Source organism: Loxodonta africana, chromosome 2 (assembly GCF_030014295.1).
Source record: "Loxodonta africana isolate mLoxAfr1 chromosome 2, mLoxAfr1.hap2, whole genome shotgun sequence".
Taxonomy (NCBI): domain Eukaryota; kingdom Metazoa; phylum Chordata; class Mammalia; order Proboscidea; family Elephantidae; genus Loxodonta; species Loxodonta africana.
Genome location: NC_087343.1, coordinates 56,358,062 through 56,430,150, shown reverse-complemented (window position 1 = coordinate 56,430,150; position 72,089 = coordinate 56,358,062).

Sequence of the window (72,089 nt, the reverse complement as noted above, 5' to 3'; positions counted from 1 at the left end):
TTTCCGTTATAGCAGAACTAGGTAAATAAGACAAGCACCATGAGAGGTGCTATGGTGGTGGTGGTGGAAGTTAGGGAAATTCCAAGGAGAAGAGCCAATCTTATGGGTAAATGAGTAGCCATCTGCTTTTGGGTTTGATTTGAGCCCTATATGTGTCTGAGATGAATTTGTTTATGAAATGCATAATGTTGAATGAGACAGCACCAGAGATGATCTTCTGCCTTTCAAATATCTCTTCTGTAGCCAGCATTCTGCTGTTGGAGATGGATATCTTCAACTCTACAAACTTCCAGTCAAGAGTTCTCTGTTAAGTCATTATCAATGGATATTTTAATTACCAACCCCAATGCATGGTTCCTCTATTTGTGGATCATCTCCATCAGGGCCACTTGGAGGTTTTCTTAAAAAGGTTGACTTATGGCCCTGCCCCAGGCTTGTTTGTTCAGAATCTACAGTTGGGGTGATGGGTGAGCTGGGGCGATTCTTACACTCAGTAGGGTTTTAGAATAACTGAAATGATAAACTGAGAGTCATCTGAGAATAAAACTCTTGAGAATATAAACAGGCATCTGGGGATGGAGGGCAGAGGGTGCCCAGGTAAAGGAGAGAGGCAGTGATGAGGTGAGTGGCAGCTGCCAAAACAGAGTTTGCCTCCTTCACAACCGTGTCCAGGGCCAATCCCTAGAAGAGTTAGAGTTGCTCTAGTCAGTATCTCTATGACTACTCTCCCCCTTCAGGAAAAGAGGAGACATGAAAACCTTTTGGAGACAGCAGTGCTAGAGCACAAGAATGCACGACAAACCAAGAATTCTCAGAGATATTCTCCATAACTTAACTAAGCCTCTAGTGGAAGAGGTTTTTCATTTGTGCTGGCCCCAGTGACATGTGGTATAGATCCATATATGTTCTGGGTCTTCAGATCACAGTCTTTCTTTTGCAAACAGTTGCTGACAATCTGTCAGTCCTTTGTGTTAGAGCTGAGCTCTTTTGAAAATGCGGTGTATCAGCTGCTGTTGCTATAGGTCCGTTTCTGTTTTCTAGCAGGTGGGTGTGTCTGTTTCTTTCCTTTCATCTCCATCCAGGCTTTCTTCTTTCAGGCACTTTCCGGTTTGTCAAGCCAAGTATGTCTGTCATGTTGGATCCCAGCCCTGGGACACTCACCAACTTCTCTTTGTGTTAGTATCTCCCTTGACTATGTTCCCACTCTTCCTTATCTTCCTAAAGCCTACCAGCCCATTCATGTGGTGACCTACATGTCCTATTCCCTTTATTGTGAATGTTCAAAGACTGCCAATTAACCTTGTAGCCTCACCTCTCTTGTGTTTTTGCTTCATCTAGACTCCATTATGTTGCATTTGTTGTTCCTTCTTTTCTCTTCCCATTATTTTCTTTATTAAGTCATACTAAGTGCTTCAACAGGTGCCCTGGTGGTGCAGTGGTTAAGTGCTTGGCTGCTAACCAAAAGGTCAGTGGTTCCAACCCACCAGCCACGTGGTGGGAGAAAGATGTGACAGTTTGCTTCCTATAGGGTTGCTTCGAGTCAGAGTCAACTTGATGGCAATGGGTAAGTGTTTCAACAGTTCCCCTGTAGAGTCCAATGGAAAGAGGGTGGGCTTCAGATTCACATAGGCTAGGATTGGAAGCCTCTCTTGGCTACTTATTGATAAAAACCAAAAACCAAACCCGTAAAGGACAGAGTAGAACTGTCCCATAGAGTTTCCAAGGAGTACCTGGTGGATTTGAACTGTCAACATTTTGCTAGCAACCATAGCTCTTAACCACTATGCCACCAGGGTTTCCACTTATTGATAGCTCTGAAAATAATAATTCTGTCATGGCCTTATTGTAAAAATTTAATTAGATAACAGAGAAATATGGCTAGGGTAGATGTTCTATACACGGTACCAAAACCAAGTGCTTTGCTGCCAAGTTGAGTCTGACTCATAGTGACCCTAGAGGACAGAGTAGAACTGCACTATACAGTTTTTAAGAAGCAGATTGCCATGGTTTTCTCCCACAGAACAGCTGGTGCGTTCAAATGGCTAAAATTTCAGTTAGCAGCCGAGCCCTTAACCACTCTGCCACCAGGGGTTCTCTCAGTACATGGTGGCTATTATTATTCATATTATTTTTATATAAAAACTTGCCAGATGACTGTTGCCCACCATGCCTTTTTTTTTTCCTTTGTACTTTGTACAGATTTTCTTGGGTTTGGGGTTCTAAGAGAAGTGAGAGACTAGGGTGTGCAGCCTTTAACTATATTATCTCGGCTCAAGAAGAGGGGACTTGTACGATGCCATTCACATCTACTAATAGGCAAAGATTTCTCACAGGACAAGCCTCTGGTGCTCCCCACCTGAAAGCCGAAGCAGTTCCCTTGATAAGTGCAAGCCATTCCCAGGACAATTTACTTGCTGGAAGGCTCATAGTTTCCTCAGTACCACTTTGCTGAGTTTAAGCCTTGGAGTTCCAACTGCACTAGCTTGTTGTTGTTGTTAGGTGCCATAGAGTCGGTTCTGACTCACAGTGGCCCTATGTACCACAGAATGAAACACTGCCGGGTTCTATGCCATGATCACAATCATTGTTGTGCTTGAGCCCATTGTTGCAGCTGCTGTGTCATTCCATCTCATCGAGGGTCTTCTTCTTTTCCACTGACCCTGTACTTTACCAAGCATGATGTCCTTCTTTAGGGACTGATCCCTCCTGCCAACATGTCCAAACTATGTCAGACGCACTCTCACCATCGTTGCTTCTAAGGAGCATCCTGGTTGTACTTCTTCCAAGACACGTTTATTCATTCTTTTGGCAGTCCATGATCTATTCAGTATTCTTTACCAACACCACAATTCAAAGGTGAAATTCTTCTTTGGTTTTCCTTATTCATTGTCCAGCTTTCACATGCATATGATGCAACTGAAAATACCATGGCTTGGGCCAGGTGTATCTTGGTCTTCAAGGTAACATCTTTGCTTTTCAACACTTTAAAGAGGTCTTTAAAGTCCCCACATGTCTGTCAGTTTGTCATATTGTGGGGGCTTGTGTGTTGCTGTGATGCTGGAAGCTATGCCACTGGTATTCAGATACCAGCAGGGTCACCCCCGGAGGTCAGGTTTCATCTGAGCTTCCAGACTAAGACAGACTAGGAACAAGGACCTGGCAGTGTACTTCTGAAAAGAATTTACCACTGAAAACCTTATGAATAGCAGTGGAACATTGTCTGATATAGTGCTGGCAGATGAGCCCCCCAGGTTGGAAGGCACTCAAAAGACGACTGGGGAAGAGCTGCCTCCTTCAAGTAGAGTCAACCTTAATGACATGGATGGAGTCAAGTTTTTGAGACCTTCATTTGCTGATGTGGCATGATTCAAAATGAGAAGAAACAGCTGCAAACATCCATTAATAATTGGAACATGGAATGTACGAAGTATGAATCTAGGAAAATTGGAAATCGTCAAAAATGAAATGGAACCCATAAACATCAATATCTAGGCATTAGTGAGCTGAAATGGACTGGTGTTGGGTGTTTTGAATTGGACAATCATATGGTCTACTATGCTGGGAATGACAACTTGAAGAGGAATGGTGTTGCATTCATCGTCCAAAAGAACATTTCAAGATCTATTCTGAAGTAAAATGCTGCCAGTGATAGGATAATATCCATACACCTACAAACCAAAAAACCTATTGCTGTCAATCAAGTTGATTCCGACTCATAGCGACCCTATAGGACAGAGTAGAACTGCCTCGTAGAGTTTCTAAGAAGTGCCTGGCAGATTCGAACTGCTGACCTTTTGGTTAGCAACTGTAGCACTTAACCACTACGCCAGCAGGGTTTTGTACACCTACAAGGAAGACCAATTAATACGACTATTGTTCAAATTTGTGACCAATCACTAAGGCCAAGATGAAAAAATTGAAGATTTTTATCAGCTTCTGCAGTCTGAAATTGATCGAACATGCAATCAGGATGCATTGATAATTACTGATTGGACCATCTTAGAATGCGCTATTTAAATCTTACCCAGTGGCACCATGGACACTCCATCATGTTATGGACTTATGCTATGTTGTGGCTCAGGTCCCATCAGAATTCGTCAGTTTTCTGATATGCTTTCCATTGCTAGCAATCTCTGCTATTTGGTGCCATGCAAGAATTCTCTAGATTGCAGAGCCTACAGACAATGATGCCCCTTGCTCGTTAATCTCTGGGACTCTCAGGGATGAGCTACTGATATAGTCTACACTTCTTCTCCCCTTTTATTTTCAGCTCAATCACTGATTTGTTTATTCTGGCATTTACAATTCATCATGTAACAGTCAGAGCTGTGTAGAGATGGAAGGGGTGGCCTCCCCTGGGGTGTAGTGAGGTTCCTGTCCCTGTGGGTGTCAAGCTCCATGCAGCCAGGTGACCATCCTGTAGGGATATTATAAGGAGATTCATGCACTGAATGGAGGTTGGTCTAGAGGACTTCCCCTTCACACTCATAGATGCTCTGATCAGTTGATTTGATTCAGTCCTTTCGGGACTTAACAGTGTTTGGAGAGCTTGATCATTAAATGAACACTTTAGAGTCATGTTCACATCTTGTCCATTGTGTGCCAGTGAACCTGTTAATGATTACATGTGTACACCTAACCCTGTTATGTAGAATCAGCATTCTGTAGAAGGAACATTTGAAATCATGTATTGTTTTGACATTGACATTTTCTTTGAAATTTAAATTTTCTCCCAACTATCCCTCATTAGGAATGCTGGGCATCTGGTTAAAAAAAACCCTGAACAACCTATGTTAGCTGGTACTTTTAAACTAACATATATGTAAGACTGTAATAACAGAACTAATTATTATGTTAGTGATGCTACTACTACTGTCAGCAGTGATTTAGTGTGTCTGGTCAAGAACGATATCATTTTCTAACAAGCCAGTAAAATATTTCTATTGCTATCACCGTGGAACAACTCATCATTGTGGCATTATAGCAAAATTTCACTTATTAAATCCCTGTTGTTTTTTAAATTTTTCTCAGCCTGCTTTGTATTCCTTGCCTTTCTGCAGACTTTGCATAGAATTTACATATAAGTATAAACCTAAAAGGGTAAAATAGAAGGTACTAGAGGCAGTGTGGAAACTCTGGTGGCGCGTAGTGGCTAAGTGCTACGGCTGCTAACCAAGAGGTCGGCAGTTCAAATTCGCCAGGCGCTCCTTGGAAACTCTATGGGGCAGTTCTGCTCTGTCCTACAGGGTTGCTATGAGTTGGAATCGACTCGATGGCAGTGGGTTCGGGTTCAAGAGGCAGTGTGCTTAAGTGGAAAGAGTACGTGGCTATTGATTCAGATTGTCCTGAGTTTGAAGGTATTTTCTTACCTTTTCAACTTCCAGACTATGTCATGCACAGAAACATCCTGCACCTTAGGAATCTCTGATTGATTTCACCCTATGAGCCAGAGCCTCTCATCCATGTTCTAATTCAGTTGTTCTTAAAGTGGTGTCACACAGAGGAAATTTTTTGTGAAATTCTGCTGTTCTACTTTATCTCCACTCTCTCTATGAAAGATTGAGAACTTCTAGTAGCCTTTAGAAATTCAGGGAAGAAGCAAATATTGGTTACAGCTCTTAAGATGGAATTAAATTATTTTTTATTGCGATTTAGGTGAATATTTACAGAGCAAGTTAGTTTCTCATTAAACAACTAATACACAAATTGTTTTGTGACATTGGTTGCCAACTCCGTAATGTCTCAATGCTCTCCTCTTCTTGACCTTGGATCATTTTCATTTGAAATTAAATTTTTCTTTTTTCTTAAAACTCTAAAATATCTGCCAGAGTAGAACATATAGGCCTTTCTGTTGTACTTCTCATCCCTCCCCAAAACTTTTCGTTCAGTTAAGCAAATAAAAATATATCTGAGCATTAAATCAAATCAAAGCAACAACAACAAAATAATTCCAAAGATTAGACAGGCCCATAAAACAAAATGAGACTAAAGAGGCATACCAGCCCAGAAGCAAGGACTAGAAGGCAAGAAGGGACAGGAAAGCTGGTAATAGGTGGAGAAGGGAGAGTGTTGATATGTTGCGGGGTTGTTAACCAATCTCACAAAACAATATGTGTACTAATTGTTTGAGGAGAACCTAGTTTGGTCTGTAAACCTTCATCTAAAGTACAATAATAAAAATAAAAATAACAGGATAAAAAAAAACCCAAAACTCAACTTCCTCTCCAAGTACCCCTAAAAACCAAAAAACCCAAATTCGTTGCTGTCGAGTTGATTCTGACTCATAGTGACCGTATAGGACACAGTAGAACCGCCCCACAGGGTTTTCAAGAATTGGCTGGTGGATTCAAACTGCTGACTTTTTGTTAGCAACCAGAGCTCTTAGCCACTGTGCCACCGGCCTCCTAGTATCCCTAAAGTTCTCTTAAAACCAAAAAAAAAGCTCTACCCCCTTGTTCCTGTTGTTCCATCCTGTGTTCATCCATTCCTGGACTGTCTCCTTGGATCTTCCCTTTCACGTCACCATCTTACTCATCACTGGCAGCTCCATCACTGTTTCTGGCCACCTCCCAAATTCTCCCTCTCATCAGAACCCCAAAAGACATATTGCTTGTACTTCATCTGATGCAGATCATACACAGCCTAGAAACTATGCCTTTTTTATTGGCAAGATTGTATGCTTCTTGAGGGTTCAGCAGCTTCTACCCTCTGTAAAACATAACACAATGATTTCCAAAAAGTAGCTGCTCAATAAAAATACGTTGACTGGCTATTGATTTTTGCCTTAGTTATACTTCACAATCTTCTGCGTGCCAAGTCCTGCTTCTAGCCAATATGGGATTATGCGTGGCACCTGGGGACAAAGATGGCATGGAGAACTAAAACCTAGAGATAATCCTATAAGCTCATTTAGAACAAAGCTTTAGTTATCCCCCTATCAAATGAGCATTTCATCTGAGCTAATAAGCAACAAACTGATGACTTTAATTTGCTCTGCTTGTTTTGGCTACTGTGAATAGCATAAGGAACAAAAGTCAGGATGAAGGAAAAGCAAAGGATCTGGATAGGAAAGTCAGCTTTTGTCTAGTCATGTTGGCCACAGAGCACTATGTGTTAAGTACATCATTGAACAAGTCTTTGTCCTTTTTTATGTGGGGAAACAAGCATCTGACAATTTGCTTTATGATAGATTGGAACAAGTCTGGGAACATTATTTACTTTCTAATGCCCAGTTATCCTCATTTACAAGCCCAAAGGCTAAGTGGGGCAGTCCCTGGAGATGGAGGTGGACAGGTGGGAGTAGTGGGAATAGAAATAAGGAAGGACGTGGGGACTTCCCAGTGTGGCCTTTTCTGCTGCCAAATGGGTTTGCCCTTTCTCTCGCCTCCTGTGTCCTCATCCCACCAGGTCAGCAGCCATAGGAAACCAATGGCCAGTAGTAAAGCCCCATGCTGAAAAGGTATCAGTTCCACCTCCTAGAAATTTCTGGAATTCATCCACCTCTTTAGAGGGAGAGTTACGTTCAAAATATTTAATAAATAGTACGGCACAAGGCACTGAACTATCAGGAAGCAGCTGGCTACAAACAACCAACATGACCACACAGGTCAGCCCCGCCCTTTGGAATCTAAGATCAAATTGCATTTAGTCTGGACCCTGTAAGGGCCTTCTAAGTGATCTGCTGCCTTCCCAGTTTCAGTTGCCTTCAAGTCAAATTCAACTCATGATGATGACATGCGTTGCAGAGTAGAACTGCTCCATAGAGTTTTCCAGGCTGTGACCTTTTCGGAAGAGATCAAGATGCCTTTCTTTGAGGTGCCTCTGAGTGGGTTCTAACCGCCAACCTTTTGGCTGGCAGTCAAGTGCTTAACCATTTGCACCACCCAGGGTCGTCTCTGTTGCCTCCAATGAACCTCATCCACTGCACAGTATCCAGAGTGATTTTTTTCAAGTGCAAATCTTACTTGTTCAACTCCTTCTCCTCACTTCTTAAAACACTTCTATGTTTCTCCATACCTCTTAAGATAGAGATAAAGACCTCCTTAACAGGGCCTTTAAAGCCTCCCATAATTAGTCCCCTGTCTGCATCTGTAATATGACTGGTAGCCTATCTCCCACAAAAAGTTGTAAGCTCCCTGAGGGCAGGGGCCATATTTGCTTTCTCCCCCACAATTGTATCCTCAATGCCAATCTAGTATAGTGTCTGACACAGAGTGGGAGCTCATTAAATCTTCATATCTGGTCTATGATTTTGGTTGTATATACACATGAATGTGTTTTTAATAAACAGTTTCATAGGAGATACTTGTCCATATTTCTTACATTGGTGAATAGCAGCAGTACTCTGCTGGTTGTGGACGTCGGACATCCGAGAACAATTTTAGGCTGCTATCTTTTTTTAACACCCCCCAACCCTGGCATATCTAAATAGTCGTGTGGCACTATCAATTCTACTTTACAATTCAATCTCCAGTTGTTTCCTCCTTTCCAACCTCCTGATATGCCTTGGTCCAGGCCTCATCGATTCATGCTGTTACTTCTAACCTGGTCTTCCTGCTTTCTCTCTTACTTTCCTCCAGTTCACCTTCTACTGAACTGCTAGGAGAAACTTTCTAGAACCCAAACCCAACCACGTCATTCTCTTGCCTTAATAATTCTTCAGGGTGCCCCACAGAGAATAGGATCTTAGCATGACATATACAATCCTACATAATTTGAGGCCTGTCTACTTTTTGAGACTGTATTAATTTAATAAATATATATTGAACATCTATGTACCAGGGGATCTGCTGGAAACACACTGGTGAATAAGATTGTACTTTCATTGGTCTTAGTGAAAATACTAATGTTAGATGCTCCCCTTGATCAACCATATTCCTAGAAACTGCCACCCCCTCATATTTCTTTGCTATGACTGAGGTGCTTCTTCTGTTTCTCATCTTTGTCCACATCTGAACTTCTATTCATGACAAACCCTTCTTTATTTTTCAGTACTTAATTTAAGAACGCATTCTCTTGGGAAACTGTCTGATCACTTCCCCTTTCCCAGGAAGATTTTCCATTCTTTCATTGTTCACTCCGCTATCAGAATGCTGGTCACACTGCTTCTATTTCTTCATCTTTCTCCACACCAGCCTATAAGCTTCACATGACATAATACTTCATCTTAGTCATCACTGTCTTTCCAGAGAGTAGAGGGATATCTGGTAAGTGGTAAGTAGGTAATCAATAAATGTTTATTGACTGAGAAAATGTTTTCTTGGAATGTGAGACCCAAGAAGTCATGGTGTGTATTATGGGTCTTCTATGCCAAACAGATTTTAAGAGCTTAAGAAATCATAAGTTATTATAATAATTTGTTGGTATAGATTACGATTTGATATATTTAAAAATTTTATTCACTATCCTTTGTTTAAATGCAATTCAGTTGTAAACTGACCCCTCATAAAGCTTTTTATTAAGATGGCAGAAGGGTAACTTGTATGACTTGAATGACATATGTAATTATGACAGATCTCAGCAGCGAAAATTTACATTTGATCCTTTCCCACTTTGATTTATGATGGGCTTTTTTTTTTTTTTTTTTTGGCATAGTCTAGTATAGAAAATGTTGATATTGTCCATCCTGGAATTTGTCAGATTTTCTTCTCGTCAATGGATGTTGATATTTTAGCAATTCATTTTCAAACTAGATCTCTTTTGCTTCTGGACACCTATTTTTACTTCCATCTCTTGGGTGTCCTTAAGCATAAAGAGTCAACATTTACTCTTAACTACTTTCTTGGACAGCAAATCCTGGTTAGAGCTCTCTGGGGTATGAGAATTCCAATAGAGTGTTGTCTAAGATGGGACTACTAGGGATTGGCCTTGTCAACACATAAATATTTATTAAGCATCTGCTCTGTGCCCAACTCCCAGGTAGGAGGTGTAATTATTTCTGTCCTATTCATCACTATACTTCCAATGCCTAGTAAATGCCTGACAAATGTTTTTTCAGTGAATAAATCTTTGGAAAATATGGATCCTGTTCTTGAGGAACTGGGAAGAAGAGTAGGAAGAGAACTATCAATTGTTTTGCTTCTGCTATGTGCTTGGCTCTACGGTAGGCATCTTAGTTGTCTAGTGCTCCTATAACAGAAACAGCACAAATGGATGGCTTTAACAAACAGACATTTATTTTCTCATAGTTTAGGAGGCTAAAAGTCCAAATTCAGAGTGCTGGCTCTCTTATTGTTGTTGTTAGGTGCCATCAAGTCCATTCCAACTCATAGTGATTCTATATACAACAGAACTTAACACCGCCCGGTCCTGTGTCATCCTCACAATCGCTGTTATGCTTGAGCCCATTGTGGCAGCTGCCGTATCAATCCATCTCGTTGAGGTCTGTCTCTTTTATGCTGGTCCTCTACTTTACCAAGCAAGCATGGTATCCTTCTCTAGGGACTGATCCCTCCTGATAACATGCCCAAAGTATGTGAGACATAGTCTCGCCATCCTTGTTTCCAAGGAACAGAGATTGACTCAAGATACATCCTGCTTCATTAACATAACATTCCCAAATGGGATTATAGCCATAGGCATAGAGGTTAGGATTTACAACACATATTTTGGGAGGACATAATTCAATCCATAACAGTTGGTCACAGTTTCCACATGTTATGATGTAATTTTTCTGACCCCCTTTGAGGTAAATATTGTTATTCCATTTTGCATTTTGTATTTCTTCCAAAACAGATTTGTTCTTTCTTTTGGTGTGGTGGATGATCCAGGACATGGTATATTCAATATTCTTTGCAAACACAACAATTCAAAGCGGTCATTTCTTCTTCAGTCTTCCTTATTCATTGTCCAGCTTTCACATGCATATGATGCGACTGAAAATACCATGGCTTGGGTCAAGGTGACATCTTTGCTTTTCAACACCTTAAAGAGGTCTTTTGCAACAGATTTGCCCAATGCAATGCATCTTTTGATTTCTTGACTGCTGCTTCTATGGGTGTTGATTGTGGATCCAGGTAAAATGAAATCCTTGACAACTTCAATCTTTTCTCCATTTATCATGATGTTGCTCATTGGTCCAGTTGTGAGGATTTTTGTTTTCTTTTTGTTGAGGTGTAATCCATACTGAAGGCTGTTCTCTTTGATCTTCATCAATAAGTACTTCAAGTTCTTTTCACTTTCGGCAAGCAAGGTTGTGTCATCTGCATAATGTAGATTGTTAATGAGTCTTCCTCCAAACGTGATGCCCTGTTCTTCTTCATGTAGTCCAACTTCTTGGATTATTTGCTCATTATACAGATTGAATAGGTATGGTGAAAGGATACAACCCTGATGCACACCTTTCCTGACTTTAAACACCTTGTTGAGTTCAAATGACTGCCTCTCGATCTATATACAGGTTCCTCATGAGCACAATTAAGTGTTCTGGAATTCCGATTCTTTGCATGTTATGCATAATTTGTTATGATCTACACAGTCGAATGCCTTTGCACAGTCAATAAAACGCAGGTGAACATCCTCCTGGTATTCTCTGCTTTCAGCCAGGATCCATCTGACATCAACAATGATATCCCTGCTTCCATGTCCTCTTCTGAATCTGGCTTGAATTTCTGGCAATTCCCTGTTGGTATACTGTGCAGCTGCTTTTGAATGATCTTCAGCAAAATTTTACTTGTGTGTAATATTAATGATATTGTTCCATAATTTCCAAATTTGGTTGGATCACCTGTCTTGAGAATAACCATAAATATGGATCTGTTCCAGTTGGTTGGCCAGGTAGCTGTCTTCCAAATTTCTTGGCATAGATGAGTGAGCACTTCCAGTGGTGCATCCATTTATTTAAACATCTCAATTGGTATTCCATCAATTCCTGGAGCCTTGTCTTTTGCCAATGCCTTCAGCGCAGCTTGGATTTCTTCCTTCAATACCGTGGGTTCCTGATCATATGCTACCTCCAGAAATGGTTGAATGTCAACTAATTATCTTTTGGTATAGTGACTCTGTGTATTCCTTCCTTCTTCTTTTGATGCTTCCTGCATCGTTAAATATTTTCCTTGTGGAATCCTTCAATATTGCAACTGGAGACTTGAATTTTTTCTTCAGTTCTTTCGGCTTGCGAAATGCTGAACTCATTCAGTGCTGGCTCTAGGGAAAGGCTTTCTCTGTTGACTCCGGAGAGAGGCCCTTGTCTCTTCAGCCTCTGCTTCCTAGTTCCTTGGAGATCTCCGTGCGTCTTGGAATCTATCTTACCTCATCTGTCCTCTGCTCACCTGTTTAATCTCTTTTATATCTCCAAAGAGATTGACTCAAGATACATCCTGCTTCATTAACATAACATTCCCAAATGGGATTATAGCCACAGGCATAGAGGTTAGGATTTACAACACATATTTTGGGGGGACATAATTCAATCCATAACAGTTGGTCACAGTTTCCACATGTTATGATGTAATTTTTCTGACCTCCTTTGAGGTAGATATTGTTATTCCATTTTGCATGCAACTCTTGTTTTTCCATTTGCACATCCAAGGAGTAAAATCAGAATCAGATAAACAATATTGTGTTTCTAGCTTTGTACTCACGCTGTTCTATTATCAAAACCTCAGCTCTTCCAAAGTCCTTCTCAGTTATTATGTAAAAATGCCTGGGGGCGTTTCCTATGTACTTATGAAAATAGCTTTTCCTTTTGCCACAGCCCTTCCATTTATCACAGTGAGTCTACCATTTCCTTCCTTTCCTGATCTGTTGCTCTCTTTTGGTATCTCCAGGATTGGGCTGTGCAATATTTTACTACACTGAGGCTGCTTCATTGCCACATCATGGTCTGTTTTGTCCATAGATGCAGCAGCACCCTAGAGCTGTGATATAAACAAACTGGTGATTTGATTCTCTTTCTCTGACAGAGGAAAACATTTGGAAGGTTGGGCTGATGTAGGCAGGGAACTCATCTGATGTTCTTTTCTACTCATGGTGTGGAAGTCAGAGGCAGGTAATTGCTGCTCTGCTGATGGTGGAGGGAGTGTAGCTGGACCTTCAGGTTAGAGAGTCCACTCTCTGGCTCAGTACACTTGATAATAATGTTTCCCCTTAAGACAAATCTTCCAACTTCACAGGAGGAGAAAGGAAGGAGAGGTTTGGGATATGATGGGAAATGCTCCTAGGGGCATGCCTTTCTTTGCAGAGGCTCACCAAATTTTAACTTAGGTGGAAAATACGACAAATGCAAAAAAAAAAAAAAAATAACCTGGAAAATAAAACACCAACAGCCTTTTCTTCTTTACCTTCCAAGGAGGAAGGGTTCTCTTTGCTTGAGCTATCTCAGGGCCTGGGACTTTGTTCTGATTAATATCTGGGATATACTATTAGAAGAAGCCCCCCAACCCCCAAAGTCTAAACTGACATACACCAGATGAGGAAGAGCCTATTCCAGGAAAAATAATAGATTCAGGGTTGAGAGGTTTGGGATAATGAGGCAGATAAAAAAGCGCTGTGGACAAGAGTTTTCAGGGTAGAGAGTAAACGTGAGAGGAAGAGAGAACAGTAATTGCAAGCAGCTGGTATGAAGATTTCAGAGGTAACAACGGACAGGGAGGATCTATAGGATACTTCCTGTGTCTCATTGAAAGATCAAAATAAAAATTTAAGTTATTTCTAAGTGCATTTTTGGATTTTGGACTTATGTTTCTGTTGGCTACAACACTAATCTAAGACTGGCCATGAGAATGGTTCAACTTTGTTTGTGTTACCATCTTATCAGGAAGCCAAGATGAAGCCATGAAACCATTGGCAGGCAGAGTGATGGATTGTGAGGTTTAGACAATACGGGTTTCCAGAGACCAAACAAAGCTGTGGTTTCAAGGAGCGCAATGGAACATAGCTGGAAATTAGATCTCAAAAAATACATAGAGTTTACAAAAAAAAAAAAAATATGTATATATATATGTATATATATATAGAGAGAGAGAGAGTTTAAATTGAGGAGAAGAAAGGAAAGGACATTTCAGCTATTGAAAATATCCTAAATAAAGCATCGAGATCGGGATGAACATCGCATCTAAGGCGAAGAGTCAGAAGTTCAGCCTAAGTGGAAGAGAAAGAAAAGTGATGAATAGTAATTGGAAATAAGAACGTATCAGTAAAGTTTGGTCAAGCTATGGAGGGTTTTAAAAGTTAGGGGAAGAAACTTGTGTGTAATTTACAAAGGACAACAGGCAGTTTCTGTAGAGTGGTGAAAACCAGGGTTTTAAAAAGATTTATCTGGAGGAAGCGATTGAAGTGGAGGGAGCCTAGAGATCTTTGTTTTAAATCCATGTATGAGGTGTTTTTCAGGGTTTGGGTTTGGTGGCGAGAAAGTGCTGACAAGTCATAGAACTTTGTAATTGATTAGATGTGCAGGTCAGATAAGAGCCTGTGTTAAAACATAATTTTAATTTTTCTGGTCTAGAGGTTTTGGATAATTTAGGGTTCATTCATTCATTTACCCTTTTTTTTTTTTTTTTACTTATTCAAGAAATATTTATTGAGTACCTACTATATTCTTGGTACCGGGATGCAGTGAACAAATACATTGAAAACTCTGACCCCATGGAACGTACATTCAAGAGGGAGAGAAATAGATAATAAAAACATAAACAAGTAAAATGTGTAGCATTTTAGCTGGGATAAGTTCTTTGAAGAAAAATAAAGCAGAGAAGGGAAATAATGAGTTGGGGTAGGTAAAGGGGTTACAGTGATAAATAATTGAAGTGGGGGGACTGTAAAAGGAGGTAGTTGTCAGGAGATAATATTTGGACAATCAATGGCATTATTTTCTAGGGAACGTAGGCTAAGAATTCTTTTTTAAAAAAATATTTATTTTTTGTCGTTGAGACTGTACACAGCAGAACATACACTCATTCAACAATTTCTACGAGTACAATTCAGTGACATTAATTACATCCAAGTTGTACAACCACTCTCACTCTCCTCCGAGTTGTTTCTCCCCCCTTAACTTAATTTAAGCTCACTGTTCCCTAAGATTCCTATCTAATCTTTTGAGTTGCTGTTGTCAATTTGCTCCTGTATGGATAAATCTTAAAAAAGCACAGTGCTCAAAGCAGACATTCTTTACTAGTTAAGCTAAACTATTGTTTGGTTTTGACTTCAGGAGATATTTTTGGTTTAAGATTTAAAGATTATTTCAGGGCAATAGTTTTGGGGGCTCATCCAGCCCTCATGGATCCAGAAAATCTAGGCCAAGAATTCTTATGGTATGTTAAGATTAGAAATATAGATTTGGGAGCTACCAGCATAAGTGTGGCAATTTAGATTTTTATCTTGGGACAGCCTGTATGTACAGAAGCAGGAGCTTATGAAAACCTGAGGCCCTGGAGGCCAATCAATTTTAGAAGGATTTCTTGGGAGGATGAAGAAGACCCAGACAGAAATGCAGAACAGAATTTCAACTTCTCATGGAATCCAGACTTTATGGAACCATGGAGGCTAGATAAACCCCTGAAACTATTGCCCTGAGATCATCTTTAAACCTTAAACCAAAAATATCTCTGGAAATCTTAAAACCAAACAATAGTTTTGTTTAACTAGTAAAGAATGTCTGCCTTGAGCAGTAAACTCTTTTAAGATGTAGCTAACCAACTATGGGATCTAATTGACAAGAGTAACTTGGAAGATTAGACAGGAAATTTATGGTGCAGTGAGTTTATGTTATTGGGGGAGGAACAAGTTGGAAAAGGAGGGTGAGAATGGTTGTACAACTCAAAGAATATAATCAATGTCACTGAGTTGTATATGTAGAAATTGTTGAGTTGGTATATGTTATGCTGTGTATATTATCAACAACAACAAAAGTAAAATAATTGTATGTATAAAAAAAAGAAGACCCAGAGAGGAAGGAAGAGGTTCATGATGCTACCAGGGCTAGAAATGGAGGTAGAGTAAGAAAGGGACTTGGCCCTTAAGGGTGTTTTTTACTGTTCTTGCGTAGGTGATAACCCAAAGGTATAGCTCATCAACACTGTCTTCGTGTACCCACAGTCTTAATCATCTTCTGATAATGTCTTAAGATGGTTTCTGCAAAACAGTATCCAGAAGATTGCTGACTGAAAGGGCAATGAGCCACTTTTGTTATAACCAATGAAAAAACCTATTTTTCTTTTAACACCAAATCAACTGTTAAAATGGTAGAGCTCCAAACAGTAAGTACCTTATCGCACTATGAATAGTTGTGAAGTGTTTATTTTACAACTAACCCATTCATTCACCTTCTGTAAAGCAGTTACAGATATATCTGTTTATGCCATAGCTCCTAATTTTGAGGTTGTACAATCTAGCATGAGTAACACCAGTGTGGCAGGGCACGAAGACTCTTTAGACAAGGGAAAACCAGTAAGCAAATATAATACATGAAATGAAAAGTAAATAAATAGTTGACTAAGGTTAAAAAAAAAAAAGTTTTTTTTTTTTAAGGCTATTGTCTGAAGGGGATGGTGCACCAATTAGGCAATAACTTCTCAGCATGGTACAAGGTAATGTTCCTAATCCCTTCCTATAAAGTCAAGAGTGCTAATGTACATGTTGTTTGTGTCCTTTGCATTAAAATCTTTTTCTTTTTAATTTAAAAGCTTGCTAAGATGGATAAATGAAGGAAAGAATGTTCAAGGGCTCAGAGGGTTTGAATTTTGAGTCTTGTGACTTGTAGAAGGCATTCCATTGCTAAAACTCTTGTGTAAACACACAGGCTGGTATGATAAACACCAGTGACACTACAACAAAATAACATAACCCGATGAGACTTTAAATTATTGTGACCTATGTCTCACTTAGATAAAATTTAAATATTAATGATCTCTTGTAAAATCAATGCATTCTATTGCATGGTAATCTAATAAGAAAAAAATGAATAATATTCAATATTGGTCAAAAGCCTCTAGGGCACTAATTAAAAAAATTAATCTGCCACCTGTTTACCCTACTTAAGGAGCCCTGGTGGCACAGTGGTTAAAGCACTTGGCTGCCAACCAAAAGGCCAGTGGTTTGAACCCACCAGCTGCTCTACGGAGGAAAGATGTGGCAGTCTGCTTCCATAAAGATCACAGCCTAGGAAACCCTATGGGGAAGTTCCGCTCTGTCCTATAGGGTTGCTATGAGTTGGAATTGGCTTGATGGCAATGGCTTCCCCACCCCCCCCATTCATTAACTCAGGGAAATAAAATCACAAATGTTGGACATGACTGCAACAAAATTCCTTATCTTTTAACAATGCCACACGCAACTCTTAGGAGCTGAAAATATTTGTTTCTATCCTTATATTGCATGGGCCATCTCTCAGTAATGGAAAGAAGTTTGTGATCATCTTTAGTTTTGATGCACATGAATTATGACCCATCCCCAGCTTGGGAACCCAGATTGATTGAACAGTATTAATCTAGACTTGTAAACTCAAAAATGCTTCCAGCCCCACCCTTCACTTTGCCATTCTCTCTCTCAAGTTTGGATTTACCATTTTACCAGTAACTGTCCAGTTGATTGACTCATGGCAACCCCATATCAGAGCAGAACTGTGCTACATAGGGTTTTCAATAGCTGAGTTTTTGGAGGTAGATTGCCAGGCTTTTTTTCTGAGGCTCCTGTGGGCTGACTCAAACCTCCAACATTTCAGTTAGCAGATGGGCACATTAGCCGTTTGTACCACCCAGTGACTAAAGTTAAGACTAAATGTTTTTTAACATGGACTTTTTTTATTTTTGCTTTTTGAAACATGGTAGATATAATTTTTCAGCTAGTAATGGGGGACATTTGAGGACCATATGATGTCATCTACTTTAGTTGACTGTTTTTTGAAAGGCAACAAAATATAGATATTTCTATGTTATTAAAATGGATTCAGCTTTGCATTTCTCTGTTGTGAGATAGGAATGATTATGTTCATAAAAATTTTAAGAATTTAACATACATCAACCTAATATCAGTCATAGCATAATATTTAACACAGCTTAAATATTGTGCTGGACTTGAAGTTCTGTGTACCTGTAATTGATAAACAGAACAGAGCAAAGTGAAGGGAACGGTAGTTAAATTGATTTTCATAATCCTTCTTCCATAGGATCATCTGGGTTGTATTAAATACTTCTTCCCTTTATCTTACCATAAAATCTAAGGGTAAAAAAATATTTTTACAGAAGTTAATCATTCATATTTGAAGTTAGCAAAATTGAGGGCACACTCAGGTTTCTTTCTTTGTTAAAGTAACTCCAAAGATACTTTACTGCATGTTTTAGTCTAGACAAATAAAAGGAGAAATCGGGACCAAGACTCAGGAAAAGTGTATGCAGTATACAATATCTGTGTTGGGATACACTTTGAAAGACTCAGAAAAAAACTTTGCATGTAATCTGACATATCACATATCTTTACATATTATTAACATCTTAAAAAGGCTGGACATAAAATTAAGTGTGTAAAAGCCAACATTATGTCATGAGGAACAGAAAAGAGAAGAAGCAGACGTTATAAACTTTTCTTATATGCTTTACCAGAATTCTTCAAAAAATAAACTAGAATGTGGCTTGCAGCCATAGTTATAAAATAGATTATAAATTAATTTGGAAGCAGGTGTTTCCACGGTTGTGGGGAAAACAATGCCAACTGAATATTTCCATAGTATTGAAAGAGCAGACAATGGCTCTGCTTACAACAGTCAAGAAGGAGAAACGAGATCATAATGCTGGAACGTATTCCTCATTGTCTGAAATAAAACCTGGAGCCATAAATGCTGCAGCTGGAAGAGTTTTGTAGGAGTTTTGATCTTGGTGGGTGAGTTTAGCATTAACATCTTTAACTCAGATGCACAGCTTGCGGTAAAACCCATATCTACAAGGTATTTTCTATTCCCAACTGTGAATTTTTAAAGAAGTAAACAAAGGTGAAAAATTATTGTATTTGTTAAAATTCAATTTGTCATTTCTTGGAGCAAGTCAAACTGCAAGGCAGAAATTTTCAAGCCACCCATATATCTAGTCATAGGGTTATTATAGTTTATACTCACTGGCACAGAATCCTATTCCATTAATGAATTATAACACAGACACTGAAGAATAGCAATGCCTGTGTTTCCATGGGCAATATTTTCCTCTGATAAGCGTTGTTTTTCCATTTGATCACAGATATCACTATTAGTTTCCCACACCTGGTCCTAGCAATTCCCTGTGTCCGTTATTTTCATTTTAGAACAAGGAAAAGAGGCCTGACACAAGAGTCAGTTGCCATTTTATTCCCTGGTTTAGGCCTTTCTATGCTACTCTCCACAGGCCTTGGACAGGCTGTAGGATACATATCTATGAACTCAAAAAAAAAAAAAAATTATCCATGCTAATAACCACTTGGTTGATAATTAATGGGACTGTCATATAGTATGTTTGAGTTCGTAATTACAATATGTGTATATTTAATATAAAGTATATATTTGAATACCAAAAAACAAAAAAACCATTGCCATCAAGTCGATTCCAACTCATAGCAACCCTATATGCATATAAATACTAAAGATGTAAAGAAATACAAACTGTTGATTTTTCATGTTTTAGTGATAACTTGAAACTCTGCTTCAATCTCTCTTCTCTGAAACTCTGCTTATATTTTCATTAGATTAAAATCAGTAAGAAAAAAAGTAAGTAAATGAGTCATGTATCAAACAATTATTTCCCACCATCCTCCTCAAATTGAGTAATGATCCACTAAATTGCTTTGTTATTTAGGTATAGTTGAATCACATGGCATTATTATTTCCATAGGTAAAAAAGCTGTTGAATATCAGCAACGTTGTATGGTTCAATTGAAAAGATTCAAGTTCAATCACCAGTTATGCTTCCCTTTACTAGTTCCCACTGAAAGTATTTGGACCAGGTATCTTCCCCTCATGCACTTCTATTGGAAGGGCTCAGCCTTCCCCCACTAACCCACCACATGCCTTTGTTTGCTCTTCTACAGTCCCGTTTTCTCTCCGTACTCCTCCATATTCTATTTCTTCTCTTCCATTCCCTCCCTTGATGTTCTCCCTTTCATCTTCCTTCTCTGAACGCTAGCTTCTCTGTATACCTCTCTCTGCCTTCTAAGTGTTCCCTCAACTTACAACTTCCGAATGCTCGAAGCAAATCATGTTTCATGCATTAATAGCAGACTTCAGAACTCCTCACTTTGTAGTTGGTCACCAGTTAACATCGTTTACTGACTGAGCACAACACGTTATGGTAACAGAACTGAAACCTACTGCCGTTGAGTAGATTCCGACTCATAGAACAAGAGATGGAAGCAGACCTTTGGACTTAAGGTCCCTGTGCTGAGAACCTACTAGACCCAGGAGACAGAGCTGTAACATTGGAGAGCTCTAACCCCGGAGATACATAACACGGGAGAGATGTAACACTGGAGACCACAGTGGCAGGGGATTGGCAGATGGCTCCAGTTGGCTGGCTGATCCACCAAGCGAGAGAGCTGAATGACTTCAGGTAGGGGGCTTCCTGGCAGAGTGAGGTGCCTTCAGGCACTTATCAGAGGAGTTAAAGAAATCTATAAGGCCCTAAGGAGGGTGCTGTGGCAGCAGTCAAGAAGAAGCTGTCCTTATTGAAGAACTGTATCCTGAGTTGTTCCTGTCACTTCTGAGTTGATCCCTATCTCAAGTTGTAATCTGTTACTTCCCAAATAAATTCCATAATGGAGAGTATGGTCTGTGAATTCTGTGCGGCCACTGCAACAAATTATTGAACCCAGCAGAGAAGTAGAGAGTGTTGTGGGAGGGATGGCTGGTGTCAGAATTGGTAAGAAGATTGAAGAGTGGAGGTATGTCTGACTTCCAACTCATAGGAATTAGCCTTGGGCTCATGCTGATGTTGATTGTCCTTCCGCCTCATGAATTTAGACAGGTTCTGACACCAACACCACCATTTTACGGATGGAGAAAGATGGAGAAAATTGCGTTCACCAGAATTCACTAAGATGAGCAAATATCCTGTTTTGGAAAGTGCTGAGGGTATAAAATGAACTTCCAAGGATATGAACGAAATCATTTTGAGCTAGAGAAACAAAGACTTTGTGAACTTCTTGGAAGGAAAGGAGACAATGGTCTTCAGATAATGGAAAGTCATGTGCTCTACAATGTAGTCTCTCTTCATGACTGTCTCAATTTTTAATCAAGGTGTTAAACTCAAGAAATGTTTGAACATGAGTGGATTTTTGGTGGAAGCCAAAAAGAAGGCTCTGTGTGGAATTATGGGAACACATGGATGTAACTGTGGAGTCAGAGAAGGATGAGAAACTTGGACATCATCTCACAGTCTAGTTGGCAGTCTAGTTTAACCAGACCTCTGGGGGATGTGTGTTATATATGTGTGTGTGTGTGTATGTGTGTGTGGTCACCTAGCTGAGTGAAAGAAGTCATGTCTTCCTGGGAATCTTCCTAGGAATTAGAATCACTTATTTTAATGGTTACCAAGTAAAGATGGCACATGGCCCAAGGATTGTATGCTCCCATGGCAGCACTTTACACGCTGTACTAAAATTACAACTCTTCCAAACACTTTTTTTTTGTTTTGCTAGAAAGACATTTCCAATCCACTGAGCTATCACTGTTCGCTCATTCAAAGACCCCCTTGTCTCTCTGTTTCCATAGGAAGCCTATGCAGATGAAGGAAAATTCTTTCAAATAATTCTAACCTTGCCCTCATCAGATGGATCTAATAAGACCAAAAGAAAAGGGGAGGGGGAAAAAAACGTTTTGAACCTCGTGTGAGTGCCATGCTCATTCCTGCCTTTACATCTTTGTTTATTTTGGCTTCCTGCCTGAATGCCTGTCTTCTACCCAAATCTTATCCATCGTTCAAGGCCTGCCTAAAGGAACACCTCCTTCTGAATTGTTCTCTGATCCTTTCAGTTCTTACTGCTCTCCTTTGAGCATTTATCTTGTCTCCCAAACTTAACTGCATCCTCTCTGAGGATGAGGCATGTTTTATGCTTCTAAACCCCAAGGTGGCTAGCATAATGCTGAGCACATAGCAAGCATTTAAACACATTAATTGCTAGTTAAATGCACCTGTGGTCTACTGATTAACAGCGTAAGCTTCTAGAGGGCAGAGTCTAGGGTTTGAAGGATTTTTCTTTTTTTTTTTTTTCAGGGCTTCATATATTTTAGTCTGTCAGTGTTGAACGATGAGGACAATGAGAATGCTAGAAACCTCATTAAAAGTCTCAATGGGATGCATCTTTGCTCAGCTGTTTTATGATGGATGTGAAACAGCCATGAGTTGTTTTGTAGGTATACTCCCAGTGGCCAGGAATGCCAAGAGAACCATTATTATCTACTGAGATTTTAACAGATCTTCTTTTGTGCAAATATTTCTGTAAGGCTACTCAAAGGACCAAGCATTCTGACATGTAGTGAATAATGAATTATTATTACTAGGGAAAACACAAGAGCAAAGTGTAAGTATAAAATCAGCAATCATTGGTCCATAGTAAGACTGGAAAAACGGAATTAAGCCTGTTTCTTTATTCAGTCAAAGAGCTCATACCTTTCTTAAAGCCTTGTGTTATTAATAATAATAATAAAAAACTTTGTCAGCTACTTGGATCCAGACAGCATTCCAAGACCAACAGAAATGGTTTCAGGGAGCCAAGTCTTCAGGGTTTGCATAATTGCTAAACACTGTACTTCTCAACTTTCCTAAGACAAACTCATCTTCAAAATTTATTTATAAGATGAATAATTGAGCCTGAAAATTTGATTCTGACATTTCCTGTCCCTATTGTGGACCTCTTAGATCACGTTTTCATTAGTATCCAAGAATGCCATACTTCTGACCCCTTTTAAGCAGAAAACACAGAAATTTTTTAGTGTAAGTGATCGCCTCAATTTGGTAACCATTTCCTTTGGGGCATGTGATTGTGCCTTTCTTACTTGTGGAATAAATAGATCCTGCAGAAATGGAGGGATCATATCCTTCCCCCACTCTTCCCCCGTGCCATCAATGCTATGGAAGATGTGACTTCATAAACAGCCTTAATGTATCATAGACAAAGGATATTCTTTTCATCCCCGTAAAAGTTATCTAGCCCAGGGAGACACATAAGGAAGGGTTGGGTGAGGCAAGAATGAACTGACTCATTGACGTATCTCCCATGAACTCTCTGGATTGCTTTAGAGGGATGAAGTTGAGCAGTTGAATGATTGTCTAAATTCCGTGGCAGGGAACTGGCTTAAGAACAACAAACACAATTTGGGCCTGCATAAAATAGAGGGCTTTCTAGGGGATCAGAAAAAACCTGTTTTGCACAGGTGTTACTGGAATTGAGATCCAGAGCTATGGAGAATTTCACAGTGTGCTGTGGTTCCGAATTGAGACTACAGCTGTTATACTCAAGCTCCTCCCCATCCCGAGTGGTGGTCTAGATTGTTAAAAAAAAAATAGGTCTATGATAGGATGCACTTAGAAAAACAAACAAAAAAAAAGATATCAAGGCTTATGCCTCGTCCTAGTGAGCATGGGTAGCTTCATGCCTGTAGTCAGGTTTGGATCTGTTTGATAGGCCTTTGGAGAGGCCAATGTACAAACTGAAAACTTAGTCCAGTATATAGACAAAAAAAAAAAAAAGAAACCGAACCCACTGCCATAGAATCAATTCTGACTTTTAGTGACCCTATAGGGCAGAATAGAACTGCCCCATAGGGTTTCCAAGGCTGTAATATTTATGGAAGCAGATTGCCACATCTTTTTCCCACAGAGCACCTGGTGGGTTCCAGCCACCCACCTTTCAGTTAGCAGTTGAGTGCTTAACCACAGTGCCATTGCACATGCTTTATTTTAAGTTAAAAAAAAAAAAAAAAAACCCAAACCCGTTGCCATCGAGTTGATTCTGACTCATAGCAATCCTATAGGTCAGAGTAGAACTGCCCCAAAGAGTTTCCAAGGAGCATCTGGTGGATTTGAACTGCCGACCTTTTGGTTAGCAGCTGTAGCACTTAACCAGTACGCCACGAGGGTTTCCTTTAAGTTAAAAGGAAGGCAAAATTAAAGAAAAAAATCCCTGGTGTTTCAGAGATTGACATTTAGGTCAACAGGATACAGGTTTCTGTTAATGAACTTTTTTTGGTATTCTCCCTCTTAAAAGGTGATTTGATCCTGAATGTTAGTATTTTGAATACAAGTATTTTCTAGTACATTCGATTGTGAAGTAAAAACAGTTTTTATGGTTGTATAGTTGGTTTGCCTCACTTCCAGGGATAAGGAAACAAAGTATTTCTGCTCTTTGAAATTTACCTCTTAAAAAATATCAACAACAAACAGCTTTCCCTTGGTTAGTCAGAACTCCTTATTGAATTGCCTGAACTCCTTATAATTTTGAAAATCTTGTCACCCTAGTAAAAGTGACAGAGTCCCTGAGTGATGCAAATGGTTATGCATTCAACTACCATCTGAAAGATTGGCAGTTCCAACCCACCCAACCTACCTCAGAAGTAAGATCTGGTTATATGCTTCCGAAAGGTCACCATCTTGAAAACTCTGTGGAGTGCAGTTCTACTCCATGCACAGAGGTTTGCCATGAAGGGGAATTGACACAATGGCAATGAATTTGATTTTTTTTTGATCCTAGGTGACAGATCTACTATTTCAGCCTTACATTCTCTGTCTTGGGTGTCTTATCTCCCCAACTTTCTACAGACCTTTTCTTTATTTCACTCAACTGTATGTATAAATTGCTTTACAGTTACTTTCCCACACTGCTATATTTCAATGCTTTTTTCTTCCTATTCCCATAGCACCTTGTATATTTTATTGGTAAAGGGATTGTAAATGCTTCAAAGAATAGGAAGTGTTGTGTACTTATCTCTATATCTATGTGAATCTGAATTTATTCATTAACTCAAAGATGATTCCTAACCTTACTTTTTTCATAAGGCTTTATTCCTTTCCTTAGTACATTCTCCTTTTATCATTCCACTTAGATACATACTTTCTTAATGCCTTTAAAACAGTGCTCCTCAACGCTAGCTACTCATTGTAATCACCTGCGGAGCTTTAAAAACATACTAATACCTGGGTCCCATCCCCAGAAATTCTGATTTAATTTGTCTGGGGTGTGGCCTGGGGATCAGGATATTTTAAAAAACTCTCCAGGTGATTCTAATGTTTAGCCAAGGTTGAAGGCTGCTGCTCTAATGTCCTATAAATTCTAATCATGCATTTAATTTGTTTTTCACTCCCTGCAAATGTGTACCACTTTAATCTTTGTAATGAAGTTTACTTAAAATGATAATGGTAATAATAATGACAACTAATAATTGTTGAAAGGAGCCCTGGCACAGTGGTTAAGCGTTTGGATGGTAACCAAAAGGTCAGTGGTTTGAACTCGCCAGCCGATTCACGGGAGAAAGATGTGGCAGTCTACTTCCGTAAAGATTACAGCCTTGGAAACCCTATGGGGCAGTTCTACTCTGTTTTATAGACAGTTGTGGTGTTGATGTGGTGAACAACAGGTGAAATTGTGTACTACAGATTAGTAAGTAAGCACAAGGAAGCCTGGGTGTACCTTGCTTATTGGGTAATCTGTCTGTGCCTTGACAGCAATGAGTTTGGAATAGTTATTGAATACTTCTCATATGCCAGGCACTATTTTAAGCACTTCAGTATTTACTTTGTTTTCACAAAAATAATGAAATAAGAGACAACATTACTCCCTTTTTAGAGGTGGAAGAAATCGAGGCATAGGAAGATTAAGTAAATTGTTCCAAGCCATATAGCTAGTAAATGATAGAAGTAAGATTTATACACAGCCAGGCTGGCTCCAGAGTCCACACTCCCAACTGAAACATCACTGTCTATCACACCTTCTTTTTGAGACAATGACTCTTGATTAATGGAAAATTTCCCATTGCCAGAAAAAAAAAAATAAAAAAACCTAGCCAATCACATAGCATCCTGCCCTGCCTCTTTCTCATCTCCCAACCAGTTGACATACAGTGTTACATTAAATGATATGATAAGGAAGTTTCTTCTAAAGAGAGAAGAGCCAGCTTACAATATACAATAAAACATGCCATAGAGCCATAGAAACATCCAGTTTAGGGTTTTCAACATTAGCATTATTGACATTTTTGCTCAGGTAATACCCTGTTGTGGTAGAGGTGTATTATGGATTGAATTGTGTCTCCCCAAAATACGTATTGAAACCCTAACCCCTGTACATGTAAATATGACTCTGTTTGGAAATAGGATTTTCTTTTGTTATGTTAACTAGGTCATACCAGTGTAGGGTAGATCCTAAACCTAATCACTTCTGAGTTAGAAAAAGACCAGAATAGGCAGAGAGACACACACAGGTGAAGACACCATATGAAGACAGACATACACAGCAGATGCATCTATAAGGCTAGGGATGCCAAAGATTGCTGGCAGCTACTAGAAGCTGAAATAGACAAAGAAGGACCTCGCCTGAAACCCCCACAGCTTGATTCAGACTTCTAGCCTGCTGAATCGTGAGAAAATAAATTCTGTTTTTTAAAGCCACCCACTTGTGGCATATTTTGTTATGGCAGCACTAGGTTACTAAGACAGGGGCTTTCTTTGCGTTGTCATAGAATATTGACCAGTATTCCTGGCTTCAAAAAAAAAAAAAAAATCCCTGGCTTCTACTCACTAAATGCCAGTAGCAACACCCCTTTCAGTCATGACAATCAAAAATGTCTCCAGACATTGCCAAATGTCCCCGGGAGGCAAAATCACCCCTAATTGAGAATCACTGCTCTAATCAAACAGCTTTCAAGCTAGCAATAGTAATTAAAATAATAAGATGTTGCGATTGAATAGTGATAATTTTTTTCCAAAGCAAACAGATCATAATTTATTCAAATGAATATTTCCACCCAAGGAATCAACTTCAAAGACTACATACTTATTCCAACAATGCTGCCATTGCTCAAAACATTTTTGAAATTGTGTTCAGAGCTTGTAGTACAATTTCTGAATATTACCCAGAGCAATACATCATTCTTTAATGGTGAGTTTTAGTTTTAGAAAGCTTTGAATCACATTTAGAGCCAAGTCTGGTGATCGAGGCATGTTGATGAATTGTAGAGTTTTTCACAGCTCTAACAACATGGTCTTTCTTGTATAGCTCATAAACTGCCTTTGACAGGAATTAAATATGAAAAGTTCAAAGCGATGTTCTGATTGGTGATACCCTCTGCGGAAGTCCTTCCAGAATCTCCCCTCTGAAGCACAGCACTATATACTTGCTGGTTCTTTTCTATTGTTGTAAAGATATACATGGAGCCCTGGTGGTGCAGTGGTTAAAGAGTTCGATTGCTAACCAAAAGATCAGCAGTTTGAATCCACCAGCCGCTCCTTGGAAACCCTATGGGGCAGTTCTACTCTGTCTTACAGGGCCGAACATTTGCCAATTCAACATTTTTCATATGTACAATTTAGTGCTATCAATTACATTCATCATGTTGTGCCAGCATCACCAATAATCATTGCCAGCTTTTGCATCAAGTGTTGGTTATTTCTGCTTGAAAATAAATTTAATTTTCTAAGTGTCACACATTATACATTTACTAAGAATTTCCTTGGGTGAGTGAGTCTCATTGCTAAAGAGAAGTGGGGAGCCTTTCTAAAGGGACTTAGTCTTGAAATAGAAAAAAGCCACAGGTTGGCTGAGAAAAGTTGGGAAAGCAATCCAGTTAGGAGAAATAATTTGTGCAAAGCTTTTGGAGGTGGGAGGGAGTTAGTCATAATTAGGGATGGTAAACAGGTGTGCTTAGCTGGACCGGAGAGTCTGAGTCTAGAATTGTAGGCTTCAGTCCTGGCCATGTATCAGCATCACCTGAGAAGTTAGAAAAACTACAGCTGCTTGAGTCCCACCCTAGACCTATTAAGTAAGACTCTCTGGGGGTGGGGCCTGAGCCTTTGTATTTTGTTTTGAAAATCTTCTCGAGACATCTTAATGCATAGGCATGTTTGAGAATCAATTTAATAAGATATAAAATTGGTTGAGTAAAGAGAGCCTGCAAGCCTATGTTTCCATGACTCACAAAGCAATAGTGAGCCAGGTTAGGCTTCTGAGCAGGGAAGCAATAACCTCACGTAGTTTTTCTGATACGATGGTGATGATACTAATTTAACCATCAGATAATCCAAAAGAGGCTAAATAACTTGTTCAAGTTTATCTAGCCAGTAAATACAAAGCTCAAGCATAATTCCAAATCTCTTAATTTCAGTTCAGTGTTAATCCTACATGGGCAGACCAGAGGAAGAATTTGTTGGAGATAGGAGTAGAAGAGAGGCTAGAATAATACGAAAAAGGTGTCTCTAAATTGAGAGAGCCTTGGACAGCGGTTGACTCTTTAGGTGGTGCAAATGGTTAACAGGCTCGGGTTCTAACCAAAATGTTGGCAGTTCAGATCCACTCAGAGGTGTCTCAGAAGAACAGCCTGGCCATCTACTTCTGAAAAACCAGCCATTGAAAACCCTGGAGCACAGTTCTACTCTGACACACAAATGGGGTGGCTATGAGTCAGAATCTACTCCATGGCTATGGTTTGTTTTCAATTTGGCTTATTTTTTTGGAGATCAGGAGGGAAGAAAACTGAAAATCGAACGCCTGCCATGTGCCAAGCTCTGTCATTTAACCCTCTTAGATCTGAGGGTGCAGTAGTTAAGAGTTCGCCTACCAACCAAAAGGCTGGCAGTTTGAATCCACCAGCCACTCCTTGGAAACTTCATGGGGCAGTTCTACTCTGTCCTATACGATTGCTATGAGTTGGAATTGACTTGATGGCAATGGGTTTTTTTTGTTTTGTTTTGTTTTAAAGACCCCCAACAGAGTAGTACTGGCATACACAAGGATTCTGAGCCTCAGAGAGATCAATAACTTGCTTAAGGTCACAGAGAGAAAAAATGAGGTTAGGACCCACACCCAGAGCTGCAGGCTCCAGAGCTCATGCCCTTTCTACTACCCCACTCACCACCCTCAGTCTGTCCCCTCAGCCCAGAACATTGGCTCTCAACTAGGGGCAATTGTGCCCTCCAGGGGACATTTGGTAATGTCTGGAAACATTTTGGGTTGGGGAGGTTGTGCTACTGGCATCTAGTCGGTAGGGGTTAGGAATGCTACTCAATATTGTACAATGCACAGAACAGCCTTCCACAAAGAAGAATTACTAAACTGTGGCATCTGAAATTCATGTACATTGGTGCCGTGCAAAATGAAGACTGCCTGTATATATGATCTCCCACTACCATCTTGGGAAGTTGGGTCCTGCTTACCTGGAGAATACTTTATTTCCTGAGAGCGAACAAAATTTTCATCTTTAGTGTAATGCCTTTCACATCCTCACAAAACAGGTTACATAGTGGATAGAAATATTCAGTTTTGGGGTAGCCATCCCTAGAGTTTCAGCATCCCAGATGGCAATGGTGTCGAGGTTGAGAAACCTTGGCCTGGAAGGATGGTTGTAGCTCAGGAAATTGGAAATGAAGGACAGGTTTACAGGCGAGATTAGGAAATGACTTCAAACATTCATGTATTAGTTAGGTATTCAGTTAAATCTAGCTGTGTCTCGCCTCCTTCCGCTTGGGAGTTACTTGAGGCTGAGATGTAGCCCTCTGTATTGTAAGCTAATAAATGACTTTCTCAAGCCTTAACTGACTACTCCTTAACAAAAGCCCTTCAAGACCCCAGACAGGTTTACCGCAAGAAGAACCTTTCTGCCAGTTTCTAACCACCTGTTTAGGTGAGTAGGCTTTTTCCCCCTCAATCTTCTTTATTTTTTCATTGGGTTTATTATTTTTTTTCTTTTTTATGGCCCATTGAGTTCTTGGCAGATCTGTTAGAAATTTGCTCCAAGTCTCTCTGTTGGGTCTTTTGTTTGAGGGAGGTGGATCCTTGTTTACTGGGACCTGAGTAGAAACTACTAAGCCCAGAGGCCACATTAAGGACGCCATTTTTAGTCTCTTTCCACCTGGGCTGAATTTGAGCCAGAAGATAAGAAGCAAAACATATCCCATTATCAGGCCCCTAGCCATATACTCCCCTGATTTCTCCCACGAATATTCTTTTTCCAATGCCAGTAAGCCCACATATTCTGTTTGTGGTGGCTCGGGGCCAAAATCCAGGTGTGATATTCCAAAACATTTTTGTAGAGGAGTTTTCAGCTGGTATTTTGTTTACCTCCATTTTTGGCTGGTCTAGATCCCTTGAGAGCCAAAAGCTTACAGAACTGTTACATCTCTGTTGTTAGGTGCTGTAGAGTCAGTTCTGACTCATAGTGACCCTACGTGCATCAGAACAAAATACTGCCCGGTGCTGTGCCATGCTCACAATCAAACAATGGCTATGTGTGAGCCCATTGTTGCAACCACTGCATCAATCCATCTCATTGAGGGTCTGTTTCTCTTTCACTGGCCCTCTGCTTTACCAAGCACGATGTCTTCTCCAGGGGCTGATCCTTCCTGATAACTTTTCCAAAGTACTTGAGATGAAGCCTCGCCATCTTTGCTTCTAAGGAGCATTCTGGCTGTACTTCTTCCAAAAAAGACTTGTTTGTTCTTCTCGCAGTCCACAGTATATAAAATATTCTTCACCGCCACCATAACTCAAAGGCATCAATTCTTTTTCAGTCTTCTTTATTCATTGTCCAGCTTTCTCAAGCGTATGAGGGGATTGAAAACACCATGGCTTGGGTCAGGTGTACTTTAGTCCTCAAGGTGACATCCTTGCTTTTTAACACTTTAAAGAGGTCTTTTGCAGCAGATTTGCCTGATGCAATACATTTGATCATTTGATTTCTTGGCTGCTACTTCCATGGGCATTGATTGTGGACCCAAGTAAAATGAAATCCTTGAAAACGTCAATATTTTCTCCATTTATCATGGTGTAATGTTTTTTTTAATGTCTCTAGCTCTCACCATAAACCAAAACCTGTTGCCATCGAGTAGATTCCGACTCATAGCCATCCTATAGGACAGAGTAGAACATTTTGGTTAGCAGCTGAGCAAATAACCACTGCTCCACAAGGGCTCCTGCATGGATACATACTTTGTACATGTGTCTAGGGCCTTCGGTGACCCCTTCATTGTTTTTATCTTTCTTCAGAATGTTCCAAGAGACTGTGAAGATACTTTCCATCTAGCTACTGCTCTTTGAAAATCTGGTACCCTCACAAAGTGCTATGAGATTCTGAGATCCTTTCTAAAATCAAGGTTTTTGTCCTCGGGATTAATTGCTATTTTTAAGTAGAAGACTTTTCTCAAATGTTCACCTTAAAAGAGCCCTGGAGGAAAATCATAATAAATATGCTAGCCAGGAGTAGGTTTTACTACCCTATCTACTTAGGAAGGAAACCCTGGTGGCATAGTGGTTAACAGCTATGGCTGCTAACCAAAGGTTGGCAGTTCAAATCCACCAGGTGCTCCATGGAAACTGTATGGGGCAGTTCTACTCTGTTCTATAGGATCACTATGAGTCAGAATCTACTCGACAGCAATGGGTTTGGTTTGGTTTGGTTTTCTACTTAGGAAAATATTTAAATATAATCCAGATTTGGATTTTGGTACGTTTGGATTAGTATTACAGTCCTCCCAAGATCCCTCCTCTCCTCTCCTAAGGAGGGGTCACTGTGTTCCTTTCACTTTGGGGCTTGGATGTGTGTATTCTGGCTGTTTATGTAACTCCCTTTTTTACGCACCTCTGCTGCTGTTCTAGGCCTTATCTCTGATATCTGCCTTGGCCTCTGGGTAAGTAGGCAGGGGTGCAGTTATCCTGCTGAAGGTTAGTAGACAGAAGACTTATGATACAGAGCCTATAGGCAAGCTCTTCTCCTGATATTTTATTGTCAACACGTAGAGTCTGTCAGTCTTATTTTTGTTATCTATAAAATGGGGTTAATGTTACCTGGTTCCTTTACCCCATAGGTGAATTAGGAGGACTTTGCCTTGTTCTCAGTTATCTAGGACAATGCAAGGTGCCTAGCAGCCACACGATAAACACATTTTGAATGAATGAATAAACATCTTGTGAAAGTCTCCAGTTCTGAATGAATATAAGGTGCTGCTTTTGGGGAGTAGATATTGTACTTTAATTTGTTTTTATAATATATAAGACAAAATAATTTTTTTAAACAGTATTTCTGCCCTGACTTGCTTCTGGCCCTGGGCCATGCAACTATTAGAAGAATACAAGGAATAAGACGATTATGGATTTTTTCATATCAGAAGTGAGGGGCCTTTAAGAGCACACAGTATTTTCCCTGGCATGGTTTTAGTGGCAAATGTTTATTATTATTATTTACTTACTTCTTTTTATTGTGATAAGATATATATAACACATTTCCCAATTCAGCATTTTTTACACGTACGATTTAGGGACACTGATTACCTTAATCATGTTGTACTGCCGTCATCAGTATCCATTCCAAATTTTCTATCGTATTATTATTTTTAAAGGGAAATTCATTAGCTTAAAATCTTCACCTAGGCTTTTCTGATTTCAATTTTTAGGATATATACAGAGAAAAGAACTAGATGTAGGATGTAGAGTCTTACATTGTGTATTTCCTGGGGAACCTGAAAGTTGGAGACCCATTGCCTTGGCTTGCAGCTCCGTGAGAGGGGCAGCATCTCCAGTCTATTCCTGTCTTCCGATCTACGGGCATCACACACACACACACACCCTATCAAGACAGCGGCAGCTCATTCAATGCCAAATTTTGTTGCTGGAAAAAAGTCAAACTTTAGTACTTTTCTCATACCTTTTGCTAAGGTTTCCTATTAAACTACTGTTGAATCTTAGACAAATTGAATCTGCATGTTTTTGTTAAAATTACTCAGTGGTAACTTCCTTCTTTGAACATTCCTATGATTAAAAATGGAAATGTTATGATATCTTCTGCCATTGGTAATCTGCCTAATGATTTAGTTAAAGGTCTCAGGATCTTTTGAGATTTGGAATTCAGAATTTTTTATTTTTATTTTTTTAATTTAGAAGGCAGTAAGGTACACTCTGCATATTTTGTAAAACACTCGTCAGGATCTGGGCCAGCATCTATAATCAATCCAGTTTTTGCAATGGCATGTATCATATTCACACTAAAAGAAATAGCCTTGTGGAAATTCATGTCAGATTTTGGCTCCAAATGAGTTCAGTTAGTGTCAGGTTTTGCCACCAAATGAGTTTAGGAAAAAGAAAAAAACCCCTCAAAATCCAACTTCCAGCATTTAGATCTTTTTGTATATTTGGATTATAGAAAGGGATTGTGGACTAATATTTCAAAAACACACCTCTTATTTACCCTTATTTTGTGGATTTCCTTAAAAGTGATACTTCATTTTACCCACAGCCTTGTGGAGGGAGGGAGGTAGCTTGCACTGGCGTACTGTTTTTCTCCCTAGAAAGCTTGCAGAGTTTCTCTGTTCACAGTAATTTGAAAATCACCTCAATGCATTTCTGTTTGCAAGCTGTTAAAATGGCTTGGATTCCACTAGAGGGCAGTTGGGCCTTATCTCAGTGGACCCTATGGCTACCAGGCCTGGTCCTGTCATAACCGGCTAATTTTTGTCATTGACCGCCACTCTTTTCTCTTTCTGTTTAGCAACTGTCCGTCTCATTTGACATCACCCAGCCGTCTATACGTCAGTGATTCCATTTCCAGTCCGGACCGTTCTCTAATGTCCTATCAACATCTCTAGCTGGCTGTCTTAAAGACCATTCAGCCTTGATCTGTTGAAAATTGAGCTCAGGAGCTCTGCTGCTTATCCTCCACCCCCAATTCTCCATCTCCAGTGCTCCTTGGCTCAGAAAGTCACCACTATCCATTCACTTCGGCAAGCCTAGCAACCTAGTCACTCTCCTTTCCTATATAATTCCTCACTGAATTCTTCCTGTTTTATTTGCCAAACATCTCTCATGTCTGCCTACTTTTCTTTAACTTTACTCCTAGCTACCACCTTCTTGTGCTTGGCCACTGGCCACATACGTGGTCTTCTCATTCTAAAAGCACCTCTCTCCTTTCTTCTAAATTTCTTCCTTATCCTTCTTCCCTTGCTGCCATCTCTAGACCTTTCAATCCATCTCAATATCTACCCCAAACATGTACATTTCTACCCACTATGTAATCCTATTTTATAAGCATGTGAAAAGCCATTGCCCTGAGGATGAAAATTTTGTTTCCTTCCAGGAAACAAAATAGCCTCCAGGTAGCAGGACCCAGCTTCCCAAGAGGGTAGTGGGAGATCATACGTACGAGCAGTCTTCATTTTACACGGCAACTGCATACATGAATTTCAGTTACCAAAGTTTAGTTAAATAACACCAGGCCCCCCCTGCCACTTCAGTCTCCCAACAACACAGGTCAGGTTTGAATTTTGGATCTCCATTTAGTCATTTCTTTAGAGAAGTCTTCCCTCAGAGAGCAGAACAATATTTGTATGTGTTCATAGCTCCCTGTACCTTTATTTTTTAATGGCACTTATCATAGTTTGTAACATTTTTTTTTCTTTTCTTGGTAAATTAGCAGATTGTTACTCCCCTGCTCATTAGATTAAAGGTGAGTGAGATCATCATATCCCGTGCCCCTAACAGTGATTAACTATGGTGAAAAATATTGAATATTTTGTGGACTGCCAGAAGGACAAAGAAATCAGCCTTAGAAAAAATACAATCAGAATGCTCCTGAGAAGCAAAAAAGGCAAGACTTCAGCTTGATTACTTTGGACAAAGCATCAGGAAACACCAGTTGCTAGAAAAGGACATCATGTTTAGCAAAGTAGAGGGTTAGTGAAAACAAGGGAAACACACAATGAAATGGATTGACACAATAGCCTCAACAATGGACTCAAACATACCGATGATCACAAAGATGGCACAGAAATGGGCAACATTTCATTCTGTTATACATAAAGTTGTCTTGAGTTGGAGCTGACTTGATGACAAGAATAGCGGTAACAGTGACTAGGAATACTGGTTAATAATGTTTTAATGAATGAATGGAGAAACCAATACATGAACAAAAATGGGCCTCCATTTTTCTCTTAGTTATCATTATCTTCCAAGGTGTTAGCTGAAAATGGGTTTTATCTAAGCCACAGGAGACTAGAAAGGAGATATTTGCCTTTTATCTCTTTCGAATTATGAAAGACAGACAGAATGAAATCTCAGCATGCAGTTTTGCTTGCAACACGCCCTGAGTAAAATATTTGTTGAATGGATGATACAGCTCTGGCACCAGAATTAATATGAAAGAAATTTTAGGGAAAATGAACCCTTCCAGTGTCTTAACATCAACTATTTGAACTATCCAGAGAGACATACAAGAAAAAGTAAAAAAAAAAAAAAAATGCTACCAGTCTTTCCCCCTTGTTTTCTATTTTATTACTCAAAGTGATACATGACGTATTCTTGTTTTGGATTCAAATCATACAGATATTTGAATACGTACGGAGCAAAAGATGAAAAACTCTTCTTCTCCTCATTCCCATGGTTGTAGATTGAATTGTGTCCTCCCAAAATGTGTATAAACTTGGTAATCCATGATTCCCAGTGTTGTGTGCTTGTTCACCATTTAATGAACTATGTGATTATCCAATGTGTTGTAAATCCTAACCTCCATGATACTAATGAGGCAGGACTAGAGGCAGGCAGTTATGGTAATGAGGCAAGATTCAATCTACAGGATTAGGTTGTCTCTTGAGTCAATCTCTTTTGAGATATAAAAGAGCAAATTGAGCAGAGGGGAGAGGGACCTCATTATCATCAAGAAAGAAACACCAGGAGCAGAGCATGTCCTTTGGATCCAGGGTCCTTGTGCTAAGAAGCTCCTAGACCAAGGGAAGATTAATGACAAGTACCTTGCCCCAGAGCTGACACAGAGAGAAAGCCTTCCCCTCTAGCTGGCACCCTGAATTCAAATTTCTAGCCTCCTGCCATGAGAGAATAAATTTCTGTTTGCTAAAGCCATCCACTTGTGGTATTTCTGTTATAGCAGCACTATATAACTAAGGCACTTACTGCCTTCCCACAGGAAACCACCATCCAATTAAATGTGCATTTTTCTAGTACTCCCCTATGCATTTACATAGCTATAGATGTATACACAGTCACATTTAAAAAAAAAAAAAAATGGAATTATATCTTTGTTATTGTTCTGTAACTTGCTCTTCACCTTAGCAATGAGCCTTGAAGCTCTTACTGCATGAGTAAGAAGTCTACCTTGTTCCGTTTGATGGTGTCATAGTGCTTCATAATATGGATTTCCTATAATTCATTTAACATTCCTCTATTAATGGGCAATGGGTTCCTCCATTTTTTCTCAATTACAAACCTTGCTTCATTGAAACTCATTTTTTATGCATGTATTAATTTTTCCTCTTGGTAGAATTCCTCAAAGTGGATTTCCTAGATCAAAGAGTTTGCATGTTTAAAATTTTGATAGGCACTATCAAGTAGAGTTGCTCTATAATATATGAGCATGCTTGTTTCCACTTGTCAAGACCTAATATTTAAATAATTATTTTCCTAATATGTAATGAGGATTAGAATCTTTTTGTGTTTAGTGAACATAAATTTTCTCTTCGTCATATCTTCTCCATTTTTAATAAACTTTTTTTTTTTTAATTTAGGGGATTGCTTCATAGTCATTTGTTCAATTTAGTCAATATGCATTTCTCAACTACTGACATTGTACAGGCATAATGCTCCTTGGAAACTCTATGGGACAGTTCTACTCTGTCATATAGGGTCACTATGAGTCGGAATTGACTGGACGGCACTGATGGTGTTAGGATTTCGGACTTGTGCAATATAGAGTCCCTGCTCTTTTAAGAGGTGGGAGGGAAGGCAGTCTTGCAATGTGAATAAATGTAATAAGATGTTACAACTGTTATGCTAGATAAGCTGCCTACTTAAGAATATTGGCAGTTACTTATTTAGCTATCTCAGAGGGAAGATTATTGAAAATCATACGAAATTTCATCTTTCTAGTAGCAAATCCACAATATATTGGAAGTTGATTACCATTTTTTAGCTTACAGTTGTGTTCTCAAATGTGACTCTTACATATTTAAGTCAGTAATTATTGCATATGCCACTAGTTCTGAAGGCTGAGGAACTAAGAACAAAGACTCAGGTAATTTAGGATCTTTACTGTAACTTTCATTGCAATGACACTCTCACTCAACTAAAGTAGAGCCCTTTGATAGCTTCCCTGGCCTTCCACTGCAACCATTCAAGAACACATACTCAGACACATGCAGGTAGAATCACAGAGACACAGCTGACCCAAGTGGCATTATGGGAAGGGACTGGACAGGATGCCAGGGACTGGGATGCTACTTAGGTGAGGAGGACACTCCAGCTGGGGAGCCCCACATTCATGGGATCTCTATTTGCCAGTTAGAGAAAAGCTGATTTAATATATTAAGTAGAAGTGATTGAGACCTGAGTGAATTAGAATGACAGTAAATGCCCCTACTTATTTCTGGGGAGAGAGTTGATATTTGGACAGCTTAATAGAAGATGAGAAAACTCAACTTGAACAAAAGTCTCTAACAGTTGATTCTCTTCTTCAAGTAGAAAGCAGGAGTGGTTAAAATTTACTGCTAGAGAGCTCCCTGTGAATTTAGGCTGACAGTCCGTAAACCTGTTGCCATCGAGTCGATTCCAACTCATAGTGACCCTATAGGACAGAGTAGAACTGCCCCATAGGGTTTCCAAGGAGCAGCTGGTGGATTTGAACTGCTGCAGCCAAAGGTGTTAACACTGTGGCACCAGGACTCTAGGCTGACAGTAAATACTCATTTCTTTTTAAGCGCAATCCTAGTTAAACAGGCTATAAAGAGATATGGCATGAGCAGTAGTATTCGTTAGGTTGGTACAGAGAAGTGTGTGATGCCTCCCTTCCGGGGGATATACGTGGGCTAGGTAAGACCCAGAAAGGGTGGAGGTGCTGGTCAGGAATATGATAAACCATGAAATATGATAGCACATACAATAGCTTGTAAACCATGAGACATAAGTCACAGTGGCATCATTTTCTGTAAAAATATAAATTGTACCACTGGCATCAGAATTTCAATTACAGCATGTCTTTATAAGCAGCAACCTGGTTGGAAGAGAATTTGTCTTGAAGTTGTGTTTGCTTAGGAAGTAACTTGTTTTTGCTTAGATTGTGTGTAGGTTGGAAGGAAAGGCACCAATGTAGATTATAGGGGCACTACAATACCTCATATTCCCCTAAAGACATCCCTTGGCACTATCACTGAACCTCACAAATACTTTGTTAAGAGAGAAACTGAAAACAAAGATAAACTATGACCGCCATCTTGTGGAGGGATCCACCATTGCCAAGTCAGATTGAGTGTGTGGTGGTGGTTGCAGTGGAGGGGCTGAGAGGAAGATTAAAAAAAAAAAAAAAAAACTCTTGGCATATTTTTCTTTTTTTCTTACCTGAACACTGGGGGAGGTACAATAGTAGAAATAAGGCCCCTCAGATACAAAGTTTGCCACTTGGCAGAAGAGCTATAGTACCTGAGTCTACAGAGGAGGCCTTCCCTGAATTTGATGTAGGTTTCTCTATCATGGAGAATTGGGAGTAATTGTGAGGGAGCATCTGTCGTTTCTAATCTCCCTGCTCCAAGATCCCCTAGCTTGGGATGGTATTTTTCTCACATTCTCCAGAGTTTAAAGAGCTTACCGAACTACAGAAATCCAATATTTACCCTTCATTCTTACTCCATTATATACCACACAAGAGCACATTTGTTTTCACAACATTTAATTTAGATTTCCCGGAAATGGAAAAGCCATTTGCTCTTTTATGGACTTACTATCAGTCTGAAACCAAGAACCTTTCCAATATTTTAATACAAACCAGTCATACTGACTTAAATTAAAGGAATGTGTTCAAAGTAGAAATAACACTGATAAGAGAGACTTTTGATATGTTCTGGGTAGTAGCTAGCCTAACAGGATGACATTTTGGTGAAAGTGAATAAGACATGGTATCAAAGGGAGATTTTTCTCTCTTGAAATATTTAAAGTGTAGTCAGCTTTCCACTTGGCAGAACAACAATAACAACAACAAAAGAAACCACGTGGCCATTTTTTACTTTGCAAAGCATTCTTTACAGATGCCTGTCTGGTTGCACTTGGATGGCTTTGGGGTAGTTACACTGCGTTCATCTATTGAAAATTTTCCACCAGGTCCAAGTGGCTGTTGCTGATCTCAGCAATGGTTCAGCATTTTGTTTGCCTGTAATGTAGCATGCTGGGAAGCATATCTGGCTGACTCTACATTTTCCTGTGTCTAGAATCTTCCAGGACTACAGCATTCTATGTTTCTAATTCTTATTCAGGAAGATGATCATATGGTAAATTTGGCAGCAGTGCCTAGCACAAATGAGGCGTTGTTGATTCAGTGGTAGAATTCTCACCTTCCATGAGGGAAACCTGGGTTCAATTCTCGGCCAATGCATCTCATGTGTAGCCACCACCTACCTGTCAGAGGAGGCTTTGCGTGTTCCTATGATGCTGAACAGGTTTCAGCAGAGCTTGCAGACTAAGATAGACTAGAAAGAAAGGCCTGGTGATCTACTTCTGAAAATCAGTCAATGAAAATCTTGTGGATCACAATGGTCCGATCCACACCTGATCATGGGGATGATGCAGGATTAGACAGCATTTTATTCTGTTGTGCATGGGGCACCCATTAATTGGGTGCTAACTTTAGGACAGCTAACGACAATAACAACCTGGCACGAGCCTGGCACATAGTAAGTGCTCAATGAATGCTCCAAGGCAGAAGAGTCTAACTGTTCTCTTTAAACCTGGGAATGGGCTAAGGTTTTTGTATAGATTCCTTCAACAGCCCTGCCTCCTAAAATATGGCCCTATGCTAGGCACTATTGCTATTGGGAGCCAGATAACTCTTCATTATGGGGGGCTGTCTTGTGCACTGTAGGATGTTTACAGCATTCCTGACCTCTACCTGCTAGATGCCAGTAGCATCCCCCCGTCATGAAAACCGAAAATGTCATGAGACATTGTTAAATGTCTCCCTGGGGACAAAACCACTCCTGGTTGAGAAACACTGCCCTAAAATGAGCATGGCTGGACGGAACAGATGTGGCCTTAGGGATTAGCTGAGTCAGCAGTAAATCATGAAATATGACAGCAGCACCCTGGAAGTGCTCTCCTCACCTGTAATATCTCCCCTGCCAGCAAAGTCCTCCAGGAAGACTGAACATACACAAACATACACATTTGCTGGAATAGTGATAAGCCAGGGAAATGGTTTCTTTTTTGATTTAGAGAAAGGACAGTCACTCGGGAGCCACGCGGTCACTTGTAAAAAGCAGGTGTCCAAGAGATACTGTGGTGAAATGGGAAAGAAAGTTGGACAGGAAATAGGAGGCTTGCACTCTAATCCTGGCTCAGCTACTGACCAGCTGTGTCCCATAGGGCTGCTCTCTTCACTTGGCTGATAACAAGAGGCTGAACTAAGTGACCTCTGAGGTTCTTCCTACTCTTCAGGTGTTAAGAAAGTGTGGTTTTATCTTGTGAGTAGCCCTTTCTTATGTATTTTTGCAGAGGAGGAGCAGGGCTTTGAAGGAATACAATACAGGAATCAGAGAGGTAGAGATTAGAAGTAGGGGGAGTTAAGTTACAGGGTTTTGGGGGGGTGCCAAGATAAAAAATGATGATAATGGATGCTGAAGTTGGGAGTTTGTCCTAGTAGGGATATCGGAAAGTACAGGGAGTAGGACACAAAAGCCATACAATTTTGTTCTCGTATGTATGTTGTATGTATGCTGTTGTATGTAGGGTAGTGGTGGGGGTACTAAGTGGGCCACAGCTAGTGAGCAATAGAGTTAGCTTTCCCATGGAGCCTCAGGAGAGGGGAAAGAGTTTACTCAGGAAAGCATTCTCTCTGGTTAAATGTGAAAACCACTGTTATAGGTTACTGACAACAAATGGAAACGCTTGGGTATATATGGAAGCTCTCACCTGAGCATCTGACTGATTCAGCTGTATTACCATATTCTGCAGATATACATGTTCCAAACAATCCATGCATATATCTTGTTGAAACCAATGTCATTATTCATTGACTAAATAAGTAAAAATTTTCTGAAATATTCTGATACTCAATAACACCAAAACCAGGGTACAACTCCGGCTGGAATTTGAATGTTTGAAGAGTTTTTCAGCTATTTTGAGTTTGATAAAAAAGCAGACTCATTTTGTGAAGGAGCCTTCCCCTTACTTTCTAAACACGATGTGTATTTGAAAGGAAATTCAATCCATATGTTTTTGATTAATTTTACTTGAATCATCAAAATATTATTTCTTAAGAGTTGTTTGATGTCTAAGAAGTATCTGAGCCTTTTGAATAATTAAAAAAATATATATTTTTTCTATTTAAAACAGGAAATCACTTTTTAGAGAGTTTAAATGGGTTGGACACAAATGAGATTCAGACTTGAAATCCTGACGCTATAAGATTAAGGAAGGTTTGAAACTTGCCAAAAGAGACTCTCCCATTCTTCCTAAAAGTCAGTACCTTCTGATATTGTCAGCAGAACCACTTGGGCATTGTCCCAATAGAGACAAATATTTTGTTATGTATTTTTTCCAGCCGTAGGGTTTGTAACCTCAGTGCACTTTGATTTCTCTCTCTCTCCTTAGCATTGTTCTGCGCATCAGGAATGTCATCAAGTTCTCTGTCTTTTTCCATCTTTTCTTTCTTCTTGGTTCTTATTCCAACTCTTTTAACTTTTATCACCTAAAGCTTAGATCATAGCATTTATTCTCTAGCTGATACCTCCTTCCCTCTAGTCTCTCTCTGCACCAAGCAAATGTTACGTTTTAGACCTAAAAACTCTCAGTGGTTCCTAAAGCCCATGGACCCTTTAGACTGCACTCAATGGTTCTATGCACTCAGTGGCCCCACTCTACCTTTTCAACCCTACCAACCCCTCAAAAAATCCCAAACTCATTGTCTATGAGTCCAACTCACAGGGACCCCATAGGACAGAGTAGAACTACCCCATAGGGTTTCCAAGGAGTGGCTGAATGGATTCAAATTGCCAACCTTTTGGTTAGCAGCCATATCTCTTAGCCACTGCAACACCAGGGCTCCTCGACCATACCATTCTCTGCTAATCAATGGAGAATCTCTTCTCAGAGTGGCTTGGTTCTTCTGTGAAGCACAACATATGTGTGCAGTTTTGAGATGCCCTCTGTCCTCTTATTCCTACCCGTTCAGTGGGAATCAGCCCAACTTTTACTCCTTTCTGATGACTCCTGCCTGTGGGATCCCTCCCATCTTGGAGTTCTTATACTACTTTCTCTTACATCATTTGTTTTCCTCAGTTTGTTTCTAATCTTATACTGCTGCATCAAATTCCTTCACTTCCTGCATGTTTATGTCTTGCCTCTTCATCTGGACTAGAACTTTAGTTCAAAAGCAGTAGTTCTCAAAGCATGGTCCCCAGACTGGCAGGATCAACGTCATCTGAGAATTTGCTAGAAATATAAATTCTCAGGTCCCACCCCAGACCTATCAAATCAGATCTCTGGAAGTAGGGTCAACACTCAGTATTTTAACAAGTTCTCCAGGTGATTTTGGTTTGTTCCAGGTGATTTGGATGCAGGCTCAAATTCCAGAACCACTGCTGTAAAGGAAAGAGAAAAATCTTCTATTTCTTTGTGTCCTCCACAATGCTAGGACAATGCTGAATAGGCAGAAGTTACTAAAATTCTAGATAATGTGAACTTCAAGGCAAGTTCTCAATGACATGCAAGGAAGAAAATGGAAAAACTTTCAAAAGTTCGTTATGAAGTTTTTAAAGAAACAAAAAGCTATTATTTCTTACTGATTGCTGTAGAGGATTAAATAATTTTCCAGTTTATTGATAATCCTCTTAAGGAGAATTTGTTCATCCTTTTTCTCTCTCAGAGATTTTAGTATTGCTCAGCTCTGAGTAATCTAATGTTAGAATTTAGCATATTACCTTTGCAGCCTTCTCGAACCTCTAAATCTGTAGCTTACAGATGATTTTCTGTTTAAGGGTTGTGTGTTTGGTGGCCATATGTGAGCATGGAGGATAATTTCCTTTTCTTCTATTTCTTATTAAACCCCTTCATTCCAACTTAGACTTCTCATTCTGTAGAAAAAAAAAAAAAAAGTAGCATACAGAAAATCTACCCTTTGGGTCTATCTATACACTGATAGGGAAATATACATTTAACTTACTATTTTAAAGGAAATTTTAATATTTTATCCCTCTTTTCTCTATTCTACTCCAATTAAATTGCACGTATCACCACGGTTTATAGGCTTCAGTGCTGAACTGAACCTTAACCCAATTGTATTTTTTTCTACACTCCCCAAGAGACTCGTGCAGTTGGGCATGAACCATATAAAGTCCCTGTGTCTGGTCCACCTACCTACTAGGCAAACTCACAGTTGTATCGATCTAATCTGACAACACCCGTGCACATCAGCCCAGCCAGATAGAGGAGACAAGGAATTACCTTAACTTCCATTGGTAACAGTTATTGTTGGCAGCTGTCCAGTTGGCCCTGGACTCATGGCAAGTTCGTGTGCAATGGAACAAAAAGCTGCCTGGTCCTGCACCATTCCCATGATTCGCCGTAGATCTGACTGTTGTCATCCACAGGTTTTTTACTGGCTGGTTTTCAGAAGGAGATCGCCAGGACTTTGTTCCTAGCCTGTCTTAGTCCAGAAACTCTGCTGAAACCTGTTCAGCATCACAGCGACACACAGGCCTCTATTGACAGATGGGTAGTGGCTTTGCATGAAATGCATTGTTACTATACATCTTGAGTTTCTGTGAACCTGATGTGTAGCTACCATTTATTCAGAAATCAAGTCTCTCTGGATCTTCCTTCATTTAACTAATATTTGGCAAATGATTACTCTTTGCCAGGCTCTGAGGATGCAGGAATGTGCAGGGTTCAGAGTGGTCTGGTTACTTCTAGCCAATAGTCAGGGAGCTGAGGTAAAAATTTGTATGACTGGAATTATCCTATTGTTTGAATTGTCCCTAAAACTCAGACTTAGGAGTTGCTGACGTGCTATCTGCTTATGTGACTTAATAGCAAGACATTTATTTCCATGCGTTTGTAGTATTCCTGATGTTCCCACCACTGGAGTTAGTGCTTTTAATTAAGGTCTTGGCTCTTCTATTCCCTGTTGAAGGACAATGTGTGCTGGAAGTAACACTTTTCCCCTGCAGCATTCTCTGAACACATTAGCAAAAATTACCTTATCAGAGCAGCAAAGCTACACTTAGTAAAGTGTAGGGAACTAAGAGAAGAAACTGAGGAAAGATATGTTTTGGTTGGGCAAGCCATCTGTAGGGGACTGCCAAGAAAGTGAAGGCAGGCCGTGATGGAAGACCTTGGGCAGTCAGGGTGTGCGGTAACCTCCAAGGTGGCTCCCAAAGATTCAAGCTTTCTGTTAGTCACACTCTTGTGCTGTCTCTTCCTGCTTTCAATAAGGGCTACCTGTGTATCTGTGGAAATGATGGCTTGTGACTTCCAAGGCTAGGCCACAAAAGACATTGAAACTTCTGCCTTGCTCAATCTTAGATCACTTATTCTGGGCAGATGCCATGTTGTGAAGACATTCAAGCAACCCTATGGAGAGGTACTTGAGATGAGGAACTGAGGCCTCCTGCCCACAACTAGCCAGGCATGTGAGTGAACCATGTTGGAAGTGTATTCTCCAGGCCCAGTCAAGACTTCAGTGACTATAACCCAGCTGACATCTTGACTCCAACCTTGTGAGAGACCCTCAGACAGAACTACCCAGCTATGCCACATCCAAATTCCTGGTCCATGGGACTGTGTGAGATAATATATGTTTATTGTTTTATAGCACTAAGTTTTAGGGTAATTTGCTAAATAACAGTAGATGATGAGTATAGGGTCCAGAATGTGGTGTTACATTCCTGGAAGAGCCAAGTTGAGGAAAGAGATATTGAAAGAGAAGATCAAAGAGGCCAAAGACAGATAGTTCTTACTTTTTGTCCACAGCTAGTACTGTAGACTGTATGAAGGGCTTGTGGGAGTGATGCAAACAGTTAAATGCTGGGCTACTAACCTCAAGGTTGGCAGTTCACATCCATTCAGAGACACCTCAGAAGAAAGCCCTGGGGATCTGCTTCCAAAAGGTCAAAGCCGTGAAATTCTATGGAGTGCAGCTCTATTCTGAGACACCTGGAGTCACCATGACACGGAATCAACTCAACAGCCACTATTTTAGATATGGAGCCAAAATGGCAGTAGAAAAAAACAGAGAAAATTAATTCAATACCCAATGCCCAGAGTGCATGAAAGGGAAAAACAAAACAAAAAAACAGCCAGAATGGATGGATGTTAGTTTGAGAAGGACTCCTGAATAGGGAGATTTGGAAATGGATGCATCTTTCAGCACTATAAACTTTTTGTCATTGAGTTGATTCTGACTCATAGCAGCCCTATAGGACAAGGTAGAACTGCCCCATAGGGCTTCCGAGGAGCAGATGGTGAATTTGAACTGGCAACCTTTTGGTTAGCTGCTGAGCTCTTAACCACTGTGCCACCAGGGCTCCTTCAACACTATAAGAAGTTTGAAAACTGTTTTTTACTTGAGCAACCCTTGGATTTCATCTTACCTTGGATTTCATAGTAGTCTCAGGAGATCCTCTAGGCCTTTTTTTTTTTTCCTGTACAGACTCCAGTTAAAGCCATTAGACTATCTCACCTTTTAAAAGTCAACATGCTACTGAAAGCAGCAGTTTTCAGGCTTGGCAACAGGTTTCACATTCATTTAAAAAAAGGGGGGCTCTTTCTAAAATTATTTTTAAGTGTATTAAGCTAGGAATCACCTCTATATCTCCAGAAAGGACTTAAGTGACAGCTGAGCATTTCAGTAAGAAGGCTTTGTATTAGAGATTTTAATTTTTTTAGCAAATTGTTTTCTTTCTAGAAGGTTCTGTAACTGCTAATTTTTATGTGTTTTTAGTTGGGGAAAAGGATGAGCCTTTTGGGAAAGGGGCAAGGCAGGAAATCAGTAATGATTCATACCACTTTTTCACGTGCTTCTCTGACGAGTCTGAATCACAAATCTGGGTCCACTTGTATAACAAAAACATTAAAAGAGGGTGTTTTAAACTGCGTCTTTTTATTAATCATGTATTTGGTCTTGTAAATAATACACGCAAGTACATCCTTATTACGTCAGTTGGAAAAAACTGATTAACTAGCTGTTTAACTAGGAGACAAGATTATCTTGCAATTTATATGTGCTTCTAGAATAGCTATGCGTTTTCTCTTGTGCTCTTTAATTTGATTTAGGCATATATTTGAAATTTCAGAATTTCTTTTAGTTGATTTTTAAATTTAATGATTCTATCTTCTTTTGGATTTAATGGTGAATTTAGGACTCCAGAGCAGCTCTCTATGCTACAATAGCCTTTTCAAGGAAGGATACATTTTCTGGAAAGAAATATACTTTGTTATTTCTAAGTTCCCTTGATAACACCGAAATTGGTTTTACTTTAGCTTTCCATTCACCTTAATTCCTTTTCCTCTTTGTTTCTATTGGGATGAGATAATCCAGGGATTATACAGTCTTTTGTGATGGAAATGGCTATGACCACACAGACCCCAGCATAATAAAAAAAAAAAAAAAGTCAATTCTGACTCAAAGTGACCTTGTAGGACAGAGTAGAACTGCCTCATGTGGTTTCCAGGGAGCAGCTAGTGGATTTGAACTGCCAACATTTTGGATAGCAGCTATAGCTCTTAACTACTGAGCCACGAGAAATACCGATAGTGCTGCTCACCAAGCATTTGAAAATACTTGGGTCCTTCACTTCCAGAGAGAAAATGCCACTTAGCATATTCACTATTAACTTGGCCAACTGAAACATAGTGTGTGAACAGAAATTGTGAACCAAAATTGAATGGGAGCCGAGGGATGAAATTTCAAATTTAATTTTAGACAAGTGAAGGAAAGCAAGGAGCCCAGGATAAGACAAACAATATATTAATATATGAATGTATTCATAAGTAGAGTAAGAAAATTATATGGAGCTCAGTACGTTCAACAGATGAGCAGGAGAGTATCTGAATACAGTGCTTTTGCTGAGTAGTTATAGCCTAGATTCCAGAGCAGACGTCAGACAACTTTTACTGTAAAGGGCCAGATGGTAAATATTTTTTAAGCTTGGAGGCCATATAGTCTCTGTCACAGCTACTCAACTCTGCATTTGTAGTGGACAGCAGCCATAGCCTATGTGTAAACAAATGGATGTGGCTGTCTTACAACAAAGCTTTATTTACAAAAATAACCTGCAAGCTACATTTGGCCCTTGGGCTGTTTGCTAACTCCTATTCTGTACCTGTTGCTGTCCAGTCCATTCCAACTCATAGTGACCCTATAGGACAAGGTAGAGCTGCTCTATCAGGTTTCCAAGGCTGTAAATCTTTATGGACACTGACTGCCAAATCTTTCTCCTGCAGAGCGGCTGGTGGGTTCCAATCACTGACCTTTTGGTTAACAGGCAAGTGCTTAACCACTACACCGTCAGGGCTCCTAACTCCTATTCTAGAGAATATAATTTTACTTGTGTTATTTATTTATTTATATCTCAATGCATTGCATATTGAGTTTGAAGCAGCTTGTAAAAACCTATGCAACACTGAATGCTTAAAAATGTATATGGCAGAATCAAGGGCCCTAGGACCGGAGAGATTTTGTGGGTAGGAATAGAGTTTGCTCTGGCTTACGCTAGACTGAGTACCATCCATTGTTAGTAGAAGGGAGCCATTTGGGAGCAGAACGAATGTCTATGGACCATTCCATTTCTATGTTGGTGAATACTATACACTGCCCAGAGTTCCCGGCTGATGCAAATGGTCATGCTTCTCTGCTGCTAACCAACAGCTTGGAAGTTTGAGTCCACCCAGAGGTGCCTCAGAAGAAATGCCTGGCTATCTACTTCTGAAAAATCAGCCATTGAAAACCGTATGGAGCAGAGTTCTACTCTGACACACATGCGGTCACCATGAGTTAGAGTTGACTCAGCAGCAATTAGTTTTATACATAGCCTGTGCCAATAATAAAAAAAAAGTGCCAAGGACCTTCATATTGGCTTGGTAAGAGTCTTCCAGGTATAGTGTCCAGCATGCCTCCCAGTGATGGCTCAGGAGAGGTTATGCTGGATTCCCATCTGACTTACTCTAAACAAGTCACTTCTCTTCCTTTCTTTCTTTTTTTTTATTGTACTTTAGATGAAGGTTTACAGAACAAACTAGTTTCTCATTGAACAGTCAGGACACATGCTGTTTTATGGCATTGGTTAACAACCCCACGATATGTCAACATTCTCCCTTCTGAACCTTGGGTTCCCTATTACCAGCTTTCCTGTCCCCTCCTGCCTTCTAGTCCTTGCCCCTGGGCTATTGTGTCCCGTTAGTCTCATTTTGTCTTGTGGGTGTGTCCAATTGTGGCTAAACAGTGAACCTTAGGAGGACTTTATTGCTGAGCTGAAAAGGTCGGCTGAATATGTCTGGGGGCCGTATTCTCAGGATTTCTCCAGTCTCTCTCAGGCCAGCAAGTCTGGCCTCTCTTTTTGAGTTAGAATTTTGTTCCATATTTTTCTCCAGCTCTGTCTGGGACCCCCTATTGCAATGCTGTCAGAGCAGTCAGTGGTGGTAGCTGGATACCATCTAGTTGTACTGGACTCAGTCTGTTGGAAGTTGTTGTAAATGCGGTCCATTAGTCGTTTGGACCAATCTTTCCCTTGTATCTTTAATTTTCTTTATTCTTCTTTGCTCCCGAAGTGGTGAGACCCGTGGAGCACACTAGATGGCTGCTTATGGCTTTTAAGACTCCACATGCAACTCACCAAAGTAGACTATAGAACATTTTCTTTACAAATTATATTATGCCAGTAGAGCTAGGTGTTCCCCGAGACCATAGTCCCCAGAGCCCTCAGCCCAGCAACTCGGTCCCTCAGAGAGTTTGGATGTGTCCATGGAGCTTCCCTGATAAAAAAGCTCCCTTTCAATGGTGTAGGATGCTCTTCCATGCCCTAAGCTACAAGCTGTGTACACCTAGAGGAGTGATGTTGGGGAAGGAAAATCTGTGTCTACACCTGGATGTGACCAAAAAAAAAAAAAAAAAAAATCCGTTGCCATTGAGTCTATTCTGGCTCATACTGACCCTATAGGACAGAGTAGAACTTCCCCAGAGGGTTTCAAGGGCTATGACCTTTCCGAAGCATATCGCTCAGGCTATTTTCTGAGGTGCCTTTGGGTGAGTTTGAACTGTCAACCTTTTGGTTAGTAGTCCAGCGCTTAGCCACACAGTGCAGATAAAAATAATATATTGTCTTTTAGCACTGTTTTTAGAGACAGTATTAGGACATTGGAAAGCATCCGGTATAATTTAAGCGAAAATAGCAGGCTATAGTATGATTCCAATTTTGTTGGGGGGGAAAGAAAAACAGTAAAAAGACCATAAGAAAATAAGATCACCAGCTACCCATCAAAAATCCGTTCTGCTCTTCTTCCTGGTAAGTAGCCAGACTACGGTTTCTAAGATTTTCTTTTGAACTGCTTTTGTGGCCACGTGACTAAGTTTCCCCCCAATGGAATGTGAGCTTAAATGATGCGTTCTACTTTCAGGCTTAGCTCATAAAATTTTCCTACACCTGTTTCGTTCCTGCCTTTTTACCACTGTCAGTGAATGGAATGTCAACGCTCACGGGAACCTTGGAAGTCACAAGCTGAGAATGGTAAGGCAGCCAATAACACCTTAAATACCTTAAAAACCAAATTATATGTAGAAATGTCTGTATGTAAATGCAAAGGAATAAAAGGTACATGATAATCTCAGAATAAAAGTTAAATCAGGGGAGGAGATTGAGACTTTGTGAGACCAAGGGAAACTTAATACTGCCAAAAAAACCCCAAAACAAAAAACCCACTGCTGTCTAGTCGATTCTGACTCACAGCGACCCTGTAGGACAGAGTAGCACTGCCCCATAGAGTTTCCAAGGAGCACCTGGCGGATTCGAACGGCCAACCTCTTGGTTAACAGTCATAGCACTTAACCACTACGCCACCAGGGTTTCCAGGGAACTTAATACATTATCTAAATTATCTACAATTTTTAGGAAATGGATTTATGTGTATTATTTCTGCAATTAAAAAGAAAAAAAATAAAAAGAGGTATCCTTGGATAATCAGTTGTTGTTAGGTGCCCCCCACTTTGTTCCAATTCATAACTACTCTATGGACAACAGAACAAGTCACTGCCCAGTCCTATGCTTGAGCCCATTGTTGCAGTCACTTTGTCAGTCTATCTTGTTGAGGGTCTTCCTCAACACAAGCGTGATGCCTTCTCCAGGGACTGATCCTTTTGATAACATGCCCAAAGTACATGAGACCAAGTCTTACCATTCTTGCTTCTAAGGAGCATTCAGGCTGTACTTCTTCCAAGACAGGTTTGTTCATTCTTCTGACAGTTCATGAAATATTCAATATTCTTCACCAATAGCATAATTGAAAGGCATCAATTCCTCTTCCTTATTCATTGTTCAGCTTTTGGATTCATGCGAGGCAATTGAAAATACCATGGCTTTCGTCAGGTGCACCTTAGTCCTCAAAGTGACATCTTTGCTTTTCAACACTTTAAGGAGGTCTTTTGCAGCAAATTTGCCCAATGCAATACATCATTTGATTTTTCTTTTTATTATTGTGCTTTATGTGAACATTTACAAATCAAGTCAGTCTCTCATACAAAAACTTGTACACACCTTGCTATGTATTCCTAGCTGCTCTCCACCTAATGAGACAGCACACTCCTCCTCTCCACCCTGTATTCCCCGTGTCCATTTAACCAGCTCCTGTCCGCCTCTGCCTTCTCATCTCGCCTCCAGACAGGAGTTGTCCACACAGTCTCATGTGTCTGCTTGAGCCAAGAATCTCACTCCTCACTAGTATCATTTTCTGTCTTACAGTCCAGTCCAATCCCTGTCTGAAGAGTTTACTTCAGGAGTGGTTCCAGTCTTGGGCTAACGAAGGCCCAGGGACCATGACCCCTGGTGTCCCTCTAGTCTCAGTCAGACTATTAAGTCTGGTCTTTTTATGAGAATTTGAGATCTGCATCCCACTGTTCTCCTGCTCCATCAGGTATTCTCTGTTATGTTCCCTGTCAGGACAGTCATTGGTGGTACCTGGACACCATCTAGTTCTTCTGGTCTCAGGCTGATATCATTTCTGGTTTATGTGGCCCTTTCTATCTCTTGGGCTCATCTTTACCTTATGTCTTTGGTGTTCTTCATTCTCCTTTGCTCCAGGTGGGTTGAGACCAATTGATAGATCTTAGACGGCTGCTTGCTAGTGTTTAAGACCCCAGACACCACTCACCAAAGTGGAATGCAGAACTTTTTCTTAATACGTTTTGTTATGCCAATTGACCTAGATGTCCCTTGAAGCCATGCTCCCCAGACCCCTGTCGCTGCTACTCTAGCCTTCAAAGCATTCGGTTGTATTCAGGAAACTTCTTTGCTTTTGGTTTAGTACAGTTGAGCTGACCTCTCCTGTATTGTATGTTGTCTTTCCCTTCACCTAAAATAGTTCTTGTCTACTACTTAATTAGTGAATATCCCTCCCCCTCCCTCCCTCCCCACCCTTGTAACCATCAAAGAATATTTTCTTCTGTGTTTAAACTTTTTCTTATAATAGTGGTCTCACAAAATATTTGTCCTTTTGCTACTGACTAATTTCACTCTGCGTAATGCCTTCCAGATTCCTCCATGTTATGAGATGTTTCACAGACATTGCATAGTATTCCATTATGTGAATATATCATAATAGAATATATCCATTCATCCATTGATGGACACCTTGGTTGTTTCCATCTTTTTGCTACTGTAAACAGTGGTGCAATGAACATAGGTGTGTATATCTCTGTTCATGTGAAGGCTTTTATTTCTCTAGGATATATTCCAAGGAGTGGGATTGCTGGATCATATGGTAGTTCTATTTCTAGCTTTTTAAGGAAGTGCCAAATTGATTTCCAAAGTGGTTGTACCATTTTACATTCCCACCAGCAGTGTATAAGTGTTCCAGTCTCTCCACAACCTCTCCAACATTTATTATTTTGTGTTTTTTTTAGATTAATGCCAGCCTTGTTGGAGTGAGATGATATCTCATTGTAGTTTTGATTTGCATTTCTCTAATGGCTAATGATTGTAAGCATTTCCTCATTTATCTGTTAACTACCTGAATGTCTTTGAAGAAGTGCCCGATCATACCTTTTGCTCATTTTTTAATTGAGTTGTCTTTTGTAGTTGAGTTTTTGCAGTATCATGTAGATTTTAGAGATTAGATGCTGATCAGATTTGTCATAGCCAAAAACTTTTTCCCAGTCTGTGGGTAATCTTTTTACCCTTTTGTGGAAGTCTTTGGATGAGCATAGGTGTTTCTCCTCTGGTGTTTGTGCATTGTTAGTAATGTTTTGTATACTGTTTGTGCCATGTATTAGGGCTCCTAGCGTTGTCCCTATTTTTTCTTCCATGATCTTTATTGTTTTAGATTTTATATTTAGGTCTTTGATTGATTTTGAGTTAGTTTTTGTGCATGGAGTGAGGTATGGGTCTTGTTTCATTTTTTTGTGGATGGATATCCAGTTATGCCAGCACCATTTGTTAAAGAGACTGTCTTTTCCCCATTTAATTGACTTTGGGCCTTTGTCAAATATCAGCTGCTCATGTGTGGGTGGATTTATGTCTGGATTCTCAATTCTGTTCCATTGGTCTATGTAGCTGTTGTTGTACCAGTACCAGGCTGTTTTGACTACTGTGGTGGTATAAAAAAAAAACAAACCAGTGCAGTCGAGTCGATTCCGACTCATAGTGACCCTATAGGACAGAGTAGAACTGCCCCATAGAGTTTCCAAGGAGTGCCTGGTGGATTCAAACTGCTGACCCTTCGGAAAGCAGCCATGGCACTTAACCACTGCACTGCCAGGGTTTCCGTGGCTGTATAATAGGTTCTAAAATCAGGTAGTGTGAGGCCTCCCACTTTGTTCTTCTTTTTCAGTAATGCTTTACTTATCCGGGACCTCTTTCCCTCCCATATGAAGTTAGCGATTTGTTTCTCCATCTCATTAAAAAATGTCATTGGAATGTGTATCGGGATTGCATTTTATCTATAGTTAGCTTTGGGTAGAATAGACATTTTTACAATGTTAAGTCTTCCTATCCATGAGCAAGATATGCTTTTCCACTTATGTAGGTCTCTTTTGGTTTCTTACCGTACTGTCTTGTAGTTTTCTTTGTGTAGGTCTTTTGCACCTCTGGTTAGATTTTTTCCTAAGTATTTTATCTTCTTGGGGGCTACTGTAAATGGTATTGATTTGGTGATTTCCTCTTCGAAGTTCTCTTTGTTGGTGTAGAGGAATCCAACTGATTTTTGTATGTTTATCTTGTATCCTGATACTCTGCTGAACTTTTCTATTAATTTCAGTAGTTTTTTTGAGGATTCTTTAGAGTTTTCTGTGTATAAGATCATGCCACATGCAAATAAAGATACTTTTACTTCTTCTTTGCCAATTTGGATGAACTTTACTTCTTTATCTAGCCTAACTGCTCTGGCTAGGACTTCCAGCACAATGTTGAAATAAAGTAGTGATAAAGGGCATTCTTGTCTGGTTCCTGTTCTCAAGGGGAATACTTTCAATCTCTCTCCATTTAGGATGATGTTGGCTGTTGGCTTTGTATAAATGCCCCTTGATTATGTTGAGGAGTTTTCCTTCTATTCCTATTTTGCTGAGAGTTTTTATCATGAATGGGTGTTGGACTTTGTCAAATACCTTTTCTGCATCAACTGATAAGATCATGTGGTTCTGGTCTTTTGTTTTATTTATGTGATGGATTACATTGATGGTTTTTCTAATGTTGAACAATTCCTGCATACCTGGTATGAATCCCACTTGGTCATGGTGAATTATTTTTTTGATATGTTGTTGAATTCTATTGGCTAGAATCTTGTTGAGGCTTTTTGGGTCTAAGTTCATGAGGGATATGGGTCTGTAATTTTCTTTTTTTGTGGTGTCTTTACCTGGTTTTGGTATCAGGGCTATGCTGGCTTCATAGAATGAGCTTGGGAGTATTCCGTCCTTTTCTGTGCTCTGAAATACTTTTGGTACTAGTGGTGTTAACTCTTCTCTGAAAGTTTGGTAGAATTCTCCAGTGAAGCTGTCAGGGCCAGGGCTTTTTTTGTTGTTGTTGTTGGGAGTTTTTAAATTACCTTTTCAATCTCTTCTTTTGTTATAGGTTTATTTAATTGGTCAAAACCGTGGTGGCATAGTGGTTAAGTGCTCCAGCTGATAATCAAAGGATTGGCAGTTCAAATCCTCCAGGTGCTTCTTGGAAACTCTACGGGGCTGTTCTACTCTGTCCTATAGGGTCGCTATGAGTCAGAATCGACTTGATGGCACTGGGTTTGGTTTTTTTTTTTTTTTTTTTACTTCTGTTTGTGTTAGTTTGGGCAGGTAGTGTCTTTCTAGAAATTTGTCCAGGTTTTGAAATTTGTTAAGAGTGCAGTTTTTCATAGTAATCTGATGTGGTTGGTCTTGTTAATTCTTTCGATTGTTTTCTGTTCTCTATTTCATTTAGTTCTGCTCTAATTTTTATTTGCTTTGTTCTGGTGCTTAAGTGTTTCTTTTGTTGCTCTCTATTTGTTCAAGTTGTAGGAGTAATTCTTTGATTTTGACCCTTTTTTCTTCTTGGATGTGTGCATTTATTGCTGTAAATTGACCTCTGAGGACTGTTTTAGCTGTGTCCCAAAGATTCTGATAGGAATTGTTTTTATTCTTATTTGATTCTATGAGTTTCTTTATTCCGTCCTTAACTTCTTCAATAATCCAGGCATTTTTGAGTAAGGTGCTGTTCAGTTTCTATGTGTTTGATTTCTTTTCCTTGCTTTTTCTGTTATTGATTTCTACTTTTATGGCTTTATGATCAGAGAAGATGCTTTGTAATATTTCAATGTTTTGGGTTCTCCTAAGGCTTGCTTTATGACCTAACATGTGGTCTATTCTAGAGAATGTTGCATGAGCATTCAAAAAGAAATATACCTGTCTGCTGTTGGGTGGAGTCTTCTGTATATGTCTATGAGGTTAAGTTGGTTGATTGTGGCATTTAGGTCTTCCGTGTCTTTATTGAGCTTCTTTCTGGGTGTTCTGTCCTTCACTTAAAGTGGTGTGTTGAAGTCTCCTACTATTATTGTGGAGCTGTCTATGTCAGTTGTCAACGCCGTTAGAGTTTGTTTTATGTATATTGAAGCCATGTCATTGAGTGTGTGTCATGGACTGAATTGTGTCCCCTAAAAAATGTATGTATCATTTGGGTGGGCCATGATTCCCCATATTATGTGGTTGTCCTTTATTTTGTGATTGTAATTTTATGTTAGAGAGGATTAGGGAGGAATTGTAATTTTATGTTAAAAAGCATTAGGGTGGGATTGTAACACCGTTACTGGGTCACATCCCTGATCCAATGTAAAGAGAGTTCCCCTGGGGTGTGGTCTGTACCACCTTTTATCTTTCAAGAGATAAAAGGAAAGGAGAGCTGAGAGTGGGACCCTCATACCACCAAGAAAGCAGGACTGGGAGCAGAGTGTGTTCTTTAGACCTGAGGTTCCTGCTCTGAGATGCTCCCAGACCAAAGGAAGACTGATGATGAGGACCTTCCTCCAAAGCTGACAGAGAGAGAAAGACTTTCCCTGGAGCTGGCTCCTGAATTCAGACTTCTAGCCTACTGGACTGTGAGAGAATAAGCTTTGTTAAAGCCATCCACTTGTGGTATTTTTGTTATAGCAGCACTAGATAACCAAGACAGTTGGTAAATATTTAATATGGTAATACCTCCTGGTATATTGTCCCTTTAGTCATTATATAGTGTCCTTCCTTGTCCTTTGTGCATTAGGATTTAATTTTAAAGTGTATTTTGTCAGAAATTAGTACTGCAACTCCTGCTTTTTTTTGATTGTTGGTTGCTCAATATATTTTTTCCATCCTTCGAGTTTTAGTTTGTGTCTTTAAGTCTAAGGTGTGTCTCTTGTAGACAGCATATAGATGAATTGTGTTTTTTATCCATTCTGCCACTCTTTGTCTCTTTATTGGTGCATTTAGTCCATTTACATTCAGCATAATTATGGATAGGTATGAATTTAGTGCTGTAATTTTGATGTCTTTTTTTTGTGTGTTGTCGACAATTTCTTTTTTCCTCTTAATTTTTTGTGCTGAGTAGTTTTTCTTTATAAATTATCTTTTTCTCTTTTTCATTGTTGTTGATTTTGTTTTTGCTGAGTCTTTATGCTTTCCTTGTATTTTATTTTGATGTGTAGGATTGTTAAGTTTCCTTTGTAGTTACCTTATTATTTACCCTATTTTTCTAAGTTTAAACCAAAACTTTTATCTCTCTATATTGCCTTGACTTCCTCTCCATATGAAAGATCTATGACTACATTTTTTAGTCCCTCTTTATCGATTTAATGTTATCGTGTTTTACATAATGACGTCTCTGTTTCCCTGCTTTGGGGTTTTTTTTTTTTTTTTTATCTTGATTTATTGATGTGATTTTCCGATCTGGGTAGATATCTGTTTTCTCTGTCCTGTGTTCTAGTATTGTGTTTTTATCTGATACTATTGATTTTCTAACCAGAGGACTCCCTTTAGTATTTCTTGTAGTTTTGGTTTGGCTTTTGCAAATTCCCTAAACTTATGTTTATCTGGAAATATCCTAATTTCGCCTTCACATTTGAGAGAGAGTTTCGTTGGATATATAATTCTTGGTTGGCAATTTCTTTCCTTCAGGGCTTTATATATGTCATCCCATTGCCTTATTGCCTGCATGGTTTCTGCTGAGTAGTCTGAGCTTATTCTTATTGACTCTCCTGTATAGGTGACTTTTCATTTATCCCTAGCTGCTCTTATAATTCTCTCTTTATCTTTGGTTTTGGCAAGTTTGATTATAATATGACTTGGTGACTTCTTTTTAAGATGTACCTTGTGTGGGGTTCGATAAGCATCTTGGATGGATATCTTCTCATCTTTCAGGATATCAGGGAAGTTTTCTGCTGACAAATCTTCCACAATTCTCTCTGTATTTTCAGTTTTCCCTCCCTGTTCTGGTACTCCAATCACTCGTAGGTTATTTCTCTTGATAGAGTCCCACATGAATCTTATGGTTTCTTCATTTTTAAAAATTCTTTTATCTGATTTTTTCTTCGAATATATTGGTGCCAATGTTTTTTCTTTGGTCTCACTAATTTTGACTTCCATCGTCTCAATTCTGCTTCTATGGCTTTCTATTGAGTTGTCTAATTCTGAAATTTTATTGTTAATCTTCTAAATTTCTGATTGCTGTTTCTCTATGGATTCTTGAAGCCTATTAAATTTTTTTCACTATGCTCCTGAATAACCTTCTTAATTTCCTTGACTGCTTTATCTGTGTGTTCCTTGGCTTATTCTGCATTTTGACTTATCTACTTCCTGATCTCTTGAAGAGTTCTGTTTATTAATCTTTTGTATTCTACCTCTGGTAATTCCAGGAAGACCTCTTGATTCCTTGATTCTTTGTTTTGGGAGCTTGTTGAAGCAATCATGGTCTGCTTCTTTATGTGATTTGATATTGACTGTTGTCTCTGAGCCATCTATAAGTTATTGTGTTAATTTATTTTATTTATTACTGTGTCCTAGCTTCTTGCTTTGTTTTGTTTTTGTATACCCAAATAGGCTGCTTGAGTGAGCTAGCTTGATTGTTGGAGCCTTTGAAGCTCAAATGTTCTGTCACCAGATGTCTAGAGCTGTTATCAGGTATACAAGCCTAGAAGTATGTGTTCAGCTCAGGTGTCCACGTAGTTGGTCATCAAGTGTGTGGTGCAGGCTCTCACTTAGAGTCTTAAAGGACCAGTGGTGATTGGTGTTTCACAGGTTTCTGGTTGCAGGAGGGGTTCACACTCTGAGCAAGGCAGGGGCTGACAACTGTCCCCTAAGTGTCTGTGAGGAAGCCAAGTCCCTGTTCTGTAGAGCACACAGGTAACAGAGGCACCCAGTGCTTTTAACTGTAAGGACTGAGAAGCACCACTTATCCTTGGACCCCGGTCACGGGTGGCTAGGTGGCATGGGTGGAGCCACCAATCCTCAGGCATCTGATATGGGTAGGTGAGGGCCCTGCTTAATAGGCACAGAGGTATCAAACATTAAAAACCCACCTCTCCACTGCAGAGCTGAAAGAGTCAGACCTCAGGTACATACGCTCTTGCACTGTAACAACAAGGGACTACCTGCTGAAATGGGGCCACACAGGGATGTAAGGCATTCAACATTTGTGAACCATTAGTGTCTGGATGGAAGCTGATTCTGCCCTAAGTTCCCATGTTAGGGGATTTGGCAGATTACTTTTTCCCCTTTTGTTAATTTGTTCGTTCGCCAAGGCCGGGAGAATGGCTTAGGGTATGCAGCAGGATCTATCTCAGGCCCAGGGAAATCAACTGTCACTGAAGCCATCTCAGGGCCTGGGACAAAGGCAGGAGGGATCAGATAAATGGGAGAGAGTTCTTCTGAAAGGGGAGGTTTTTGATCTGCGTGGTAAATCAGACACAAGCACTTATCTTTTGCTGAGAGCGCTGTTTGCTGCTCTTCTCTGATTCTGGAGGCATGAGTAGACTCTGTACTGCTGTCTCTCTGTGGCTAAGGAAACATTGTCCCAAATGCTAACACCAGCCCCGCCATGGTTGCGCCAAGGGATCAGGGCTGAGGAGTGCTGGTTCCTGCTGAGTCAGGTCCGGCAACTCCTTCCTGCTTCTGAACCATCTCTTCCTCCCCATGCTGCTCAGTCCAATTTCTTAACTCTGCTTTTGATATTCAGGGGTCCTAGCTTGTCATGTATATAATTGATTTACTTGTTTTTTTGGGTCTTTGTTGTAAAAGGGATCACTGAAAGTGTCTGATTACTTTGCCATCTTGGCCCCACCTCCCATCATTTGATTTTTTTGACTGCTGCTTCCATGGGTATTGATTGTGGATTCAAGTAAAATGAAATCTTTGACAACTTCAATCTTTTCTCCATTTATCATGATTTTGTTTTTTGATCCAGTTGTGAGGATTTTTGTTTTCTTTATGTTGAAGTGTAATCCATTACGAAGGCTGTGGTCTTTGATCTTCATCAGAAAGTGCTTCAAGTCATCTTCACTTTCAGCAAGCAAGGTTGTGTCACCTGAATATCGCAGGTTGTTAATGAGTCTTCCTCCAATCCTTATGCTCCGTTCTTCATATAGTCCAGCTTCTGAGATTATTTGCTCAGCATACAGATTGAATAAGTATGGTGAAAGGATACAACCCTGATGCACACATTTCCTGACTTTAAGCCATGCAGTGTCCCCTTGTTCTGTTTGAACTACTGCCTCTTGGTCTATCTACAGATTCTGCATGAATACAATTAAGTGTTCTGGAATTCCTATTCTTCTCAATGCTATCCATAATTTGTTATGATCCACACAGTTGAATGCCTTTGCATAGTCAATAAAACACAGGTAAACATCTTTCTGGTATTCTCTGCTTTCAGCTAAGATCCATCCGACATTAGCAATGATATTCCTCATTCCAAGACCTCTTCTGAATCTGGCCTGAATTTCTGGCAGCTCCCTGTCGATGTACTGCTGCAGCCAGTTTTGAATGATCTTCAGCAAAATTTTACTATTGTGTGATATTAATGATATTGCTTAATAATTTTCACATTCTGTTGGATCACCTTTCTTTGAGATGGGCACAAATATGGATCTCTTCCACTCTGTTGACCAGGTAGCTCTCTTCAAAATTTCTTGGCATAGACAAGTGAGCATTTCCAGTGCGGCATTTGTTTGTTGAAACATCTCAAGTGGTATTCGCTTAATTCCTGGAGCCTTGGTTTTTGCCAATGCCTTCAGTGCAGCTTGCACCTGTTCCTTCATTACCATTGGTTCTTATCTTATGCTGTCTCCTGAAATGGTTGAACATCGACCAATTGTTTTTGGTACAGTGACCCTGTGTATTCCTTCCACCTTCTTTTGATGCTTTCCTGTGTCATTCAGTATTTTCCCCCTTAGAATCCTTCAATATTGCAACTCGAGTCTTGAATTTTTTCTTCAGTTCTTTTAGGTTGAGTAAAGCCGAGTGTATTTTTCCCTTTTGGTTTTCTAACTCCAGGCCTTTGCACATTTCCTTATAATACTTTACTTTCTCTTCTCCTCCCACCCTTTGAAATCTTCTGTTCAGCTCTTTTACATCAATTCTTCCATTCACTTTATCTGCTCTACATACAAAAACAAGTTTCAAAATCTCTTTTGACATACATCTTGGCCTTTCTTTTCTGTCTTTTTAATGACCTTTTGCTTTCTTTATGCATAATGTCCTTGATGTCATTCCACAACTGATCTGGTCTTTGGTCATTAGTGTGTAATGTGTCAAATCTATTCTTGAGATGGGCTCTAAATTTAGGTTGGATGTACTCAAGTTGATGGTCTGTTCTGGAGCTGACCCCAGCCTTGTTCTGACTGATGTATTGAGCTTCTCCATAGTATCTTTCCGCAAATGTAGCGGATTTGATTCCTGTGTATTGCATCCAGTTAGGTTCATGTGTGAGTAGCAGTTTATGTTGTTGAAAAAAGGTATTTGTGATGAATAAGTTATTGGTCTTGCAAAATCCTATCGTGTGATCTCGGGCATCATTTCTGTCACCAAGGCTGTATTCCCAACTACCCATCCTTCTTCTTTGTTTCTAACTTTTGCGTTCCAATCACCATTAATTATTAAGGCATCTTGATTGCATGTTTGATCAATTTCAGACTGCAGAAGTTGGTAAAAATCTTCTATTTCTTCATCTTTACCATTAGTGGTTGGTGCATAAATTTGATTAATAGTTGTATTAACTGGTTTTCCTAGTAGTTGTGTGGTTATTATCCTATCACTGACAGCATTGTACTTCAGGATAGATCTGGAAATGTTCTTTTTGATGATGAATGCGATGCTATTTCTCTTCAATTTGTTGTTCTTGGTGTAGTAGACCGTAGGATTGTCTGATCCAAAGCAGCCAGCACCAGTCCATTTCAGCTCACTAATGCCTATGATATTGATCTTTATGTGTTTTGTTTCATTTTGGATGACTTCCAATTTTCCTAGATCATACTTTGTACTTTCTATGTTCTGATTATTAATGGATGTTTGCAGGTGTTTCTTCTGATTTTGAGTCATGCCACATCATGCAGTGAAGGTCCCGAAAGCTTTACTGTGTCCCCGTCATTAAGATTGACTCTACTTTGAGGAGATAACTCTTCCCTGGTTGTATTTTGAGTGCCTTCCAGCCAGAGGGGCTCATCTTCTGGCAGTATATCAGACAATGTTTTGGTGCTATTCAGAAGGTTTTCACTGGCCAATTTTTTCCTAAGTAGACTGCCAGATCCTTCTTACTGGTCTGTTTTAGCCTGGAAGCTCCACTGAAACCTGTCTACCATGAATGACCCTGCTGGTATTTGAAATACTGGTGGCATAACTTCCAGCATCACAGTAACGTACAAACCACCACAGTAGGACAAACTGATGGATGAGTGGTGCGGGATAATTAGGACCATACATAATAGTTTGATTGACACAGTGGCTACAAAAATGGCCTTAAGCATAACAATGATTGTGAGCACGGTGCAGGACAGGGTAGTGTTTTGTTCTGTGGTACATAGGGTCACTATGAGTTGGAACTGATTTGATGACACCTAACAACAACAACAACAACAAAAACAACAACAAACACATAATAGTTTATGATACTTCCTATGATAATGTATTCTGTGACATCTGTTGAAGGCAGTGCATGGCAGAAAGCTTGAGTTCTAGTTCAATTTCTGCAATTAATTAGCACTATCTGGAATTTTGGGAGCATGTGACATTCCTGAATGTTGGGGATGGAGGAAAGCGAGAAAGACACAGCAGTGATGGTCTCTGGGAAGCATGAGGAACTGTCTGAGACTACTAGGAATTCAGAAAATGCAGACGTGGGCAGTTGAAAGCACCTTTGCATACCTTACAATTTCACTGAGGTTACAGTTTCACTGAGCCTTCTTCCTATGAGACACTTAAGGTTACACAAAAAAGCGTGTCTTTATATCTATGAATAGGGTTTATATCCAGCTAGTTTGCAACAAAATTGCTCTATGAATTTTTTAATGTGGGTATCCTTTCTGATTGGTGAGGTCTATGCTGTGCTGATTATTGAATACTAATCCTAGCCACCCATTATTTTCAGGTACATCTGAAGAGGTGTTGTTGTTAGGTGCCATACCATTGGTCCCAACTCATAGCCACCCTATGTACAACAGAATGAAACACTGCCTGGACTTGCACCATTCTCACAATCATTGTTATGCTTGAGCCCATTGTTGCAGCCACTGTCAATCCATCTCCTTGAGGATCTTCATCTTTTTCACTGACCCTCCACTTTGCCAAGCATGAAGTCCTTCTCCAGGGACTGATCTCTCCTGATAACATGCCCAAATATGTGAGATGTAATCTCACCATCTTTGCTGTACTAAGCATCATTCTGGCTGTACTTCTTCCAAGACAGATTTGTTTGTTCTTTTGGCAGTTCATGGTATATTCTATATTCTTTGCCAACATCATAATTCGAATGTGTCAGTTCTTCTTTGGTCTTCCTTATTCATTGTCCAGCTTTCACATGCCTGTGAGGTGATTGAAAACACCATGGCTTGAGCCAGGTGCACCTTAGTCTTCAAGGTGACATCTTTGCTTTTTAACACTTTAATGAGGTCTGTTGCAGCAGATTTGCCCAATGCACTCTTTTGATTTCTTGACTGCTGCTTCCATGGATGTTGACTGTGGATTCAAGAAAAATGAAGTCCTTGACAACTTCAATCTTTTCTCTGTTTATCATGATGTTGCTTATTGGTCCAATTGTGAGGATTTTTGTTTTCTTTATATTGAGGTGAAATCCATACTGAAGGCTGTGATTTTTGATCCTTATCAACAAGTGCTTCAAGTCCTCTTCACTTTCAGCAAGCAAGGTTTTTAATGAGTCTTCCTCCAATCATGATGCCCTGTTTTTCTTCATGTAATCCAGCTTCTCTGATTATTTTCTCAGCATAAAGATTACGTAAGTATTGTGAAAGGATACAAACGTGATACACACCTTTCCTGACTTTAAATCATGCAAATATCCCCTTGTTCTGTTTGAATGACTGCCTCTTGATCTATGTATAGGTTCTCTATGAGCACAATTAAGTGTTCTGGAATTCTTGTTCTTCTAATATTATCCATAATTTGTTATGATCTGCACAGTCGAATGCCTTTGCATAGTCAATAAAACACAGGTAAATATCTTTCTGGTATTACCTATTTTCAGCCAGGGTCCATCTGACATCAGCAATGATATCCCTAGTTCCACATCCTCTTCTGAATCCAGCTCAAATTTCTGGCAGTTCCCTGTTGATGTACTGCTGCAGCAGCTTTTGAATGATCTTCAGCAAAATTTTATTTGATATTGTCTGGTAATTTCCACATTTGGCTGGATCACCTTTCCTTGGAATAGGCATAAAAATGGATCTCTTCTAGTTGGTTGGCCAGGTAGCTGTCTTCCAAATTTCTTGGCAGAGGTGTGTCCTTTCTTATTTCCATTAAGGAGAACCTAGGTGTGAAATCTTGAGATTTCAACATTTTCTGCTATTCGGGGATCAAATTTTGCAAACAGTTTACATCAGAGCTGAAGATCTACCCTTTTAGAAACTGAAAGACTAAAAGCGAAGGTACATATGCTTCAAGTAAAAGTGAAACTTTTCATCTTATTTACATAATTCAAGGGGAGGAAATACATAAAGATCAAACAGCATTGCAGTTGAAAATGTTTATTAGCAAGGAAGCATATTAGCAAAGTTTAGATGTAATGAGCTAAGTCTGCTATTATTTGTAATACATAAAATACTTTCATACCATTTTGAGGTGATATTATTAGCTTCTGACATTTATTTCACATCATTCGTATTTGCAAAACTGCATGCGTGTAACAGAGGCTGTTAAAGATATTGTTCTAAAAAATCTAAGAAAAATACTTAGAAAGATGGATGGTACAGGCATGGGGGCAGAGAAAGAATTTTGTTTTTCATGAATGGTGACAGTATTACTAAGATATTAATTAATACTTCCGAAATTGATTTATAAATTCAAATCAAGCCCAGCGGGCTTTCTTTGTTCCTGTTTCGGTATTCACAAGCAAATTTGAAAACTTATGTGGAAATGCAAAAGATCTAAGATATCCAAAATAGCTTTAAAAAAATAACAAAATTAGAAGACTTATGCTACCTAATTTGAAGACTTATTATAAGGCTATGGTAACCAAAACAGTGTGGTATTTGTGTAAAGATTGACAAATAGATTAATGGAACAGAATAAGAATTCCAAAATAGACCAATACATATATGGCCAATAAATTTTCTGCAAAGCTGAAAAGGAAATCCAATGGAGGAAAATGTAATTGTTTCAACTAATGGTGTTGGAACAACTGGATATCTGTATTCAAAAAAATGAACTTTGACCTTTACCTCACACCGTATATGATAATTAACTCAAAACGGATCATAGGTGTAAATGTAAGAGCTAAAACTACAAATTCACTAAAACAAAACATGTGAGAAAATCTTAGTGGCCATGTGTTTGACAAAGGTTTATTAAAGAGGGCTTAAAAATCACAAACTATGAACAGCAAAAGTGAATAATTTAATCTTCATTAAAATTGAAAAGTTTTGCTCTTCAAAAGACATTGTTAAGGAAATGATGAGGAAAGCCACAGTCCTGGAGAAAATATTTGAAGAACATATATCTGACAAAGAAATTGTATCTGGTATATATAAAGAACAACTCAATAGTAGGAAAACAGACAACCCAATAAAAAGTGGGTAAAAGTTCTGAATAGATGCTCCATCAAAGAAGATATGTATCTAACAGATAAGGACATGAAAAGATGTTCAACATCGTCAGCTATTAGGGATACAAATTAAAATCTCAAATGAGACACCACTCTGTTGCCATTGAGGTGCTTCCAACTCATAATGACCCTATTAGACAGAGTAGAACTGCCCCATAGAGTTTCCAAGGAGTGGCTGGTGGATTCAAACTGCCAGCGTTTTGGTTAGCAGCCAAGTACTTAACCAGTGCACCACCAAGGCTCCTTACTACATTAAAAACAGAACAAAACAAAACAAAACAAAACAAAACAAAACAAAACCCATTGCCATCAAGTTGATTCTGACTTATGGTGACCTTGTGTGTTACAGAGTAGAACTACTCCGTAAGGTTTTCTTGGCTATAATCTTTACAGAAGAAGATCACCAGCCCTTTCTTTTGTGGTGACTGCTGGGTGAGTTTGAACAACCAACCTTTAGGTTAGTAGGCCTGTGCAAACCATTTGTACCACCGAGCAACCTTACACATCAGGAGAATGGCTAAAATTAAAAAAAAAAAAAAAAATGACTATACCAAATTTTGGCAAGGATATAGAGAAGCTGGAACTCTTATACACTGCTGGTGGAAAGGTAAAATGGTACGACCACTTTAGAAAATAGTTTGGTAGTTTATTATAAAGTTAAACATACACTTACTGTATGACCCAGCCATTCACAGATAAATATTTTATCAAGAAAATGAAAGCATATGTCCTCACAAAGATTTGCACAAAAAGGTAAAGTAGGGTTGTTTTTTTTTTTGCAATAGCCAAAAAATGGAGACAATTCAAATATTCATTAAAAGTGAATGGATAAATAGTGGTATATTCTTATAACGGAATACTACTTTTAGCAATAAAAAGGCATGAACTATGTAAAACAACATGGAGGAATCTCAGATGCTTATATTAGGTGAAAGAACCCAGACAAAAAGAGTACCTACCAAACCATTCTATTTATATACACTTCCAGAAAATGCAAACTAATCTGTATCATCAAAATGGGTATCATTGGGGAGTGGGTAGGCAGGAATGAAGATAGAGATTACAAAGGGTAGTAAGGGATGGTTTATGACAAAGCTTATCAAATTGTGCACTTTAAATGTGTGCAGTTTATTGTTCTCAATTTTACCCAATAGAGCCCTTGTTGCCCAAATGGTTAGGTGCTCAGCTGCTAACCGAAAGGTTGGCTTTTTGAACTCACCAAGTGGTTCTTCAGGAGAAAGATCTCGTGATCTTCCATAAAGAAAACCCCATGGGACAGTTTATACTGTGTCACATGGGGTTGCTATGAGTCAGAATCGATTCAGGAGTACCCACCACCACCAACCACAAAGCTGAAAACAACAAGAAAATGTTTCAGACTGTGAGCTTGTTGAGGCTAGAAACTCACCCCATCATTCACCATTTACTTTTCTCTCCTCAGCACCTAGCACAGTCTCTGGCTCATAGAAGGCGTCCAGGGAATGCTGGAACTCCGTGAGGCCCTGCTCTGCGCACTGGAAATCTAGATTTGTTCTTTGTATTTCATATCCTTAGTACATTCGCTCAGGGTTTCACATCATTCCTGTCATACTGTACTGGTCGAGGATGGGGAACTTCATAATCTTCAACCCCCTTTGGGGAGTTCTTTCTTGCCCTCTCCCCTTGAGATTTGCCCACAGCATTTCTGAACTGAAAGAATGGAGTGAGGTCCCATATCTTGGCTCATAGTTTGGTATCTCCTTAACTCCTAGTAGCTCCTACTCTAGACTGAATCCAATGACGCATTGCTGCCTGGCCACCCATGCTGAGACTCAGAAAACACAGCAAGCCAGAGTGCTGAGGTTTAACAGTGAGAGGGTGGCTTAGCCCATGATAAGAGTTGTTGCAAAGAAATATAGTGAAGAGCACTTAAATCACCATAAACAAGAAAAATATTTATTTGTAAAGTATGCACAGGAAGGATGTGATACTATTTTTATAAGAAGGGCAGACTTTCTTGATTTCCTGTTCTCTGAGCTGGAGATCTCCAGTTTATTTTGCTCAGAACCTAAACAAGCCCAAGAAAGAGATACTGTAACTGAGAATTTTTTTTTTTTGTCTTTCTTCTCTTACAGTATCACCATTGTGCAACTTATTTTCTAAGCACTAGTGATATCTTCCTTTAAAACTTTCAGGGGAACCCAGGACGGAAATGGGGAGAGTGCTGACACATTGTGGGGAATAGAATATGTGCAAACTACTGAATGGGAAACTAATTTTCTTTGTAAACTTTCACCTAATGCACAATAAAAAAATTTTTAAAAACTTTCACTGATTTATTCCATGGTGGAGCCAAGACTGGAAGTGGGCCTATGTGAATTTTAATGGGGAACTGCTGTCATTTAAGAACACATGTTCTACTCTCTACAGAAATATATCTACGGTTACAGCTTGTGTTAGAAGTGAGTGGTTTGAGATTCAGGAGGTCACTTTAGTTAGAAAAGCTTAAAGAGCACACTTTCTATGTCCATAAACTGCATAATCCTAAACATCTCATTTTTTTTCCTTGATGAGTTCTTCATTTTCTTGCATTGTCATTTGTATATTGGTTTCTTTTATGGTGGTGGGTGCTTCACTTTCAGGAATACCCTTCTTTTTTTCGTGGAACACCACAATATTACTGCCAGACAAGTAAGATTTGACTCAGGTCAAGATTAAAGACAGAGGATTTAGCCCAGAAAAGGACCTGCCCCAGGGTCTAGAGTTACTCTACACACCACCCTCCTACCACACTTTGGCACACACCTGATCCCACTCTACAAGCTCTAGTGGTTATTATATATGACAATCATCTTAAGCAAGACCTGTGATAGTTATGATATTGTTATATTCAAGAAATAATAAGTAATTTATTCACTGGTTCCATGTCCTCTTCTGAACCTGACTTGAATTTCAGGCAGTTCCGTGTCAATATACTGCTGCAATCACTTTTGAATGATCTTCAGCAAAATTTTACTTGAGTGTGGCATTAATGATATTGTTTGATAATTTCTGCGTTCTGTTGGATTGCCTTTCTTTGGAATGGGCACAAATATAGATCTCTTCCAGTTGGTTGGCCATGTAGCTGTCTTCCAGATTTCTTGACATAGACAAATGAGTGCTTCTAAAACCGCAACCATTTGTTGAAATACCTCAATTGGTATTCCATCAATTCCTGGAGCCTTGTTTTTTGCCAGTGGACTTCTTCCTTCAGTACCACTGGTTCTTGGTCATATGCTACCTCCTGAAATGACTGAACATTGACCAATTCTTTTTGGTGCAGTGACTGTGTATTCTTTCCATTTTCGATGCTTCCTGCATTATTTAATATTGTGCTCATAGAATCCTTCAAAATTTCAACCTGAGGCTTGAATTTTTCCTTCAGTTCTTTCAGCTCGAGAAATGCCAAGCATATTCTTTCTTTTTGGTTTTCTATCGCCAGGTCTTTGTACATGCCATTATAATACTTTACTTTGTCTTCTTTGAACCACCCTTTGAAATTTCTGTTCAGCTCTTTGATTTCATCATTTCTTCTGCTGTTTTAGCTACTCTATGTTCAAGAGCAAGTATCAGAGTCTTTTCTGACACCCACTTTGGTCTTTTCTTTCTTTCTTGTCTTTTTAATGACATTTTGCTTTCTTCATATATGATGTGCTTAGTGTCATCCCACAACTCATCTGGTCTTTGATCATTAGTGTTCAACGTGTCAAATCTATTCTTGAGATTGTTTCCAAATTTAGGTGGCATAAACTTAAGGCAGAAACCCTGGTGACGTAGTGGTTAAGTGCTACGGCTGCTAACCAAAGGGTCGGCAGTTCAAATCTGCCAGGTGCTCCTTGGAAACTCTATGGGGCAGTTCTACTCTGCCCTATAGGGTCGTTATGAGTTGGAATTGACTCAACGGCACTGGGTTTCTGGGAAACTTAAGGCTATATTTTGGCTCTTGTGGGTTTTTTAAAGTTTTTCCAACCTCAGCGTGAACTTACGTATGAGCAACTGATAATCTGTTCCACAGTTGGTCCCTGGCCTTATTCGGACTGAGGTTGTTGAGCTTTTCCATCATCCCTTTCTACAGTTGTAGTTGATCTGATGTCTGAGTTTTCCATCTGGTGAGATCCACATGTGCGTCCCTGTTTATGTTGTTGAAAAAGGTATTTGTAATGAAGTTGTTGATCTTTCAGAATTCTTTCATGTGATCTCTGGAGTCATTTCTATCACTAAGGCCATATTTTCCAACTACCAATCCTTCTTTGTTTCTAACTTTCACATTCCAATCACTAGTAATTATCAGTGCATCTTGATTGCATATTTGATGAGTTTCAGACTGCAGAAGTTTGTAAAAACTTCACTTTCTTCATCTTTGGCACTAGAGATTGGTGCATAAATTTGAATAATAGTTGTATGAACTACTCTTCCTTGTGTTGTTGTTGTTAGGTGCCATCGAGCTGGTACCAACTCGTAGCAACCCTATGTACAAAAAGAATGAAACACTGCCTAGTGCTGAACCATTCTCACAATCCTTGTTGTGCTTGAGCTCATTGTTGCAGCCATTGTGTCAATCCATCTCATTGAGGGTCTTCCTTTCTTTAATGGACCCTCTATTTTACCAGGCATGATGTCCTCCTCCAGGGACTGGTCCCTCCTGATAGCGTGTCCAAAGTATGTGAGACCAAATTTCGTTATCCTTGCCTCTAAGGAGCCTTTTGGCTGTACTTCCTCCAGATTTGCTCGTTCTTCGGGCAGTCCGTGGTATATTCAATATTCTTCACCAAGACCATAATTCAAAACATCCATTCTTCTTTGGTCTTCCTTATTCATTGTCCAGCTTTTGCATGTACATGAGGTGATTGAAAATATGGCTTGGGTCAAGTACACCTTAGTCCTCAAAGTCAAAGCTTTGCTTTTCAACGTGCTAAAGAGGTCCTTTGCAGCAAATATTCCCAGTGCAATATGTTGTTTGATTTCTTGACTACCCTTCCTGGTAGGAATATGGATATTATCCTATCACTGACAACATCGTACTTCAGGATAGATCTCGTAATGTTCTTTTTGATGATGACTTCAGTGACATTCCTCTTCAATTTGTCATTCCCAGCATAGTAGACCATATGATTGTCTGATTCAAAATGACCAGTTAACAGTCCATTTCAGGTCACCAATGCCTAGGATATCTATCTCTACACATTCCATTTCCTCTGATTCCTTAGTTATAATCTCATGTCTTTTAACAATGATTCTGTAAAACTCCTCTAAACCTTAAGGGGAATATCATGGTGCTTTTTTTTTTTTTTTTTTCCAGGAATCTAATTCCCTCCAAACCATCCACACCCTTTAACTACTTCGAAAGTTTCTCTGTTGGCCTTTCTTAGTCTTTCTCTCTTTCTCTAGAGTGCTCCAACCACGTTTTGTCTCTAAGTTAAATGCATGGAGTTTGACAGTTATTATAGTTTGACACTCGTAACTTGTCAAATGAATACACTGAAAATTTGTTAATGGGTCAGTGAAGAATCTTGAGAAAACTATAATGTGTTGTATAAATTAAAAACATTCTTGTTAAAAGTGGAAAAAAAAAAAAGAAGATTCAGTGAGAGTAGTTGACCCAGGACTGAAGGTAGTCATCGAGGCAGTAGTTGAAAGAACTTCTGGTTCACACTGGAAGTTCATGTTTTTCTACAAATTTCAGGGTAGCTATAAGAAAATCAGCTTTTTAATTTCAGGGACAATTATGTGACTATATTTTGCAATAACTTTTCATTTACCAAGATTTTAAAACTGCTTTGCACCAAAATAGTTTTCTTAACAATGAGGTTGACATTTATTTCTTTTTATTCTCTTTCTGGGACATGTGTTAAGTTAGAAAATGAGCAAGAAGTCAAGGAGAAGAAGGGCCTGGAAAATCCCCTGCAGTGATCAAAAGTTGATGGCCATTTCTTCCATGGATTTCAAAGAACTGAGATTTTATTCTGTTACCACATTCTCTGAAGAATTGATGCATCTGAATTGTGATGTTGGCAAAGAATATTGAATATACTGTGCACTCCCAGAAGAATGAACAAATCAGTCCTAGATGAGATAAAATCAGAATGCTCCTTAGGAGCAAGGATGTTGAAACTTTGTCTTGCTTATTTTGGACACATCATCAGGAAAGACTAATCCCTCGGAAAAGACATCATATTTTGCAGAGTGTCAGTGGAGAAGAGGGAAACCCTCAATAAGATGGATTGACACAATAACCATAAAAACTCAAACATATCTAAGATCCAAAGATGGTTCAGGATCTGTGAGCATATGGTTCTGTTGTACAAAATGTTACCACAAGTCAGAGCTGACTGGAGGGCAACTAGCAACAAAAACAGCCACAGTCTCTGCTGCTGCTACAATATTGAGATTTTCATTGTATGCTATTATTCAAAAATCACTGTTTAGAGAACTGTATGTGTTGATAAACTCTAATGTGAACTAGTGGCAATCTTACCTGAAGTCCATTGTGGCTTTTTGTGCCTGACTTTATCTTCAAGATTGGAATTTCGCTTCTTGTCCTTAGTTGCAAGTGGTTTCTTCCAATGACTTCACTGATCATAGAGCATAGGAACCAGAAGAGTTCAATTGTGCTCCTCATTATTGGTCCCTGGGAGTAGAGGGTCTTGTGAATTTAAATTCTTATGAGTTTGCCCTCAATGGAGTTACAATCTAGCTCCAGTCTACACTAAGAATTCCTCAAAATTAAAATTTTCTGGGATACCCTGAATAGCGGATTGGTAGAAGAAATTATTTTTACCTGTGTCAGAATGGAAGGATTTTACAATTTACTTTTTGGTTTAAACAGATTTTATCCAGCACTTACCAACAACTTGACCTACATTTCACATGGTATCGTAAAAAAATTCAGTGGAAAATAGAAACCAAGAGTGCTTGACTTAAAGCCAGAAGTATTTAAGAGTGGAGGTGTTTATAGGTACTTCTCTTTTGTTTATCATC